The following is a 66927-nucleotide window of genomic DNA, read 5'->3' on the forward strand; positions in this document are numbered from 1 at the left end:
ACGGTAAAATGCAAGGCAGAAATGTGGTTGCTTCTAGTTGGTAGGGTCTATTGCCACATTGGTGGATGGGGTTTATGCAAATATTTATCATTCAAAAAGTTGAATGACTCTTACTAAACTGAATTGAATTCATCCAAAAAGAGAAAGGCCGACTCGATAATTCTCGTCAATTAGGCATGCCGCCTAAGAGAGAGAAAATAGTTAATGGAAATAAAAGTTTTCAAATATATATATTTTATGTGTGTATGTATCTATGTATATATTTAAAATTTAGTGAAAAACTACATTTAGAGAGAATAATTATTTACCATCCAAAAAAAGTTGAATAACTCTCACTAAACTGAATTGAATTCATCCAGAAAGAGAAAAGCCAACTCATTAATTCTCGTCAATTAGGCATGCCGCCTAAGAGAGAGAAAATAGTTAACGGAAATAAAATTTATCATATATATATATATTTTGTGTGTGTATGTATCTATGTATATATTTAAAATTTAGTGAAAAACTACATTTAGAGAGAGAAAATTATTTTTCACAAACACACACACACACACATATATGTATGTATATATGTATGTGTGTGTATGTATATAATTTTAGCGAAAAACTACTTTTATATCCCGTGATATGCACGGGCCTACAAATGGTTAAAAACAATTTAAATTTAGAATAAAGTACTTAACATTTTTACTGTCATAGAAACTATTTAAAATTTTTACAAATTACATACAAATTACTAGGGGTGATATCGAGTCGAATCGAGCTTGAGTATCCCAATACTCAAGCTCGAACTTGATGGCCATACACAGTGCTCCAGCTCGAGATCAAGCTTGAGCGAGCTCATTAAAATGTGTTTGAGCTCAACTCAAAATAGTGTATTCCAAGCTCAAGCTCAACTCGTTGGAGACTGAGCCAAAATTGAGCTCGTAATCGCAATCGAGTACTCGAGCTCGATTACTGAATTTCCTAAATAGATTCTGTATAACTAAGGCCTAAAAAAAATTGCATCTACATCCTGTTGAAGTTTATTTAACCACAAAAAATGTGCCATAACCAAGGTCTAAAAATGAAGCATAATCTACACCGAACCAAAGATTCCAAGTCAAAAGTGTCGAGCCAAGAGAAGCACAAATGAGAACTAACATCAATTTATATAAGTGAAAGGGTAAATATTGTGAGGACCCGAAAATTTTCTTATTTTATAGAATATTACTGGAATATTTAAATGATTATTCACTCATTTTCTTCGAATTATTTATTTCGACCATTTTAAATCCATTTATATGAAATGACGCCTCTTTATAATTTTAAAGCGTTTTGTTGAAAAATTCGCTTTTCGAAAATTTGTTTAGTCCGGAACAACGGGTGCACGTTTTTCTAGGCTATACTTGAATCGGGAGTGTATTAATATTGGAGAATTAAGAACGATCAATAATAGATTAAGAAAGGTTAATGGAGGAATTAATACTCAATTCACGTGAGGACTCGTAAAATTATTATTTTTAAAACCCCTAATTTTGGCTCAATTAAATATCTATTTGGATTTTTGCCCCGAATATTATTTTCTATCCTTATTAGACCTAAGTACATGGTTTTATAGTTTCATTATATTTTTAAAGTATCTCGTTTCAAAAATTATTTTCTTAGAAGCTTGTTTAATGAAAAAGTGAAAACGTGTCTAAACACTTTAGCCAATTGGGAGTACACTAAGCTCGAAAATTTGGAGATATGTACAATGGTCCTAAAATAGGTAAATTTAGGTTTAAGTACTCAAGTGGTAGTTAGTGGTACGATCGTTATAAGAATTTCTCGAAGGTTTCATTTTTTTGCGCCTAAATTGGAAATACGTGTTTTCACGTGCGCGCTTAATTGTGGGACTTTGGACCATTATTTTGGAATAATTAAGAATGAATAATATTTATATGAATGTAAGTGCCCTAGAGGTTTAGTGCACTAGTGCAACAAACTTAAGAGAAATCGAGCACAAAACGCGCGCGTAGGCGCACTATTTGCAATTGATTCTTTTCCGCACTTAAACTATTACACGAGTAGTGTTCCTTATACGCCAAAGGATCAGCAAAACACTTCATTTCTTCAAGCTCCTTGGACGGCTAGCAGCTGCAAAGAAACAACCAAAAACTTTCAACATTCCCTCTACAAATCTTACTCAATCTACCAAACTCTCTTAAAAATTCAACTACATCTACCTCAACACTTGGGAAGTCCATTTAGCTGCAAAAGGAAGGAGCTATCCACGGTTTTCTTCAAGCTTCAAAGGGCTGAAACTTCTGTCTTGACCAACCATCAAAGTAGGTAATGATCTAATAGCCTAAACTTGTCCTATGGAAGTTAAATTACACTTATAAGCTTGAATTTGCATATGGGTTGTGGTTGATGTTGGAGAAATTGGAAAAGTGGACTCTATGAATTCCCACTCTTGGGTTGTTGCTGATTTTGTGCTTGATGATGTTTATAATGTCGGATTAGTGTTTAAGTTAGTGGTTTGTTGAAGAAAAATTGCTGGAAACTCACGTTGGGTGCAAAGGCCAAATCTGACCATTTTGCCCCTGCTTTATTCGGCCCTTTAATGCAGAAATTTGAGGATTTAATGGCTTGATTGTGTTGTTTACATGTTGTAGAAGTTGTGTACAAATTTTCATTGAAAAATGTTGAGTTTTGGTTGATCAAAAGAATTTATTTCCCAAAGCTGGTAATCTGGAAACGGTTGCCATTGTAACCAGACCAGTGTTCGTATTTCGTCCATAACTCCGTAGTCCGACGTCTAAATCAAGTGTCGTTAGCGGCATTTGAAACTAGACATACCCATCTTTCCAACGGTATATAATGCACGTTCTGGTTCCATGTGTGTGAACCGCACCACTCTTCTGAATTCAGCTGCCCTGTTTCTCCGTTCTGCCGAAATGATTTGATGATGCTGCAACTCTAGGCTTAATTTCGAGCCAGTTGCATGCTGAAACTTAAAACGATTTCTTCTGTGAAATTTTAGCCTTATAAATGTATTTTCTAACAGTATCAACCATGCCAAATCCAAGTTAAATTGAGTGAGTTATGATCAAAATACGGTGACTGCCTTGTTCTTGAAAACCTTAGATTTGGACAGATTAGATGTGAGACTTGTTGTGGCCTTACCAAATGAATTTCTTGGTGCTAAACACCTACCAAATGTACCATGTATACTCCTTAGACTTTTCTTGCACAAATGAACCATTCTTGGAGGTTTTCCTTAGCCGAATGTTTGGAAATGGAGAGAAAGAGAGCTAAAGGCAGTTTAGCCTTAGTAATTTCAAACTTTGGTTGATTGGTTAACCACCTTCCCAAAGGTATTTTCCACGAAATTTGATAGAGAGATACCTTTCATATAGGAGTATTATACTGCAAAATTTGGTATCAATCCAAGTCCGTTTAAACACTTAACTAAAGGTCCAAAGTCGGAACCAAATCTGGAAATTTGTTAACAGTCTTGAATTTTACCCAACTTTGAGCTACCATATCTTGGTGCTCGAAACTCCGATTCTCGATCTGCTTTTTCTGTACTAAACCTTACTTTAACCTATAATTGAGCTATAAATTTCAAGGGCTGGTTTGTAACGAGTGAATTCTGCCGAATTTTCAAAGTTAGCGAAAAACCAACCCCGGCTCAATCCTGGGTGATTTGGAACAGCAACTTTAAGCTCATTTTTGAGCACTTTCCACTTCGATTCATGGAAAAGTGTCTTCTAGGAACTTGTAGTACTTTCTAAGAGGTTTCCAACGGTATAAAGTTTTCCAATTCTCGACTTATGCCGAGTGAGTTACGATTTTTCAAAATTCATAACAAAACTGAAATTTTCCAACTTTCAAGGAAATAGAGTTTTTCAAGAACTCTTTATTCTTTTGATATTATCTAAACGTTTTATCCCCGATTTCCTAGATAAAGACTTAAATACTTTTGAATGTTATCAAACCTCTCTCGAACCTCGATTTACGAGTAATTGAGGTTTATTTTCACGGAATCCCCTAGATTAATACTAGTGAATGAATTATTCCTCGATATTTGGGATATGGATGATAATTCATTATTATTTGCTCAGGCGCACATGAGCACCTTCAAGAGGATCCCACGGTGGACGCTTGAACTTTCCTTGACCTTACTTACACCTAATACTTGGTGAGTGTCAGGTGTATGTAAACTTGTTACATGTTTAATTGTTATTAATGATTGGAAATCTTGAAAGTGGAGTCGAGTGTGTACTTTACCACACTCGTTCTCATTAGAAATGAAATATTAATGGTTGAAATGTATTGAATGAATGATTGAAATGCATTGAATGAATGATTGAAATGTATTGAATGAATGAATGAAATGTAATGGTATGCTATAGTTGCCTACGTCGTTGGAGTGAATCTCCTCGACACACAAGTGCACATGGGGACGCCCAAATCTCATTGACCGACCTTGGACTCGAGCCGGCATGGGCTTGGTCGGGAACCTTGGCAAGCCATGAGTTATATAAGCTTGACCTAGTGAGAGGTCTTGCTTGGCATACTCAAGTAGTATCGCCACAAACAAATGACAGGCGGGCCCGATACAGGGGTATGTAAGGTGAAAGAGGACAGGTTAAGTGGAGTTCTACGGACTAAACCTACCCGATTGACGGAGTGTCAATTCGTGGAGGTTATTGAATGTGCAAGTGGAATATAGCTCCTGAGGGCTCCAGTATCCTTGAATTGTTTCTGGTTATATTTCCAGTAAATTGTTAATTACTAAAATATGATTGCTTGACTTGTAAATTGAGATTGTTAATTGAGCAATGTGCTTATATGTGTGTTCTTGGCCTCACGAGCGTTTTTGCTCACCCTGTAGATTTGTTTTCCTTAACAGGATTGAACTTGGCGAGGTATCGAAGAAACCTTCCTGCTACACTATTGTTTAGGGTTTCTATTACTTTTGGCTATGTCTTGGCTTTTGGGTTGTGTTTTGGAATCCGAATGTAATTTTTGGAGTATGATGTATATTTGGGATATATGATGATTGTTGAACACCCGATGTGTGGGTTGGATAACGGATGACTTTTATTAAACTTGAACGCTTCCGCATTTATTGTATCTAAGTTATTGACTCGTATGGTGTGGTCCGGCAATAAGTTTAAATGGAATTGCTTGAGTCCTGGCGAGAGTTAGGCACGCGTCCCGCGGATACCCTTTGGTTCGCTTTAGGGAGAAGTGGGGGCGTCACAAATATTTTATATACTGATAGTGTATACACTAGCAGGTCTAGATACATGTCACATATACAAAATTTGATGTTTAAATTCAGATTTAGATGATGTGGCATTCATCCAATCCCGTCAATGTATACATTGATAGTGCAGGAAAGATTAATTCTAAGTAAAATAGCATCTTAATTCTTCAACAATAAGCAATGGCCAAATAGAGCAGATTCAATAGCAAGTGAAGTTCCTTCAGCCAATAGCAGCCGCTTAGATGCTTGTTTCGTACCTATTATGAAGCTCAAGAGACCAATCTGTGCACAATATATAATGCAGTCAACACCAATCTATCCATAAGGAAGCTCCAACAATCCAATAATGTCACAAAACATGAGTTTCAACAGTATAACATGTTCTAAATTCATCCATGATCCAGATTCATATTTTCTACTTTCCAGCAATCCAACATCATAAAATTGGCCAAAATAAAATTAGTATTTTTGCTCTCTAAATTTGGATAGAATTTAAAGCAAAATAAGAACACTAAATGACTAAAATAAAATTTTATAAAGAAGCACAAATGAAGTGTACCTGAATAGTTGAATCTAGCATCTCATACATTTCGAAGCTCGTATTTTTTCAGTATCTTCCATGATTCAATTGAGATGTTAGAAGTTTGAATAAACATGTCATTATAAAATCAATTAAGCAACTTATAACTACTGATTTATGAACAAATAACAAAAGTATAAAGGTGAAACTTACTTTCACTTTTTTTTTATCTCGTGCAAATTTCTACACCAATTGCCTGTACACAATAAGATTTGAATTATCACCCTAGTCTCGGCACTAAATGTGGCCTCGGATACCATGGTAGTTATGGAAATGGCCAATATATCAGCAGCCATCTAAAAAAGAACCAGGTATGTAAATCGGTTGATCCTCCAACAATTGAAGTAATCGAACTCCTTTGGATTTTTTCCACTTGGTTGGCGAGGCTTGTCTAAATAGTCCAGCAATTCAGACTTGTGGGGCTCAATGGTCTTGAGTTCGCCACAATACTCATCCAAGTCATCCTAATAATCTGTTGGAGGTCGACGAGGATCTTGGCTAGAAGTTGAAGTATTTGTTGAAGTCTCTAGATCCAAACTTGCACTATTAACCATAGCAACATACTCTTCATAAAGGTCAAAGATGGCTTTTCAACTTTTGTAATATTCTCTTGAGCCTAATAATGCGAGTACATTTTAGGAAATTTGAACTCTATTGTTCGCATTTTTTGCCTTAGATATAAGATAACCGTAACCGACATCAATAAATTGCATTCGCTCCAGTATTTATCAAACTTCAGCTTCATTCTTGTAATCATTACCTGAATGAAATCATCTTCTTCATTCACTCTAGAGGATCTTTGGGAGGAATAGGTTATTCGTTGGAAACTCATTCCTTGAAATTATATGTGTGGAGGTGTAGAATTTCTCTAAAATGGTGTAGACCTTTTCTACTTTCTCCCAATCATCAATAGATGGACACAAATCATAAAGGGGCTCATGGTTATGGAAACGAGAAAAAACCTCCTTGTATTTCATAGCACAACTCAACATCTTCCATCTTGTCCTACATTCGTGGAGCAACTTTTTCCAGGAATTTGATGTTGTTGAGCAGTTTCTGTAAATAGCAATGCCCTAGTATTGGATTTGTTCACAAAATCCACACTATCCCTGATATTTTCACAGATATCAACTATCTCCTTTAGGCCATCTTGAACATAATGTTCAAGACATGTGTGACAGCTCCACCTCTCCATAAGGCGAATCAAAGGGTTCGGCGGACCGCCTGCCCAAATCTCGCCGGGACTACGGGATCAAATCACTCTCAACTCTACAGCACGCGTGATAGAAACCAAAGAAAGCGAACAATTCGGAGGCCTCCAAGTGAAAATAACTTATCGAACCATAATATTGTCAAAACCCTTGCCAATTTTCCTTTTCCTTTTCACGCTTGAATACGATACCCGTCCGCAATCTCAGTAACTTCAATACACTCCATATAGCCTTAAAGAATGAACACGTTCGAGCGATGTAACACATGTACATGATTAAACACTTTTATATAAATACATGATTTCAAATTTACAAATCAAAAGGAAATCTGTCTTATCAAAATACATTCAAGGTTTCTATCCATTGAGGAGCTATACAAAAGAATATATATCTAGCTCAACTCATGTTTCCAAACATCATAGTTCCCAAAAGATTTTCCTGTAAGGAAAACAAGGATAAAGAAATGGGGTGAGCTATAAGCTCAATGAGGTACCAAAAATAATAACAGTCAAGGACCAAGGAACCTCATGCTCAATTAATCACTTAAGTGTACCAAATAAGGAGACAAGTAAACAACTTAGATAGAAAGGATACAGATGGCTCTCAAGAGCCAATTTCCCGTGGCAGTACTTGATCCAACTACGTTGACCCGCCGTCAACTTTCAAATAAAGAAAATCAATCCCGTAGAACACCGCTTTAACGCCAAATCCCGTTCACCATTCATACCTCCTTACCGGGCCCGAACGCCAAATAAAACAGGAATGGTAATACTCGAGTATATCGGAATCAAGAGTCTCAATACTCAAAGATTCCATAAAACAGGCACCCACGGATTGTCAATTCCCTCGACCAAGTCCTTGCATGGCTCGATTGAATTAACTCCCCATGAGGTTGAGCTCAAGGGTAACAGGACGATCAAGTTTAACAGGGCGATCGTTGGACACACTTCCAGACGATCTCATAACTAATGCAAGTAATAAGTCCAAGTACATAACAGGTACAAGTAGTAGAGCCCAGTGTATTCAGTACAGGCAAGAGAACGAGTGTGATAAAGTACACTCTCGTCTCATACAGGCTAAACAGGATTCATAGTCATTCATGTCATAGATTTCAAGTACAGATAACTCAAATAGCAACAATGCAAGGGAGTGGTACACTCACCAGATCAAACAAGGAAAATTTCAAAAGTTTCCTTTCCAAGTGTGGCTTTACTCGCTGTCACCTCCTAGAACAATCAAGGCAAACACTTAAAACTTGACTCTAAAGCCTGATAAATGGAATTTGCAAGTAAAACTCGGTTACAATTCCTGTGCCTATCCAAATGAACCATTAATGCAAAGAAACTGCGACTTCGGAGTGAAAAGGGTAACAATTGGTCTTAAAAGCATGAACAATCTCAAAACCCTACCTATAATGATTGACCAACTCCAAAATTGAAGTAGAAAATGAAAGTAAGATCACTACTAGGAAAACAGGATTTTTCCAATTTCGCGCAACCCTAGATGAAAAATCATATCTCAAGTTTGGTAAGTCCAAAATTGATAAAAGTTATACCGTTGGAAAATACATTCAAAGAGCTACAACTTTCCAGAAAACACTATGGTGAGATTTAGAACGCAAGTCAGTCAAATTCACCTCAAGTTGTTGCTTTAACCAACATAAGACAAAACAGGTATACAATTTCCAGTTAACTTTGAAAAATCACTATAAATTGTACAGATAGAAACAGGGTCTGAAATTTACACGGTTTATAGCCCTATGTGTCTAGTTTAAAATGCAACAAACGGAACTCAATTCCGATATTCCTACATCAAGACATAGCAAATTTTCCAAGACTGCGCAGGAACTCCTACGAAAATTTTGACAGCACTTCCCTTAGTTTTCCTTACTTTTCCAACCAAAGCTCAACACCAAATTTCATAACGAACAATCACCATTGCACGTACAAATCATAGTCTATGAAACACCTTTAAAATACAATCAATTGGTAGCTCCAAAACTACCTCCAATCATGATCAAATTAAAACCCTAAAACTGATATTTACACATCAAAGCTGGAATTTCTTTAGGCAAAGCTAACTAGCATCTAGACACAAGCTTTTCCATATATCAAAACTAATGAAACATGATCAACCCTTAAGCTTCACAAGTGAGCAGAATTTTTCAATAAAAAGCTGAAAATTACCATACCTCTACTTAAAACCATAAACTTTAGCCACAAACCACACATTTAATCTCTCCAATCCACTAACTACAAGAAAATTGTTCATCAGTGACAACACAAAGTCATCACAAAACATACAAATATTGTCATAAATACCTTTTATTGACGACTTTTTGATCGTCACAAAGTCGTCACTAAATCCCCGTCGGTAAAAGTAAACAGTGACAACCTAAAATGTCGTCACTAAATAGTTCTCATTAGTGACGACTTTAAGTAAAGCATTTTTGACAAAAGATCAAGTCGTCAATAAAACACTTCCAGATTGTCGTCACTAATGACAACTATTTAGTGACGACCTGAAATGTCATCACTAAATAGTTGTCATTAGTGACAACAATCCGGAAGTGTTTTATTGACGAATTGACCTTTTGTCAAAAATGCTCTACTTAAAGTCGTCACTAAAAAGCACCGAAAGCCATTGTATATAACTATTTTACTGACAACAATTGTCGTCACAAATGTAGCTTAGATTTAGTGACAGTCTCTGTTGTGACAAGGAGTTTTTATTTTCTATTTTGTGACAACTTTTTTTTGTCATTAGATAATTTCTCAATAGCTTAATAGTCATAATTTGGCTTGTAATCATTGCTAAATCATTGATTTTAAACAAACCATACAAATAAACATGAACGATTGATAACCAAAAGTATTTGCATTAGATTACATGGTAATAATATAGCATTCTCAAATGCCAAATTCAAGTGTACATTACCCAACTAATGCCTACAAAAATAACATTTGTTCAAAATATCACTTGTACATAAGGTACATTTACAAAAGCAATCACAGTTTAAGAAATTGAAGAACATCTAAATGAACCACTCCATGAGCAAAAGGCAATTTTGTCTTCAACATTCTTCAACCATAACCATAGATATCTTCCAAAAGCTAGTATGAATAGCATTTATCTGTCATAAAAGAGTAAAAGAAGTAGGTAAGGGGAGGAGTACAATAATAAAGAACAAGTAATTAGACTTAGATTATTAAGACAAAAATTACAATTCATTAAGAACCTCATATAATTTGGGCCCACATATTACAACACCAGCAAGAAGTTAGAAATCACAGTCCAATCTATACAAATACAACACTGCATAAGCTCAATTAAAGAGCTCTCTAAAACAGTTTTTTTTATTTTCTATCTTCTTCTTTAAATAGCTCAACTTATTGAACAATTAAATTGGACTCCCACAGTAATTATTGTTTAATCTTTATGCTTTTGGTTGTTTATATATTAAAACACAAAAAGCAACTTATTGTACGAGGTGTGAATACAGGAGATACTAGCCCTCTTTGATTTTAGGAGTTTATGCTTCATAAATCATGAAGGAAACGATGCCTCTGTAGGATTAAACTGTGCAAAGAGAATGAGCTATTTGCCTCACAATGTGAAAGTGAAGACCATCTAAACTGGTGAAACCAATCAAAGTTCACAAACGCCCCCTTTGCATTATATTCATTTCTTTCAAGTCACTACATAGGCAAAAAGAAGATTGCTATCCATGCATGGTCTGTCGCTTGTACTTGGAAATAATATACTATTGCAGATGAACAATCAGATTTTTACCTCTCTATTGATAAACTAACAGCACTATATACATGATACCTAGATATTTCCCAAAGAATAAGTTCAGATAACAATCATGCATAACATCAGCCCCAAAAAATGCTATTACCATATTGTTGGTAATATGTCTAGTTAAACTAACCTAAGAGGATCTCCACAAGAATAACCGGTAAATCAGAAATATGTACTGTTACAAGCACATATTCTAGAAGATAACCATTTAGCACATGTACAAATCTTATGCACAAGGAACCTGATGAACGAAGCATAACCTATTTCCTTTTTTTCTTTTTTAGCTTATTTTAATCATTACTTCTCACACTTCTCAAAGGTCATCCTCAGTTTTCCTTACCATTCTAAATACGGCCAGATCTGCTTCCAAAAAATTTCTGATCTTTTATATAACAATACGATACAACAATCAATGAGTATGCGTCCAAACACAAAAGTTTCGCATACAGCTAGTCTTCCAATAATGTGTAAATCATGTAAGAAAGTTTCCTACTTGTGGTATAAGAGTTAAAAAGGTTCACTTGAATGCGTAATATCAAAATGTATTCAACCAACTCCAAAAGGATTAAGTTAGACTGGATTCCCTCAAGGTTTGCCAGGTACTCTTTCTTGGACCCAAAAATGCAAACTCAACACCAAACATTCCATTTTTTCTTTCAATATAAGATGAAACAGCAATTTATGTGCAAAAACTCAGTGAGCAGAGAGGAAAACAGCAATAAGAATGCAGCAGCTTTTTGCTTCTTTCATTTTAGCTTAGATATATTCATGCCAAACAGTTCAAAAAACCAAACATGCTTGATTTATGTAACTTTGGATCAACAACATGTAACCCCAAGCATCATTTTCCGAATAGCATCAGATCAAAAGACAAACCCGAATAGCAGGTAGTGAAACAAACCCGAATGGCAGAAATCTAGCCAATCTCAATGACATATATGATATTCAAATCAAATTTTCACAGTCATCAACCAGACTCAAATGCGTGAACTTGGGACAGGGAGAGGAAGAAATAAAACGCAGCTCCATGATATGAACATCCACTTCTAACTCAACCACTTTCGAGAAAGCATATCAAAGTCCGGACATGTCACCAAAACAGAATGACCCAACAAACTCTCCACCCATTTTATTTTATTAGCAGTCGTGTAGCTCAGCTGAACCACACTCCAAGCAAACAACAAATACTGGACACTTGAAGTTAATCAACCCCCAAAAATCCATCGGAAACACAGGCATTCAATCCAAAATTTGGTTATTCGGACAAACAAAAAACCAACCGAATGTTCATCATTTATTTTTTCACACGTAAAAATGCAGACCAGTTATCTTTCAATTAGAAAACTCAGTTGGGCATTTCATCGAACAGGTTAGGGGCATTAGAAACTTCACTACTTCCTTACTCAATTGAAGCTATAATTGGCCCCAAAATTTTCAGCAAACCCAAAATTTCAGTCCAATCAACATCCAGAAAAAGCCATGAACAATTGACATGAAATTTGAAACAAAAAACTAACAGCAAACATGGCATGTTCATCGGCAGACATGCTCCGAAAACTTTCAGAGTTTGTATTCGAATGAAAAAACTGAAATGTAAAGGAGAAGATTAACTTACAATGATCTCTCACGGTGGAGGTTCGTGGATGACAGTGGCGGATTCTGACGGAATGTGGCAGCTCCGCCTGGTCTTTCTCCCTCTAGTTTTTCCTTCGCTTTCGTTTCTGCTCCAACCGACAACTTCCTCCCTCTCTCACTCCTTACCGCCGCCTCCCTTTCCTTATCCTCTGTTTTTCGGCTTTTTCCTCTGTTTTTCTGCTTCCCCAAACCTCAGCCGAAGCTCCCTCTATCTCTGTTTCTTCCTTTCAGCCCCTAGCTCTCCCTTGCTTTCTTTTGGTTTCTTTTCCTATGTTTCATTTTTGCGCTTTCCTGTTCTCTCCTCTAGCCCTTTCTCTCTTTTGTCCATTTTTTCTTAGCTCTATCCGCCGCCCCCTCCTCTTAGCTTACTCCTCTCTCCTCTGAAACCTTCCCTCTCTGATTTTTTGTTTTTCTTTCTTTTCAGCTCGGCGTAGCTTTCCTTTTTCCTCCTTTTTGTTTCCTACCCTTAGCAGCCGTCCGCCGCCACTCTCTCTGTTTTCCTCAACCTCCCGAAGCTTTCTTCCCCCTTTTTCTTTTCTGTTTCTTTCTTTCCCTTTGTTTTTCCTCTAGCCTTAGACCAAGCTCCCCTCTCTAATTGTTCTTTTTCCTCTCGCCCGTTGTTCCCTTCAGCTCCCTCTAGTTCCTCCTGTCTTTCTTTTTCCTCTTCTCAGCCGAAGCCTTTTTCCCCCATTTTTCTTGCTCTCTCTGTCATCAGACCGCCCCCCCCAACCTTCATCAGATCTCCCTTGAAGCTCTTTCAATCTCTCGGCTCTCTCTCACTCCAGTCTTAGCCGTCGCCAGGAGTTTTCTTGCTCTCCCCGTTGTTGTTTTTGTTTCCTCCCTTCTTCCCGTGAAATCAATTTTCCAACCAATTTCTTCTAGCTCTCCATCAATCTCTCGAAGCCAGAAAAATGGGTTCCCCTTCTTCCTCTATCCCACGAAGCCCTCTCTGCCTTTTCTTTAGCTTTTTCCATTTTTTTTTCTTTCCCCCAACCGTAGCTCTCTATCCCACGAAGCCAGAAAGTTTGTGTTACTCAAGTGTTCCGTTGCTTTAACTCAGACCAAGTGTTCCGTTGCTTTTGTTTTCGGAATGTGTTCCGCTGCTTTGGTCTTTGCTTTGCTTTGGATATTGTTTTTGTTGCGCGGCACTTTCATTATGATTTGATCAAAATTTTGACTTCACTCATTTTCCCTCCATTTGATACCAAAAATCATGTTTTTTTCTGGATTTGTAATATGGTTTGAACCATAGATTTTAATGCTATAGTATTATTCTTTATTTTTCAACAAAAAATAAAAATTTTCATCAACATAGGTGGCAAAATTTGTTAATTTCATATAATTGAAAATGTACTTTTATAATTTGCTAATATTTTATACTAATTTCTTACAATTGCAGCACTAAAGAACATCATGTAATTGAAAATAATTAAACTCAAATTATATGGTTATAACATAGTTTCAATAAAAATAATCATTTTCCCAACATTTGAGACCAATCATCATGCTTTTTTTATTTTTAATTTGGTTTGAAGCATAGATTTTATTGCTATAGTATTATTCTTTATTTTTTAGTACAAAAACACAAATTTTCATCAATATAGGTGGCAAAATTTGTTAATTACATATAAGTGAAAATATACTTTTATAATTTGCAAATATTTTAGCCCTGCAATTTTTTATAATTGCAGTACTAAAGTACATCATTAATTGAAAATAACGAAAGTCAAATTCTATGGTTATAACAGACTTTCATTAAAAATAATCAAATGCTATTAATAAGACATTATTGTTAAGTCAAAATCAAAGAAAATTTAGTGATGACATAATGTTATCACTAATTTATTCAAGATTATAATGACAAGAAAAGTCGTCACTAATTAAATTGCTAGTTTTTAATATTGTCAATTGCTAGTTTTTAATACTTTTGTGAAAATATTGATAATGGTTGAGAAAATTTTGTTACATTACTGCAAGTGATAAATGTACTTTTGTTCTTTTTCAAACATTTATTTTAATGTTTAATTTTGTTTAAAATTATTGTACTAGTATAGATTTGCAAGACAAAACTTAAGTTCTCAATAGTTAAAAAATTCATTACAGAGAAAACACAAAGTAGTAGTTGCAAAATGTGTATAAATTACAGATATTTTAATATGTATAAATTACAGTTTATTTTAATGTTTAATTTTGTTTGAAACTATTTTACTAGTATAGATTTGCAAGACATAGATTTATGGGTAATTTCTTTTTTTTTTTTTTGCTTTCACATATTTAATTTATGTTAAATACAAAACCTACCAGTTTCCCTTTCATAAAAATATTAGTGCAACACTTTTTGAATTTTACTTACAAACATTTATGTATTTAACATAAATTAAATGATTCAGATTGAAATGCCCATAAAGAGCAGAATATTTGTTCATGTAATGGAGGAAACCCACAAAGAGTTGGTACTTTATGGGCCATTTCTTTTTTTAAAAAAAAATTAATTTATGTTGAAAAGATAACCCGCCAGTTTTCGTTTTGTAAGAAATCAGTGTAACACTTTTTGAATTTTACTTACAAATATTTATAAATTTATCTTAAATTATATGTTTGAGAGTAAAATGCCCATAAAAAGTTGGTACTTTGAATAGATAATGCTTATTTGCCCATAAACTACACTCCCTGAAGGCTATTTTGTTAATTACTTTGTAGTACTTTGTTATTCCTTTGCTAATACTACTTGGCATGTAGTACAAAGGATAAATCTGGCATAAATTTCTTATTCCATTGATAAAAAGACCTGCTTGCCTTATAACTATTGTAATGAAAGATATATCTTTAGAGTTCATAACAAATTATTACTTAAATTTGAGAAAATTATAAAATATTTATGCATAGTTTATCAAGATACCATTCGCAATTTCCTAATAAAAAAATAGGGGCTAAATTGTAAAAGCTAGGGTGCCATAATAGAAATAATAAAATTGGTGTATTACATATGGGGGTTAAATTGCAAAAGTTAGAGTGCCATAGTAGAATTAATGAAATTGGTGAATTACATATGGGGCTAAATTACAAAAGTTAGGGAGTAATAATAGAATTAAAGAAATCGGTGTACTACATATGAGGCTAAATTGTAAAAGTTAAGGTATCATAATGGAATCAATGGAATTTTTTACAACATTTGGGGCTAAATTACAAAAGTTAGGGTGGCACAGTAGAATTAATGAAAGTGACTTAGAAATAAGTACTTTAAACAGTGACGATTAATTCTTGTCACTAAATCCGAATCGGTAGAGTGACAGTGACGATATTAGAATTTATCACTATATAGATCATTTTAGTGACAACTTTTTCAAGGTCGTCACTGAAGACTTAGTTGCTTTGAGCAATTATGACAACTCTCCTTGTCGTCACTAAACAACCACGTTTTGTGACGACTTTTGTCGTCACTAAAAAATGTTGTCACTAATGACCATATTTCTTGCAATGTAGTTTGTGACGAAAATAACGGGTCGTCACTAAACATTTAATTGCTTTGATGCAATTGTGACAACTTTAGGTGTCGCGACTAAATAACCTCCTTTTGTGACAACTTATTGTCATCACTACAAAATGTTGTCACTAATAACTTTTTTTTTTAGTGATCAGTGACGATAACAAAAACTCGTCCGTAAATAGGCCAAGCAATAGTGATGATGTTCTTAATGTCGTCACTATTGCGTGTTCTAAACACTCCCGCGCTCTTGCTAAATCTTGGCTCCCATTAGAGGTTTGTGACGAGTTAGAAAGTCGTCAATAAATGATCCACTTTTGTGACAACTTTTTTTCGTCACAGAGAAAAGTTGTCACTGATGACCAATTTTCTTGTAGTGTTTACAAGTATTAGGAGTAAAAGGAAATTTCTAGGTAGTTTACCTTGAAACTTAAGGAAAGATGATAGCTTAGAGTTCCTCCTCCAAAACTCACTCCACCAATCCCTTAAACCCCTCCTAGCTAGCACTTGTACGGAAGGAATTAGAAATCAAATGGTGAAATCTCAAGATTGAAGCCAAATTTGAAGTTAGGAAAAGAAAGCTTTGCTTGGTCTTTTCTCTCAAAAGCCATGGTTGAGCAAGGAAGAAATGAAGATATTTTTTGTCCAAAACAAGATAAGAAGGAAGAGAAATCGCAGGTCAAAGCTGCTGTCTCATCAGAATCCGGCCAGGATCTGGCCGGATTTCCGGCCGGATTCTTGGCCGGATACTGACCACGTCACAATCCGGCCGGATTCCAGGCCTGATACGAGGCAGTAGCTAAACCAAATTTTTCCAAAATCCTCAAACAATCCGGCCAAAAACTGGCCGGATTCTCGGCCGGATTTGGTAGCAAGCAATTTTATCAAAAATTTTCTTTTCCTAGCTCACACGTCGTGTTCGTCCGTACTTCCAATGAATGCATATATATATACTCACACGAAAATACTTAATACACACAAACTCACGTTCATATATATGAAATGAAACCCTGCTTAGTGACAGGTAACAAATTCTTTTCATCTTCAAAAAGGAAAGTAAAAATAAATAAAATGCTGAGAAAATATGAAAATTTTAGGGTTCTCACAACATGAGTGCAACAACAGACATGAAATAGCTTTCCACCACCTAGTAGCTTCTTGGATTATTCAAAGTCAGCTTTTAATAGTCTGATAGCCACATCATTGCTGGCAGCATTGTCGACTGAAATAGTATGGATTTTCTGTTCAATTCCCTACTCCTTTATACGTTTGAAAAGGGCAGCCACAATGCCAACTCCGCGTCGAGGTCATGGGATGTGAATGAAACTTAGCACCCTTTTTTGAAGTTTCCAACTGGCATCAATCCAATGCCCGGTCACAACCATGTACTCAATCTTTTGATTCTTTGATTTTTCATAAATCAGTTGTTAAGCTAACTTTTTGTATATGTCTCAACATGTTGTTTAGTTTCCTTTTTCCAATTCACGCACCATTGCACAATTCCTCTTTATTGTCATCCGAGAGATCTTTTGCCACTCCAAAAATTCACGCTTCATCATAAAGTTGAAACCCTCTTCCTCCAAAATGGTGAGGATGCTCGTGCATCAAGATCCAATGTACAGTTGCCTCTCTCATTTTTTCCATGTCAAATTTCCCCGGGTGCAGTGGTGGTATAGTTGGAAAAATATTTATTCCGCAGGCTAGAAATTTAATTTTGTTTGCTGCTTGGCATTTTTCAATTTGGCTTTTCTAGCTGCACAGCTACCTAAATGTCTTCACATACTTGTTGTTTGCTTTGTTTGCCCTGAGATATTTTTCTTTGGCAATGTTTGCAAATGGCATAATAAATTACTCCAACCCCGAGAAAATTTCGAGTAAGTTTAGTATGTATTATTTTTATTTTGCTATTAGAAGTAATAATTGGTCAATTAAATGTCTAAATTTAAATTTTACAAAAAAATTAAGAATTTATAAGTACTTTGGAGCGGTGCAAAAAAAAAAATATAAGTTAGGAGTTGATGCATGGGATCATAAAAATTTTAGGCCTTGGAGAGCAATTAACTACAACTAAAAGACCAACCTGACCTTAAAATTCTAGCTAAACTACCATGCGACCAGCTAAGTTATCAGAACATTAGAAACAAGCACCGAGTGGAGAAGCTTTGGAATTGTCATCCACCGAGTGAGGAAGCTGCGAGTGATCACCGAGAGAAGAAAATGAGAACCGACAGCTAGGTTCTCCATTTCTTCAACTGCTAACCATCCTAAACTGAGAGCTAAGTGAGTGGTAAGCGGAGAAACCAGTCTGCACTTCACGTATCAACTACATCAGTGAGGGAAAAGGGTAGAGCTGGTGCAAGTATTGAAGGAGCCGAGACAGAGAAGGGATAGAGCAGTCTGCCATTTTCGATTTTTAAGGGAAAAGAGGTAAGAATCTACCATAACCTTCTGCTTATTTGGCACAAATTAGTAGATATACAAGCTGCATGTTAGTGTTTAGCAAGGCACAATGAGTTTTAACCGAGGAGGAATCTGATAAAGGAGAAAAAAATGGGAACTGGACAGAAATGGAGGGAACCGAGAATTGTTGTTGAGTTGCAGCCATAAATAAAGTAAATTTTTTTGTAATAACCTCTTAGTCATTCAGTACACTTGAATATTAAGGTTGCATGTTGGATTTTAACGAAGAAAAACTAAGTTTGATTGAAGGAAATAGTTGGAAGTTCTGCTAAGCTGGCCGAAGGAGGAAAGAAGGAAATTTCCAGGTTTCTTTATAGATTTTGGTTCTAAACTCCTACGTTGAGGCTTAGTTATTGTGTAATGTTTTAGTCTTGGCATGCATGTTAGATTTGAGTATGAAATAAAGTAGTTAATGAAGGAATTTCTTGCTAAAAGGTTGATTGCTGTCTGAAGATTTTCTGTCATGGCCGAGAGAGAGAATTAAACCTCCGATCAGTTTTTCTTTCAAACTCCGCTCTGTAAACTTTCACATCTGATATTTAAACCTACTCTGTAGTTTAATACGTGTATTTGGCATGATGAGCTGGAGTTAAAACTGAAGGAGTTATGGCGAAAGTGTGGTATATTAAACCAGGGGCGGAGCCAGAAAAAAATCTTAGTGGGGGCACAAATAATACTAAAATTTTTTATCTACTCTTTTTTTAATTTTTTGAGCAAAAAATAAATAAATTCACTAACAAGTACAATTGATATGTATATTCCATGAAAAACGTAAAAAGACAAACTCAAATTATTAATGTAATAATAATTTTATTTAAAAATTTCTTTTATTGTCATTTTTTGCACCTTCATTATCCTTGGCTTCTTCTTTATTAGATGGCTCTTTTTCCATTGATTTCCTCTTGAAATATCTCTCCATAGCTAAAGAAATTAAAATCAATATATAAGATACTAATCCAATTAAAATATTAAATGTACAATAAAATCTAATAATCTATCCAAGAACTATTTTACAAGTTAAAGTTATTTATTAAATCATTAATCACAACATATCATTACTATATCAAATCACAACTTATTCATTCATTACTATATCAAATCATTAATCAGAATATATGAACATAATCAAGTTAATTAGACAAAAGGATCCATATAAGAATAATTTAAAAGTTAAAATATATGTCAAATGGCCCTCTATTCATCATTACATTAACTCCAAATAAGAAACTAATCAAGGAAAATAAAAAATAAATTATAAATTATAAATCTATAAAATCACCATTTCACAAGTTAAAATATTTATCAAATATCAAATAACCCATTTATTAGTTATTACATTAACTAATCAATTTTCAAATTTCTCTAAAACAGTAATAATCTCATGCTCTAGAAATATATTTGCAAACAAATTTAAAATAATAATAATAAGAAGTAATTGTTTAGAACCTGATTTTAATGGTCTCCCAAAATTGGTGAAAAGAGTTGCAAATCAGTGGCACTGTGGCAGACTCAGGTCCCTTTACTTCCTTTGTGCCCCATATCACGTTATTTAATTGGAAAGAAGTCAGCTTCAAGGACTGGTTTCTTGCGGTTGAACTGAAGAAAGCAGGTCTTGGTTTTCAAAAAGCCTACTCCTTTAATGGAACACTGTTTGAAGTAGTCAACAACACCATTTTCATGACAGGAAAACCAGGATCGGACTATTTGATGGGAGAGACCATTTTCAGTGGGGACAACCAAGAGGCAAAAGAGGAAAAGAAAATTGGGGAATGGGGACAAAGGAAGTAAATGATTAATGTTGATTGGATGAAGTAATAAAAAGAAAGAGTAGTTAGTTGGGTGTGGAAGAAGAGGAGTCGTGGGTTATGAAGTGAAATGGGGACCACAGGAGTAAAGGAAACTTGGAGAGTGGGGACCAAAAGTAATGACTGATATAATTGATATCTGGTCCTTAGAGGAGGAAAGTGAATGATATAAATTTTGTGACCCATTCTTTCATATTTTTTTAAAAAAATTCTGGGGGCACCATTAAAATTGTATCAAAATTATAGGAGTATTATAGGAATTTAAGGAGGGCAGTGGGGGCCCGTGCCCCCAGTGCCCCCACTGTAAATCCGCCCCTGTATTAAACTGCTACACTGCTGAACCTGTTGGCTTCATCCGAGAAAGAAAACATAAGAAATCTTGGCTATTTCTTGCAAATCATAGCTTCTAAACTAGTGTATTAAGTTGTAAAATATCATAAGTCCCTTAACCTCAGCAAGTAAGACCGAAATAACCTGAACCCAATGTGAGTAAAGCAGAGCTCTTGAACCCGACTGATTGCAGGTTGATGTCCGAGAGAATGAAGCAGAATGTGCTTCTGACCGTCCACTTTTGACCTTGAAAATGCAAGAACTAGATATTGATGTCTTTATAGGAAATGTATGTCTATGTCTTAGCTTCGAAACGCTATAACATTTGCCTCAATTCGATGAGTGTAGCTTCACTTGTGATCAAAACCTCAGAGGATGGCAAAGCTGCCCTTCTCGTTGCCTTTCTCTTGTTTCCCGAATGCAACTTGCTTTGATGCTGGCATTGAGCAAACCAAATTTTGAACAGCAATTCTGCTAATTCCAACTTTGTAAGCTTACATAAATGATAGTTACGGTTGCTCTGAGATTTAATGACTATATCTAGTTCTACGAGTAGAGTTAAACTAAGGTAAATGAGAGGAAAACTCGTATTATATACATAAATTGCCTTTTAATCACTTAATCTTGTCTTCATGAATATTTTAAAGATTATAAAATTTGAGGGGTTGGTGTAATGGAATTAAATTTGATTTCCAAATAACCTAAAGTTTAACTAGTTAAAAGGAACCAATGGAATATTCGCAAGCCTTAATCTTAGAATCTTCAGTGGAAAATGATTTAATCCTAAAATAAATATTTTATAAATTATTAACTTGAAAATTATGTATATTTCTTGATTAAAACAATAAAGTCAATAAGTTTCAAAATAAAATGATAAATGAATATTAAACATGTTATATTTTGTATTTTAAAGTCAAACTTGATTTTAATAGTTCAAATGGTAAGGTAAGAACAATAAGTGAACATCTACAAATTATGTATTTACTTTAAAATTATTAACTTGCTTCAGGAAGTAGCTGTGAGCCAGGAAGCCACCCTGAAGCCTGAGAGTAGTTATTTGAATATTTAGTGAGTGTTGCCGAACTATATGCTTAACTGTTTATGTTCTTAAATGAAATTATGTGATAAATGTATGTACTATGGATATTGCTAGTGAATCCTTGTAATGTGTAAATCAATTGTCCATCGCCTTCTAAGTCGGGGATGTACTATATCGCACACGGCTTAGTTGAACTTGAAGGTTGATAATTGATCAAATGATATTATATATGTGCATGAATGTAAGCCGCATTAGGTGAACTGGGCCCAAAATCCTTTGTTCAACGGGCTATTCGAGCCAGCAAAAGGCTTTGTCGGATAGAACGGAAGCTCTGGATAAATGTTTCGGTATACTCGAGTATTACCTAGAAGTTGGTGGATTATCGAACTGATCACTGAATTGAGGGGATCGTTTATTAGTTTTGGAGGATATAAGGGAATGAATTGGCGGAATGTACAATGATGTTGAAATGACTCTCAGGAGTAGTTTGTATCCTTTGAAAGTGTTTGAATAGTGAAATGTGCATTACTTGCTTAATTGTACTATTTCAAGTGTTTGTTAAATGTTACTTCCTTGGTAAACCTCACTAAACTTTAACTCAACCGTTTAGTTTGTTTTCCTTATAGGAATTGGTGGTCAGGGTTTGAACGGGGGATCTTAGCAAGTTAGCGTAAAGACTTTTGTGTATGTGCACCCCTTTAATATCCTATTAAGGGTTGAAGCTTTTGTATTAAACTAGGTATTGTGAAAGACTTGAACGGTTGGGTTTTGTCTTATCAGATGTTATCTTTGAAGTTAATGTAAATATTTGTGAGAGTTATCTAACTGGTATCTCTGAAGTTAATGTGACATTAGTGAATCCTGAAGAGAGTTAGGCAGGCAATCCGCTAACTTTTAGGATACGCCCTAGAAGAAGGTGAGTCATCACACTCCTTGAAATTCGTCGAAGTCATCCCATGCCTCTAACATTTTATTTCTTTTAGGCATATGAAATTGACCATCTCCTTCACTTACCATTCCTTTTGAGCATTATTGTCCCGGGTTGTCGCTTGTCCTCTATTGGTATTCAAAGTACCACTTTCATTTCCAGGAGCAATAGCTTCATTTCCCTTTTTTTTTTAGTAAAATAAATTGCTATTATTCATCAAAATAATTATTCATTCCATAATAACTCAGAATCATCACGCAAAGATCACACAATTCCAAGGCTTCTTATAATTCAATAGGCTATGCAATAGCAATTAACGTAGGGTGAATCACTAGAAGGCTTTTTGCAAACGCCTCCATCAGCGTATTTTTCTTACTTACAAATTGCAATACACTCTGGAATTGTTGTGCATCGACCCTGGTATATCAGCCATGTCTCATTTGTTACATTGGACATGGCAATTGCTGGACTAGAAAGCAAACCATAGCAAAGCAATCCCATGAGAATGGATGCTCTAAAGATGATACCCATAGTCATTCTTGCAGTTGTTTGGTACGTGAATGCCAGGCAATAGAGCCCAAGAGGAGAAGAATTGCCTATTGACATTGTAATAGCTTCATTTCCTCCTTCATTACTCGCAGAGACAAATACTGGACTTTCCAAGATCAATGGAGTGGCAGTAGATGCACGTGGCTATAGCATTGAGGGAACCTTGGAGGGGGAGGCTAATCAACATGCCTTTAAATTAAAAAAATATGTTATATTACTGAATAATTGTAGACCTAAAAATCACATACCAAAGTTGTTTGTTAACACTATTGACCCTTGCTAATTCTTATGAGTTATGACAAACCACTACTATGCTTAGCAAAGAAACAAACTCGTAATAAACAACAAGGTAAACCTGACTTTACTAACTATGAATTGAAGACGAAATGGAAACCTTTACTAACTAAGGCTTGACTTTAACAAATACTCCCAAATTAAAGTGTGACTTTATCGCTTTAACAAAGATGCACAAATTAAATCTAAGAGCTGCAAAGTTTGGATATATACATAATGAAAAAATGAATAGCCCAAAATGACATGAATTCCACCTTTCATCAAAATTCTAGTATTTGGTATTGAATATTGATTAGCAATAGCTAGTGTTAATCTCAAATTCATTCGAGTTGTAAATCTCTCCAAAAAACGAAGAAAACAGGTGCCCAACATTACCAACTAAAACTACATTGTTGCTTTTTAAGGACAACAAGCAAAGATTCTTAAGCATTGTGACATGTCAGATTGTTTTGGACAGTGATTATATATACTCAAGAACAATGACAATAGCCCAGCAATGTAAGCTTTTACACAACCATGACTCAAATTCTCAAAAGCTGTCACTGTTTAAATTTCTTTTTCTTCGTCTTCCAAACAAGAAAGCAAGAAGGCAGCGTGAATTATGTGATATTCTCAAGGAAAAAAAAAGTAGCAAGGCAGTTTCATTCATTCACTTGCCCACTCCAGCGGCGTTGCCTCTATTGCGCCAATGTAGGAGTCCAGTGTCCAACAAATTGAGCTATCCTCCTACATTTTCCTAAATTTTTATTACTTCCCCAATCACAAGACAGCAACCCAGCTCTCATCTGTGCTCTGAAATACCTTCACAATTGCAAATCCTAATTTTGGTGTTAGGGTTTTAGGTTTAACAAATTCTCCCTAAATTAGCAAAAATGGATTTGTAATTAACATGTTTCATACACAAGTACAATAGAATTACCTCAAATAATAGCAATGCAACTGATGAAACTTTACATTATCATCTGCAACCTCCACTGCTTCACCTCACTAATTTCGGCTCCTCCTAATATTCATCCCCTTCAGATTGAAGTCAATGCCATTTACCGTTACCGTCTAATGAAGCTTAAGCTCATGGTCGTGGAAGATATCAATCGAGTTAGGGTGGAGCTCTAGTAGGTGATGAGCTTCATCCAATCTCCATGTTGAAGAGGGACTACGGGAGGAAGAAGTTTCTTCAAGACTTCTTATTTTGTGACATTTCTTTTCTTTGGTCCCCAGGGGCGGAGCCAGAAAAAAATCTTAGTGGGGGCACAAATAATACTAAAATTTTTTATCTACTCTTTTTTTAATTTTTTGAGCAAAAAATAAATAAATTCACTAACAAGTACAATTGATATGTATATTCCATGAAAAACGTAAAAAGACAAACTCAAAATTATTAATGTAATAATAATTTTATTTAAAAATTTCTTTTATTGTCATTTTTTGCACCTTCATTATCCTTGGCTTCTTCTTTATTAGATGGCTCTTTTTCCATTGATTTCCTCTTGAAATATCTCTCCATAGCTAAAGAAATTAAAATCAATATATAAGATACTAATCCAATTAAAATATTAAATGTACAATAAAATCTAATAATCTATCCAAGAACTATTTTACAAGTTAAAGTTATTTATTAAATCATTAATCACAACATATCATTACTATATCAAATCACAACTTATTCATTCATTACTATATCAAATCATTAATCAGAATATATGAACATAATCAAGTTAATTAGACAAAAGGATCCATATAAGAATAATTTAAAAGTTAAAATATATGTCAAATGGCCCTCTATTCATCATTACATTAACTCCAAATAAGAAACTAATCAAGGAAAATAAAAAATAAATTATAAATTATAAATCTATAAAATCACCATTTCACAAGTTAAAATATTTATCAAATATCAAATAACCCATTTATTAGTTATTACATTAACTAATCAATTTTCAAATTTCTCTAAAACAGTAATAATCTCATGCTCTAGAAATATATTTGCAAACAAATTTAAAATAATAATAATAATAAGTAATTGTTTAGAACCTGATTTTAATGGTCTCCCAAAATTGGTGAAAAGAGTTGCAAATCAGTGGCACTGTGGCAGACTCAGGTCCCTTTACTTCCTTTGTGCCCCATATCACGTTATTTAATTGGAAAGAAGTCAGCTTCAAGGACTGGTTTCTTGCGGTTGAACTGAAGAAAGCAGGTCTTGGTTTTCAAAAAGCCTACTCCTTTAATGGAACACTGTTTGAAGTAGTCAACAACACCATTTTCATGACAGGAAAACCAGGATCGGACTATTTGATGGGAGAGACCATTTTCAGTGGGGACAACCAAGAGGCAAAAGAGGAAAAGAAAATTGGGGAATGGGGACAAAGGAAGTAAATGATTAATGTTGATTGGATGAAGTAATAAAAAGAAAGAGTAGTTAGTTGGGTGTGGAAGAAGAGGAGTCGTGGGTTATGAAGTGAAATGGGGACCACAGGAGTAAAGGAAACTTGGAGAGTGGGGACCAAAAGTAATGACTGATATAATTGATATCTGGTCCTTAGAGGAGGAAAGTGAATGATATAAATTTTGTGACCCATTCTTTCATATTTTTTTAAAAAAATTCTGGGGGCACCATTAAAATTGTATCAAAATTATAGGAGTATTATAGGAATTTAAGGAGGGCAGTGGGGGCCCGTGCCCCCAGTGCCCCCACTGTAAATCCGCCCCTGTATTAAACTGCTACACTGCTGAACCTGTTGGCTTCATCCGAGAAAGAAAACATAAGAAATCTTGGCTATTTCTTGCAAATCATAGCTTCTAAACTAGTGTATTAAGTTGTAAAATATCATAAGTCCCTTAACCTCAGCAAGTAAGACCGAAATAACCTGAACCCAATGTGAGTAAAGCAGAGCTCTTGAACCCGACTGATTGCAGGTTGATGTCCGAGAGAATGAAGCAGAATGTGCTTCTGACCGTCCACTTTTGACCTTGAAAATGCAAGAACTAGATATTGATGTCTTTATAGGAAATGTAGGTCTATGTCTTAGCTTCGAAACGCTATAACATTTGCCTCAATTCGATGAGTGTAGCTTCACTTGTGATCAAAACCTCAGAGGATGGCAAAGCTGCCCTTCTCGTTGCCTTTCTCTTGTTTCCCGAATGCAACTTGCTTTGATGCTGGCATTGAGCAAACCAAATTTTGAACAGCAATTCTGCTAATTCCAACTTTGTAAGCTTACATAAATGATAGTTACGGTTGCTCTGAGATTTAATGACTATATCTAGTTCTACGAGTAGAGTTAAACTAAGGTAAATGAGAGGAAAACTCGTATTATATACATAAATTGCCTTTTAATCACTTAATCTTGTCTTCATGAATATTTTAAAGATTATAAAATTTGAGGGGTTGGTGTAATGGAATTAAATTTGATTTCCAAATAACCTAAAGTTTAACTAGTTAAAAGGAACCAATGGAATATTCGCAAGCCTTAATCTTAGAATCTTCAGTGGAAAATGATTTAATCCTAAAATAAATATTTTATAAATTATTAACTTGAAAAATATGTATATTTCTTGATTAAAACAATAAAGTCAATAAGTTTCAAAATAAAATGATAAATGAATATTAAACATGTTATATTTTGTATTTTAAAGTCAAACTTGATTTTAATAGTTCAAATGGTAAGGTAAGAACAATAAGTGAACATCTACAAATTATGTATTTACTTTAAAATTATTAACTTGCTTCAGGAAGTAGCTGTGAGCCAGGAAGCCACCCTGAAGCCTGAGAGTAGTTATTTGAATATTTAGTGAGTGTTGCCGAACTATATGCTTAACTGTTTATGTTCTTAAATGAAATTATGTGATAAATGTATGTACTATGGATATTGCTAGTGAATCCTTGTAATGTGTAAATCAATTGTCCATCGCCTTCTAAGTCGGGGATGTACTATATCGCACACGGCTTAGTTGAACTTGAAGGTTGATAATTGATCAAATGATATTATATATGTGCATGAATGTAAGCCGCATTAGGTGAACTGGGCCCAAAATCCTTTGTTCAACGGGCTATTCGAGCCAGCAAAAGGCTTTGTCGGATAGAACGGAAGCTCTGGATAAATGTTTCGGTATACTCGAGTATTACCTAGAAGTTGGTGGATTATCGAACTGATCACTGAATTGAGGGGATCGTTTATTAGTTTTGGAGGATATAAGGGAATGAATTGGCGGAATGTACAATGATGTTGAAATGACTCTCAGGAGTAGTTTGTATCCTTTGAAAGTGTTTGAATAGTGAAATGTGCATTACTTGCTTAATTGTACTATTTCAAGTGTTTGTTAAATGTTACTTCCTTGGTAAACCTCACTAAACTTTAACTCAACCGTTTAGTTTGTTTTCCTTATAGGAATTGGTGGTCAGGGTTTGAACGGGGGATCTTAGCAAGTTAGCGTAAAGACTTTTGTGTATGTGCACCCCTTTAATATCCTATTAAGGGTTGAAGCTTTTGTATTAAACTAGGTATTGTGAAAGACTTGAACGGTTGGGTTTTGTCTTATCAGATGTTATCTTTGAAGTTAATGTAAATATTTGTGAGAGTTATCTAACTGGTATCTCTGAAGTTAATGTGACATTAGTGAATCCTGAAGAGAGTTAGGCAGGCAATCCGCTAACTTTTAGGATACGCCCTAGAAGAAGGTGAGTCATCACACTCCTTGAAATTCGTCGAAGTCATCCCATGCCTCTAACATTTTATTTCTTTTAGGCATATGAAATTGACCATCTCCTTCACTTACCATTCCTTTTGAGCATTATTGTCCCGGGTTGTCGCTTGTCCTCTATTGGTATTCAAAGTACCACTTTCATTTCCAGGAGCAATAGCTTCATTTCCCTTTTTTTTTTAGTAAAATAAATTGCTATTATTCATCAAAATAATTATTCATTCCATAATAACTCAGAATCATCACGCAAAGATCACACAATTCCAAGGCTTCTTATAATTCAATAGGCTATGCAATAGCAATTAACGTAGGGTGAATCACTAGAAGGCTTTTTGCAAACGCCTCCATCAGCGTATTTTTCTTACTTACAAATTGCAATACACTCTGGAATTGTTGTGCATCGACCCTGGTATATCAGCCATGTCTCATTTGTTACATTGGACATGGCAATTGCTGGACTAGAAAGCAAACCATAGCAAAGCAATCCCATGAGAATGGATGCTCTAAAGATGATACCCATAGTCATTCTTGCAGTTGTTTGGTACGTGAATGCCAGGCAATAGAGCCCAAGAGGAGAAGAATTGCCTATTGACATTGTAATAGCTTCATTTCCTCCTTCATTACTCGCAGAGACAAATACTGGACTTTCCAAGATCAATGGAGTGGCAGTAGATGCACGTGGCTATAGCATTGAGGGAACCTTGGAGGGGGAGGCTAATCAACATGCCTTTAAATTAAAAAAATATGTTATATTACTGAATAATTGTAGACCTAAAAATCACATACCAAAGTTGTTTGTTAACACTATTGACCCTTGCTAATTCTTATGAGTTATGACAAACCACTACTATGCTTAGCAAAGAAACAAACTCGTAATAAACAACAAGGTAAACCTGACTTTACTAACTATGAATTGAAGACGAAATGGAAACCTTTACTAACTAAGGCTTGACTTTAACAAATACTCCCAAATTAAAGTGTGACTTTATCGCTTTAACAAAGATGCACAAATTAAATCTAAGAGCTGCAAAGTTTGGATATATACATAATGAAAAAATGAATAGCCCAAAATGACATGAATTCCACCTTTCATCAAAATTCTAGTATTTGGTATTGAATATTGATTAGCAATAGCTAGTGTTAATCTCAAATTCATTCGAGTTGTAAATCTCTCCAAAAAACGAAGAAAACAGGTGCCCAACATTACCAACTAAAACTACATTGTTGCTTTTTAAGGACAACAAGCAAAGATTCTTAAGCATTGTGACATGTCAGATTGTTTTGGACAGTGATTATATATACTCAAGAACAATGACAATAGCCCAGCAATGTAAGCTTTTACACAACCATGACTCAAATTCTCAAAAGCTGTCACTGTTTAAATTTCTTTTTCTTCGTCTTCCAAACAAGAAAGCAAGAAGGCAGCGTGAATTATGTGATATTCTCAAGGAAAAAAAAAGTAGCAAGGCAGTTTCATTCATTCACTTGCCCACTCCAGCGGCGTTGCCTCTATTGCGCCAATGTAGGAGTCCAGTGTCCAACAAATTGAGCTATCCTCCTACATTTTCCTAAATTTTTATTACTTCCCCAATCACAAGACAGCAACCCAGCTCTCATCTGTGCTCTGAAATACCTTCACAATTGCAAATCCTAATTTTGGTGTTAGGGTTTTAGGTTTAACAAATTCTCCCTAAATTAGCAAAAATGGATTTGTAATTAACATGTTTCATACACAAGTACAATAGAATTACCTCAAATAATAGCAATGCAACTGATGAAACTTTACATTATCATCTGCAACCTCCACTGCTTCACCTCACTAATTTCGGCTCCTCCTAATATTCATCCCCTTCAGATTGAAGTCAATGCCATTTACCGTTACCGTCTAATGAAGCTTAAGCTCATGGTCGTGGAAGATATCAATCGAGTTAGGGTGGAGCTCTAGTAGGTGATGAGCTTCATCCAATCTCCATGTTGAAGAGGGACTACGGGAGGAAGAAGTTTCTTCAAGACTTCTTATTTTGTGACATTTCTTTTCTTTGGTCCCCAGGGGCGGAGCCAGAAAAAAATCTTAGTGGGGGCACAAATAATACTAAAATTTTTTATCTACTCTTTTTTTAATTTTTTGAGCAAAAAATAAATAAATTCACTAACAAGTACAATTGATATGTATATTCCATGAAAAACGTAAAAAGACAAACTCAAAATTATTAATGTAATAATAATTTTATTTAAAAATTTCTTTTATTGTCATTTTTTGCACCTTCATTATCCTTGGCTTCTTCTTTATTAGATGGCTCTTTTTCCATTGATTTCCTCTTGAAATATCTCTCCATAGCTAAAGAAATTAAAATCAATATATAAGATACTAATCCAATTAAAATATTAAATGTACAATAAAATCTAATAATCTATCCAAGAACTATTTTACAAGTTAAAGTTATTTATTAAATCATTAATCACAACATATCATTACTATATCAAATCACAACTTATTCATTCATTACTATATCAAATCATTAATCAGAATATATGAACATAATCAAGTTAATTAGACAAAAGGATCCATATAAGAATAATTTAAAAGTTAAAATATATGTCAAATGGCCCTCTATTCATCATTACATTAACTCCAAATAAGAAACTAATCAAGGAAAATAAAAAATAAATTATAAATTATAAATCTATAAAATCACCATTTCACAAGTTAAAATATTTATCAAATATCAAATAACCCATTTATTAGTTATTACATTAACTAATCAATTTTCAAATTTCTCTAAAACAGTAATAATCTCATGCTCTAGAAATATATTTGCAAACAAATTTAAAATAATAATAATAATAAGTAATTGTTTAGAACCTGATTTTAATGGTCTCCCAAAATTGGTGAAAAGAGTTGCAAATCAGTGGCACTGTGGCAGACTCAGGTCCCTTTACTTCCTTTGTGCCCCATATCACGTTATTTAATTGGAAAGAAGTCAGCTTCAAGGACTGGTTTCTTGCGGTTGAACTGAAGAAAGCAGGTCTTGGTTTTCAAAAAGCCTACTCCTTTAATGGAACACTGTTTGAAGTAGTCAACAACACCATTTTCATGACAGGAAAACCAGGATCGGACTATTTGATGGGAGAGACCATTTTCAGTGGGGACAACCAAGAGGCAAAAGAGGAAAAGAAAATTGGGGAATGGGGACAAAGGAAGTAAATGATTAATGTTGATTGGATGAAGTAATAAAAAGAAAGAGTAGTTAGTTGGGTGTGGAAGAAGAGGAGTCGTGGGTTATGAAGTGAAATGGGGACCACAGGAGTAAAGGAAACTTGGAGAGTGGGGACCAAAAGTAATGACTGATATAATTGATATCTGGTCCTTAGAGGAGGAAAGTGAATGATATAAATTTTGTGACCCATTCTTTCATATTTTTTTAAAAAAATTCTGGGGGCACCATTAAAATTGTATCAAAATTATAGGAGTATTATAGGAATTTAAGGAGGGCAGTGGGGGCCCGTGCCCCCAGTGCCCCCACTGTAAATCCGCCCCTGTATTAAACTGCTACACTGCTGAACCTGTTGGCTTCATCCGAGAAAGAAAACATAAGAAATCTTGGCTATTTCTTGCAAATCATAGCTTCTAAACTAGTGTATTAAGTTGTAAAATATCATAAGTCCCTTAACCTCAGCAAGTAAGACCGAAATAACCTGAACCCAATGTGAGTAAAGCAGAGCTCTTGAACCCGACTGATTGCAGGTTGATGTCCGAGAGAATGAAGCAGAATGTGCTTCTGACCGTCCACTTTTGACCTTGAAAATGCAAGAACTAGATATTGATGTCTTTATAGGAAATGTAGGTCTATGTCTTAGCTTCGAAACGCTATAACATTTGCCTCAATTCGATGAGTGTAGCTTCACTTGTGATCAAAACCTCAGAGGATGGCAAAGCTGCCCTTCTCGTTGCCTTTCTCTTGTTTCCCGAATGCAACTTGCTTTGATGCTGGCATTGAGCAAACCAAATTTTGAACAGCAATTCTGCTAATTCCAACTTTGTAAGCTTACATAAATGATAGTTACGGTTGCTCTGAGATTTAATGACTATATCTAGTTCTACGAGTAGAGTTAAACTAAGGTAAATGAGAGGAAAACTCGTATTATATACATAAATTGCCTTTTAATCACTTAATCTTGTCTTCATGAATATTTTAAAGATTATAAAATTTGAGGGGTTGGTGTAATGGAATTAAATTTGATTTCCAAATAACCTAAAGTTTAACTAGTTAAAAGGAACCAATGGAATATTCGCAAGCCTTAATCTTAGAATCTTCAGTGGAAAATGATTTAATCCTAAAATAAATATTTTATAAATTATTAACTTGAAAAATATGTATATTTCTTGATTAAAACAATAAAGTCAATAAGTTTCAAAATAAAATGATAAATGAATATTAAACATGTTATATTTTGTATTTTAAAGTCAAACTTGATTTTAATAGTTCAAATGGTAAGGTAAGAACAATAAGTGAACATCTACAAATTATGTATTTACTTTAAAATTATTAACTTGCTTCAGGAAGTAGCTGTGAGCCAGGAAGCCACCCTGAAGCCTGAGAGTAGTTATTTGAATATTTAGTGAGTGTTGCCGAACTATATGCTTAACTGTTTATGTTCTTAAATGAAATTATGTGATAAATGTATGTACTATGGATATTGCTAGTGAATCCTTGTAATGTGTAAATCAATTGTCCATCGCCTTCTAAGTCGGGGATGTACTATATCGCACACGGCTTAGTTGAACTTGAAGGTTGATAATTGATCAAATGATATTATATATGTGCATGAATGTAAGCCGCATTAGGTGAACTGGGCCCAAAATCCTTTGTTCAACGGGCTATTCGAGCCAGCAAAAGGCTTTGTCGGATAGAACGGAAGCTCTGGATAAATGTTTCGGTATACTCGAGTATTACCTAGAAGTTGGTGGATTATCGAACTGATCACTGAATTGAGGGGATCGTTTATTAGTTTTGGAGGATATAAGGGAATGAATTGGCGGAATGTACAATGATGTTGAAATGACTCTCAGGAGTAGTTTGTATCCTTTGAAAGTGTTTGAATAGTGAAATGTGCATTACTTGCTTAATTGTACTATTTCAAGTGTTTGTTAAATGTTACTTCCTTGGTAAACCTCACTAAACTTTAACTCAACCGTTTAGTTTGTTTTCCTTATAGGAATTGGTGGTCAGGGTTTGAACGGGGGATCTTAGCAAGTTAGCGTAAAGACTTTTGTGTATGTGCACCCCTTTAATATCCTATTAAGGGTTGAAGCTTTTGTATTAAACTAGGTATTGTGAAAGACTTGAACGGTTGGGTTTTGTCTTATCAGATGTTATCTTTGAAGTTAATGTAAATATTTGTGAGAGTTATCTAACTGGTATCTCTGAAGTTAATGTGACATTAGTGAATCCTGAAGAGAGTTAGGCAGGCAATCCGCTAACTTTTAGGATACGCCCTAGAAGAAGGTGAGTCATCACACTCCTTGAAATTCGTCGAAGTCATCCCATGCCTCTAACATTTTATTTCTTTTAGGCATATGAAATTGACCATCTCCTTCACTTACCATTCCTTTTGAGCATTATTGTCCCGGGTTGTCGCTTGTCCTCTATTGGTATTCAAAGTACCACTTTCATTTCCAGGAGCAATAGCTTCATTTCCCTTTTTTTTTTAGTAAAATAAATTGCTATTATTCATCAAAATAATTATTCATTCCATAATAACTCAGAATCATCACGCAAAGATCACACAATTCCAAGGCTTCTTATAATTCAATAGGCTATGCAATAGCAATTAACGTAGGGTGAATCACTAGAAGGCTTTTTGCAAACGCCTCCATCAGCGTATTTTTCTTACTTACAAATTGCAATACACTCTGGAATTGTTGTGCATCGACCCTGGTATATCAGCCATGTCTCATTTGTTACATTGGACATGGCAATTGCTGGACTAGAAAGCAAACCATAGCAAAGCAATCCCATGAGAATGGATGCTCTAAAGATGATACCCATAGTCATTCTTGCAGTTGTTTGGTACGTGAATGCCAGGCAATAGAGCCCAAGAGGAGAAGAATTGCCTATTGACATTGTAATAGCTTCATTTCCTCCTTCATTACTCGCAGAGACAAATACTGGACTTTCCAAGATCAATGGAGTGGCAGTAGATGCACGTGGCTATAGCATTGAGGGAACCTTGGAGGGGGAGGCTAATCAACATGCCTTTAAATTAAAAAAATATGTTATATTACTGAATAATTGTAGACCTAAAAATCACATACCAAAGTTGTTTGTTAACACTATTGACCCTTGCTAATTCTTATGAGTTATGACAAACCACTACTATGCTTAGCAAAGAAACAAACTCGTAATAAACAACAAGGTAAACCTGACTTTACTAACTATGAATTGAAGACGAAATGGAAACCTTTACTAACTAAGGCTTGACTTTAACAAATACTCCCAAATTAAAGTGTGACTTTATCGCTTTAACAAAGATGCACAAATTAAATCTAAGAGCTGCAAAGTTTGGATATATACATAATGAAAAAATGAATAGCCCAAAATGACATGAATTCCACCTTTCATCAAAATTCTAGTATTTGGTATTGAATATTGATTAGCAATAGCTAGTGTTAATCTCAAATTCATTCGAGTTGTAAATCTCTCCAAAAAACGAAGAAAACAGGTGCCCAACATTACCAACTAAAACTACATTGTTGCTTTTTAAGGACAACAAGCAAAGATTCTTAAGCATTGTGACATGTCAGATTGTTTTGGACAGTGATTATATATACTCAAGAACAATGACAATAGCCCAGCAATGTAAGCTTTTACACAACCATGACTCAAATTCTCAAAAGCTGTCACTGTTTAAATTTCTTTTTCTTCGTCTTCCAAACAAGAAAGCAAGAAGGCAGCGTGAATTATGTGATATTCTCAAGGAAAAAAAAAGTAGCAAGGCAGTTTCATTCATTCACTTGCCCACTCCAGCGGCGTTGCCTCTATTGCGCCAATGTAGGAGTCCAGTGTCCAACAAATTGAGCTATCCTCCTACATTTTCCTAAATTTTTATTACTTCCCCAATCACAAGACAGCAACCCAGCTCTCATCTGTGCTCTGAAATACCTTCACAATTGCAAATCCTAATTTTGGTGTTAGGGTTTTAGGTTTAACAAATTCTCCCTAAATTAGCAAAAATGGATTTGTAATTAACATGTTTCATACACAAGTACAATAGAATTACCTCAAATAATAGCAATGCAACTGATGAAACTTTACATTATCATCTGCAACCTCCACTGCTTCACCTCACTAATTTCGGCTCCTCCTAATATTCATCCCCTTCAGATTGAAGTCAATGCCATTTACCGTTACCGTCTAATGAAGCTTAAGCTCATGGTCGTGGAAGATATCAATCGAGTTAGGGTGGAGCTCTAGTAGGTGATGAGCTTCATCCAATCTCCATGTTGAAGAGGGACTACGGGAGGAAGAAGTTTCTTCAAGACTTCTTATTTTGTGACATTTCTTTTCTTTGGTCCCCAGGGGCGGAGCCAGAAAAAAATCTTAGTGGGGGCACAAATAATACTAAAATTTTTTATCTACTCTTTTTTTAATTTTTTGAGCAAAAAATAAATAAATTCACTAACAAGTACAATTGATATGTATATTCCATGAAAAACGTAAAAAGACAAACTCAAAATTATTAATGTAATAATAATTTTATTTAAAAATTTCTTTTATTGTCATTTTTTGCACCTTCATTATCCTTGGCTTCTTCTTTATTAGATGGCTCTTTTTCCATTGATTTCCTCTTGAAATATCTCTCCATAGCTAAAGAAATTAAAATCAATATATAAGATACTAATCCAATTAAAATATTAAATGTACAATAAAATCTAATAATCTATCCAAGAACTATTTTACAAGTTAAAGTTATTTATTAAATCATTAATCACAACATATCATTACTATATCAAATCACAACTTATTCATTCATTACTATATCAAATCATTAATCAGAATATATGAACATAATCAAGTTAATTAGACAAAAGGATCCATATAAGAATAATTTAAAAGTTAAAATATATGTCAAATGGCCCTCTATTCATCATTACATTAACTCCAAATAAGAAACTAATCAAGGAAAATAAAAAATAAATTATAAATTATAAATCTATAAAATCACCATTTCACAAGTTAAAATATTTATCAAATATCAAATAACCCATTTATTAGTTATTACATTAACTAATCAATTTTCAAATTTCTCTAAAACAGTAATAATCTCATGCTCTAGAAATATATTTGCAAACAAATTTAAAATAATAATAATAATAAGTAATTGTTTAGAACCTGATTTTAATGGTCTCCCAAAATTGGTGAAAAGAGTTGCAAATCAGTGGCACTGTGGCAGACTCAGGTCCCTTTACTTCCTTTGTGCCCCATATCACGTTATTTAATTGGAAAGAAGTCAGCTTCAAGGACTGGTTTCTTGCGGTTGAACTGAAGAAAGCAGGTCTTGGTTTTCAAAAAGCCTACTCCTTTAATGGAACACTGTTTGAAGTAGTCAACAACACCATTTTCATGACAGGAAAACCAGGATCGGACTATTTGATGGGAGAGACCATTTTCAGTGGGGACAACCAAGAGGCAAAAGAGGAAAAGAAAATTGGGGAATGGGGACAAAGGAAGTAAATGATTAATGTTGATTGGATGAAGTAATAAAAAGAAAGAGTAGTTAGTTGGGTGTGGAAGAAGAGGAGTCGTGGGTTATGAAGTGAAATGGGGACCACAGGAGTAAAGGAAACTTGGAGAGTGGGGACCAAAAGTAATGACTGATATAATTGATATCTGGTCCTTAGAGGAGGAAAGTGAATGATATAAATTTTGTGACCCATTCTTTCATATTTTTTTAAAAAAATTCTGGGGGCACCATTAAAATTGTATCAAAATTATAGGAGTATTATAGGAATTTAAGGAGGGCAGTGGGGGCCCGTGCCCCCAGTGCCCCCACTGTAAATCCGCCCCTGTATTAAACTGCTACACTGCTGAACCTGTTGGCTTCATCCGAGAAAGAAAACATAAGAAATCTTGGCTATTTCTTGCAAATCATAGCTTCTAAACTAGTGTATTAAGTTGTAAAATATCATAAGTCCCTTAACCTCAGCAAGTAAGACCGAAATAACCTGAACCCAATGTGAGTAAAGCAGAGCTCTTGAACCCGACTGATTGCAGGTTGATGTCCGAGAGAATGAAGCAGAATGTGCTTCTGACCGTCCACTTTTGACCTTGAAAATGCAAGAACTAGATATTGATGTCTTTATAGGAAATGTAGGTCTATGTCTTAGCTTCGAAACGCTATAACATTTGCCTCAATTCGATGAGTGTAGCTTCACTTGTGATCAAAACCTCAGAGGATGGCAAAGCTGCCCTTCTCGTTGCCTTTCTCTTGTTTCCCGAATGCAACTTGCTTTGATGCTGGCATTGAGCAAACCAAATTTTGAACAGCAATTCTGCTAATTCCAACTTTGTAAGCTTACATAAATGATAGTTACGGTTGCTCTGAGATTTAATGACTATATCTAGTTCTACGAGTAGAGTTAAACTAAGGTAAATGAGAGGAAAACTCGTATTATATACATAAATTGCCTTTTAATCACTTAATCTTGTCTTCATGAATATTTTAAAGATTATAAAATTTGAGGGGTTGGTGTAATGGAATTAAATTTGATTTCCAAATAACCTAAAGTTTAACTAGTTAAAAGGAACCAATGGAATATTCGCAAGCCTTAATCTTAGAATCTTCAGTGGAAAATGATTTAATCCTAAAATAAATATTTTATAAATTATTAACTTGAAAAATATGTATATTTCTTGATTAAAACAATAAAGTCAATAAGTTTCAAAATAAAATGATAAATGAATATTAAACATGTTATATTTTGTATTTTAAAGTCAAACTTGATTTTAATAGTTCAAATGGTAAGGTAAGAACAATAAGTGAACATCTACAAATTATGTATTTACTTTAAAATTATTAACTTGCTTCAGGAAGTAGCTGTGAGCCAGGAAGCCACCCTGAAGCCTGAGAGTAGTTATTTGAATATTTAGTGAGTGTTGCCGAACTATATGCTTAACTGTTTATGTTCTTAAATGAAATTATGTGATAAATGTATGTACTATGGATATTGCTAGTGAATCCTTGTAATGTGTAAATCAATTGTCCATCGCCTTCTAAGTCGGGGATGTACTATATCGCACACGGCTTAGTTGAACTTGAAGGTTGATAATTGATCAAATGATATTATATATGTGCATGAATGTAAGCCGCATTAGGTGAACTGGGCCCAAAATCCTTTGTTCAACGGGCTATTCGAGCCAGCAAAAGGCTTTGTCGGATAGAACGGAAGCTCTGGATAAATGTTTCGGTATACTCGAGTATTACCTAGAAGTTGGTGGATTATCGAACTGATCACTGAATTGAGGGGATCGTTTATTAGTTTTGGAGGATATAAGGGAATGAATTGGCGGAATGTACAATGATGTTGAAATGACTCTCAGGAGTAGTTTGTATCCTTTGAAAGTGTTTGAATAGTGAAATGTGCATTACTTGCTTAATTGTACTATTTCAAGTGTTTGTTAAATGTTACTTCCTTGGTAAACCTCACTAAACTTTAACTCAACCGTTTAGTTTGTTTTCCTTATAGGAATTGGTGGTCAGGGTTTGAACGGGGGATCTTAGCAAGTTAGCGTAAAGACTTTTGTGTATGTGCACCCCTTTAATATCCTATTAAGGGTTGAAGCTTTTGTATTAAACTAGGTATTGTGAAAGACTTGAACGGTTGGGTTTTGTCTTATCAGATGTTATCTTTGAAGTTAATGTAAATATTTGTGAGAGTTATCTAACTGGTATCTCTGAAGTTAATGTGACATTAGTGAATCCTGAAGAGAGTTAGGCAGGCAATCCGCTAACTTTTAGGATACGCCCTAGAAGAAGGTGAGTCATCACACTCCTTGAAATTCGTCGAAGTCATCCCATGCCTCTAACATTTTATTTCTTTTAGGCATATGAAATTGACCATCTCCTTCACTTACCATTCCTTTTGAGCATTATTGTCCCGGGTTGTCGCTTGTCCTCTATTGGTATTCAAAGTACCACTTTCATTTCCAGGAGCAATAGCTTCATTTCCCTTTTTTTTTTAGTAAAATAAATTGCTATTATTCATCAAAATAATTATTCATTCCATAATAACTCAGAATCATCACGCAAAGATCACACAATTCCAAGGCTTCTTATAATTCAATAGGCTATGCAATAGCAATTAACGTAGGGTGAATCACTAGAAGGCTTTTTGCAAACGCCTCCATCAGCGTATTTTTCTTACTTACAAATTGCAATACACTCTGGAATTGTTGTGCATCGACCCTGGTATATCAGCCATGTCTCATTTGTTACATTGGACATGGCAATTGCTGGACTAGAAAGCAAACCATAGCAAAGCAATCCCATGAGAATGGATGCTCTAAAGATGATACCCATAGTCATTCTTGCAGTTGTTTGGTACGTGAATGCCAGGCAATAGAGCCCAAGAGGAGAAGAATTGCCTATTGACATTGTAATAGCTTCATTTCCTCCTTCATTACTCGCAGAGACAAATACTGGACTTTCCAAGATCAATGGAGTGGCAGTAGATGCACGTGGCTATAGCATTGAGGGAACCTTGGAGGGGGAGGCTAATCAACATGCCTTTAAATTAAAAAAATATGTTATATTACTGAATAATTGTAGACCTAAAAATCACATACCAAAGTTGTTTGTTAACACTATTGACCCTTGCTAATTCTTATGAGTTATGACAAACCACTACTATGCTTAGCAAAGAAACAAACTCGTAATAAACAACAAGGTAAACCTGACTTTACTAACTATGAATTGAAGACGAAATGGAAACCTTTACTAACTAAGGCTTGACTTTAACAAATACTCCCAAATTAAAGTGTGACTTTATCGCTTTAACAAAGATGCACAAATTAAATCTAAGAGCTGCAAAGTTTGGATATATACATAATGAAAAAATGAATAGCCCAAAATGACATGAATTCCACCTTTCATCAAAATTCTAGTATTTGGTATTGAATATTGATTAGCAATAGCTAGTGTTAATCTCAAATTCATTCGAGTTGTAAATCTCTCCAAAAAACGAAGAAAACAGGTGCCCAACATTACCAACTAAAACTACATTGTTGCTTTTTAAGGACAACAAGCAAAGATTCTTAAGCATTGTGACATGTCAGATTGTTTTGGACAGTGATTATATATACTCAAGAACAATGACAATAGCCCAGCAATGTAAGCTTTTACACAACCATGACTCAAATTCTCAAAAGCTGTCACTGTTTAAATTTCTTTTTCTTCGTCTTCCAAACAAGAAAGCAAGAAGGCAGCGTGAATTATGTGATATTCTCAAGGAAAAAAAAAGTAGCAAGGCAGTTTCATTCATTCACTTGCCCACTCCAGCGGCGTTGCCTCTATTGCGCCAATGTAGGAGTCCAGTGTCCAACAAATTGAGCTATCCTCCTACATTTTCCTAAATTTTTATTACTTCCCCAATCACAAGACAGCAACCCAGCTCTCATCTGTGCTCTGAAATACCTTCACAATTGCAAATCCTAATTTTGGTGTTAGGGTTTTAGGTTTAACAAATTCTCCCTAAATTAGCAAAAATGGATTTGTAATTAACATGTTTCATACACAAGTACAATAGAATTACCTCAAATAATAGCAATGCAACTGATGAAACTTTACATTATCATCTGCAACCTCCACTGCTTCACCTCACTAATTTCGGCTCCTCCTAATATTCATCCCCTTCAGATTGAAGTCAATGCCATTTACCGTTACCGTCTAATGAAGCTTAAGCTCATGGTCGTGGAAGATATCAATCGAGTTAGGGTGGAGCTCTAGTAGGTGATGAGCTTCATCCAATCTCCATGTTGAAGAGGGACTACGGGAGGAAGAAGTTTCTTCAAGACTTCTTATTTTGTGACATTTCTTTTCTTTGGTCCCCAGGGGCGGAGCCAGAAAAAAATCTTAGTGGGGGCACAAATAATACTAAAATTTTTTATCTACTCTTTTTTTAATTTTTTGAGCAAAAAATAAATAAATTCACTAACAAGTACAATTGATATGTATATTCCATGAAAAACGTAAAAAGACAAACTCAAAATTATTAATGTAATAATAATTTTATTTAAAAATTTCTTTTATTGTCATTTTTTGCACCTTCATTATCCTTGGCTTCTTCTTTATTAGATGGCTCTTTTTCCATTGATTTCCTCTTGAAATATCTCTCCATAGCTAAAGAAATTAAAATCAATATATAAGATACTAATCCAATTAAAATATTAAATGTACAATAAAATCTAATAATCTATCCAAGAACTATTTTACAAGTTAAAGTTATTTATTAAATCATTAATCACAACATATCATTACTATATCAAATCACAACTTATTCATTCATTACTATATCAAATCATTAATCAGAATATATGAACATAATCAAGTTAATTAGACAAAAGGATCCATATAAGAATAATTTAAAAGTTAAAATATATGTCAAATGGCCCTCTATTCATCATTACATTAACTCCAAATAAGAAACTAATCAAGGAAAATAAAAAATAAATTATAAATTATAAATCTATAAAATCACCATTTCACAAGTTAAAATATTTATCAAATATCAAATAACCCATTTATTAGTTATTACATTAACTAATCAATTTTCAAATTTCTCTAAAACAGTAATAATCTCATGCTCTAGAAATATATTTGCAAACAAATTTAAAATAATAATAATAATAAGTAATTGTTTAGAACCTGATTTTAATGGTCTCCCAAAATTGGTGAAAAGAGTTGCAAATCAGTGGCACTGTGGCAGACTCAGGTCCCTTTACTTCCTTTGTGCCCCATATCACGTTATTTAATTGGAAAGAAGTCAGCTTCAAGGACTGGTTTCTTGCGGTTGAACTGAAGAAAGCAGGTCTTGGTTTTCAAAAAGCCTACTCCTTTAATGGAACACTGTTTGAAGTAGTCAACAACACCATTTTCATGACAGGAAAACCAGGATCGGACTATTTGATGGGAGAGACCATTTTCAGTGGGGACAACCAAGAGGCAAAAGAGGAAAAGAAAATTGGGGAATGGGGACAAAGGAAGTAAATGATTAATGTTGATTGGATGAAGTAATAAAAAGAAAGAGTAGTTAGTTGGGTGTGGAAGAAGAGGAGTCGTGGGTTATGAAGTGAAATGGGGACCACAGGAGTAAAGGAAACTTGGAGAGTGGGGACCAAAAGTAATGACTGATATAATTGATATCTGGTCCTTAGAGGAGGAAAGTGAATGATATAAATTTTGTGACCCATTCTTTCATATTTTTTTAAAAAAATTCTGGGGGCACCATTAAAATTGTATCAAAATTATAGGAGTATTATAGGAATTTAAGGAGGGCAGTGGGGGCCCGTGCCCCCAGTGCCCCCACTGTAAATCCGCCCCTGTATTAAACTGCTACACTGCTGAACCTGTTGGCTTCATCCGAGAAAGAAAACATAAGAAATCTTGGCTATTTCTTGCAAATCATAGCTTCTAAACTAGTGTATTAAGTTGTAAAATATCATAAGTCCCTTAACCTCAGCAAGTAAGACCGAAATAACCTGAACCCAATGTGAGTAAAGCAGAGCTCTTGAACCCGACTGATTGCAGGTTGATGTCCGAGAGAATGAAGCAGAATGTGCTTCTGACCGTCCACTTTTGACCTTGAAAATGCAAGAACTAGATATTGATGTCTTTATAGGAAATGTAGGTCTATGTCTTAGCTTCGAAACGCTATAACATTTGCCTCAATTCGATGAGTGTAGCTTCACTTGTGATCAAAACCTCAGAGGATGGCAAAGCTGCCCTTCTCGTTGCCTTTCTCTTGTTTCCCGAATGCAACTTGCTTTGATGCTGGCATTGAGCAAACCAAATTTTGAACAGCAATTCTGCTAATTCCAACTTTGTAAGCTTACATAAATGATAGTTACGGTTGCTCTGAGATTTAATGACTATATCTAGTTCTACGAGTAGAGTTAAACTAAGGTAAATGAGAGGAAAACTCGTATTATATACATAAATTGCCTTTTAATTACTTAATCTTGTCTTCATGAATATTTTAAAGATTATAAAATTTGAGGGGTTGGTGTAATGGAATTAAATTTGATTTCCAAATAACCTAAAGTTTAACTAGTTAAAAGGAACCAATGGAATATTCGCAAGCCTTAATCTTAGAATCTTCAGTGGAAAATGATTTAATCCTAAAATAAATATTTTATAAATTATTAACTTGAAAAATATGTATATTTCTTGATTAAAACAATAAAGTCAATAAGTTTCAAAATAAAATGATAAATGAATATTAAACATGTTATATTTTGTATTTTAAAGTCAAACTTGATTTTAATAGTTCAAATGGTAAGGTAAGAACAATAAGTGAACATCTACAAATTATGTATTTACTTTAAAATTATTAACTTGCTTCAGGAAGTAGCTGTGAGCCAGGAAGCCACCCTGAAGCCTGAGAGTAGTTATTTGAATATTTAGTGAGTGTTGCCGAACTATATGCTTAACTGTTTATGTTCTTAAATGAAATTATGTGATAAATGTATGTACTATGGATATTGCTAGTGAATCCTTGTAATGTGTAAATCAATTGTCCATCGCCTTCTAAGTCGGGGATGTACTATATCGCACACGGCTTAGTTGAACTTGAAGGTTGATAATTGATCAAATGATATTATATATGTGCATGAATGTAAGCCGCATTAGGTGAACTGGGCCCAAAATCCTTTGTTCAACGGGCTATTCGAGCCAGCAAAAGGCTTTGTCGGATAGAACGGAAGCTCTGGATAAATGTTTCGGTATACTCGAGTATTACCTAGAAGTTGGTGGATTATCGAACTGATCACTGAATTGAGGGGATCGTTTATTAGTTTTGGAGGATATAAGGGAATGAATTGGCGGAATGTACAATGATGTTGAAATGACTCTCAGGAGTAGTTTGTATCCTTTGAAAGTGTTTGAATAGTGAAATGTGCATTACTTGCTTAATTGTACTATTTCAAGTGTTTGTTAAATGTTACTTCCTTGGTAAACCTCACTAAACTTTAACTCAACCGTTTAGTTTGTTTTCCTTATAGGAATTGGTGGTCAGGGTTTGAACGGGGGATCTTAGCAAGTTAGCGTAAAGACTTTTGTGTATGTGCACCCCTTTAATATCCTATTAAGGGTTGAAGCTTTTGTATTAAACTAGGTATTGTGAAAGACTTGAACGGTTGGGTTTTGTCTTATCAGATGTTATCTTTGAAGTTAATGTAAATATTTGTGAGAGTTATCTAACTGGTATCTCTGAAGTTAATGTGACATTAGTGAATCCTGAAGAGAGTTAGGCAGGCAATCCGCTAACTTTTAGGATACGCCCTAGAAGAAGGTGAGTCATCACACTCCTTGAAATTCGTCGAAGTCATCCCATGCCTCTAACATTTTATTTCTTTTAGGCATATGAAATTGACCATCTCCTTCACTTACCATTCCTTTTGAGCATTATTGTCCCGGGTTGTCGCTTGTCCTCTATTGGTATTCAAAGTACCACTTTCATTTCCAGGAGCAATAGCTTCATTTCCCTTTTTTTTTTAGTAAAATAAATTGCTATTATTCATCAAAATAATTATTCATTCCATAATAACTCAGAATCATCACGCAAAGATCACACAATTCCAAGGCTTCTTATAATTCAATAGGCTATGCAATAGCAATTAACGTAGGGTGAATCACTAGAAGGCTTTTTGCAAACGCCTCCATCAGCGTATTTTTCTTACTTACAAATTGCAATACACTCTGGAATTGTTGTGCATCGACCCTGGTATATCAGCCATGTCTCATTTGTTACATTGGACATGGCAATTGCTGGACTAGAAAGCAAACCATAGCAAAGCAATCCCATGAGAATGGATGCTCTAAAGATGATACCCATAGTCATTCTTGCAGTTGTTTGGTACGTGAATGCCAGGCAATAGAGCCCAAGAGGAGAAGAATTGCCTATTGACATTGTAATAGCTTCATTTCCTCCTTCATTACTCGCAGAGACAAATACTGGACTTTCCAAGATCAATGGAGTGGCAGTAGATGCACGTGGCTATAGCATTGAGGGAACCTTGGAGGGGGAGGCTAATCAACATGCCTTTAAATTAAAAAAATATGTTATATTACTGAATAATTGTAGACCTAAAAATCACATACCAAAGTTGTTTGTTAACACTATTGACCCTTGCTAATTCTTATGAGTTATGACAAACCACTACTATGCTTAGCAAAGAAACAAACTCGTAATAAACAACAAGGTAAACCTGACTTTACTAACTATGAATTGAAGACGAAATGGAAACCTTTACTAACTAAGGCTTGACTTTAACAAATACTCCCAAATTAAAGTGTGACTTTATCGCTTTAACAAAGATGCACAAATTAAATCTAAGAGCTGCAAAGTTTGGATATATACATAATGAAAAAATGAATAGCCCAAAATGACATGAATTCCACCTTTCATCAAAATTCTAGTATTTGGTATTGAATATTGATTAGCAATAGCTAGTGTTAATCTCAAATTCATTCGAGTTGTAAATCTCTCCAAAAAACGAAGAAAACAGGTGCCCAACATTACCAACTAAAACTACATTGTTGCTTTTTAAGGACAACAAGCAAAGATTCTTAAGCATTGTGACATGTCAGATTGTTTTGGACAGTGATTATATATACTCAAGAACAATGACAATAGCCCAGCAATGTAAGCTTTTACACAACCATGACTCAAATTCTCAAAAGCTGTCACTGTTTAAATTTCTTTTTCTTCGTCTTCCAAACAAGAAAGCAAGAAGGCAGCGTGAATTATGTGATATTCTCAAGGAAAAAAAAAGTAGCAAGGCAGTTTCATTCATTCACTTGCCCACTCCAGCGGCGTTGCCTCTATTGCGCCAATGTAGGAGTCCAGTGTCCAACAAATTGAGCTATCCTCCTACATTTTCCTAAATTTTTATTACTTCCCCAATCACAAGACAGCAACCCAGCTCTCATCTGTGCTCTGAAATACCTTCACAATTGCAAATCCTAATTTTGGTGTTAGGGTTTTAGGTTTAACAAATTCTCCCTAAATTAGCAAAAATGGATTTGTAATTAACATGTTTCATACACAAGTACAATAGAATTACCTCAAATAATAGCAATGCAACTGATGAAACTTTACATTATCATCTGCAACCTCCACTGCTTCACCTCACTAATTTCGGCTCCTCCTAATATTCATCCCCTTCAGATTGAAGTCAATGCCATTTACCGTTACCGTCTAATGAAGCTTAAGCTCATGGTCGTGGAAGATATCAATCGAGTTAGGGTGGAGCTCTAGTAGGTGATGAGCTTCATCCAATCTCCATGTTGAAGAGGGACTACGGGAGGAAGAAGTTTCTTCAAGACTTCTTATTTTGTGACATTTCTTTTCTTTGGTCCCCAGGGGCGGAGCCAGAAAAAAATCTTAGTGGGGGCACAAATAATACTAAAATTTTTTATCTACTCTTTTTTTAATTTTTTGAGCAAAAAATAAATAAATTCACTAACAAGTACAATTGATATGTATATTCCATGAAAAACGTAAAAAGACAAACTCAAAATTATTAATGTAATAATAATTTTATTTAAAAATTTCTTTTATTGTCATTTTTTGCACCTTCATTATCCTTGGCTTCTTCTTTATTAGATGGCTCTTTTTCCATTGATTTCCTCTTGAAATATCTCTCCATAGCTAAAGAAATTAAAATCAATATATAAGATACTAATCCAATTAAAATATTAAATGTACAATAAAATCTAATAATCTATCCAAGAACTATTTTACAAGTTAAAGTTATTTATTAAATCATTAATCACAACATATCATTACTATATCAAATCACAACTTATTCATTCATTACTATATCAAATCATTAATCAGAATATATGAACATAATCAAGTTAATTAGACAAAAGGATCCATATAAGAATAATTTAAAAGTTAAAATATATGTCAAATGGCCCTCTATTCATCATTACATTAACTCCAAATAAGAAACTAATCAAGGAAAATAAAAAATAAATTATAAATTATAAATCTATAAAATCACCATTTCACAAGTTAAAATATTTATCAAATATCAAATAACCCATTTATTAGTTATTACATTAACTAATCAATTTTCAAATTTCTCTAAAACAGTAATAATCTCATGCTCTAGAAATATATTTGCAAACAAATTTAAAATAATAATAATAAGAAGTAATTGTTTAGAACCTGATTTTAATGGTCTCCCAAAATTGGTGAAAAGAGTTGCAAATCAGTGGCACTGTGGCAGACTCAGGTCCCTTTACTTCCTTTGTGCCCCATATCACGTTATTTAATTGGAAAGAAGTCAGCTTCAAGGACTGGTTTCTTGCGGTTGAACTGAAGAAAGCAGGTCTTGGTTTTCAAAAAGCCTACTCCTTTAATGGAACACTGTTTGAAGTAGTCAACAACACCATTTTCATGACAGGAAAACCAGGATCGGACTATTTGATGGGAGAGACCATTTTCAGTGGGGACAACCAAGAGGCAAAAGAGGAAAAGAAAATTGGGGAATGGGGACAAAGGAAGTAAATGATTAATGTTGATTGGATGAAGTAATAAAAAGAAAGAGTAGTTAGTTGGGTGTGGAAGAAGAGGAGTCGTGGGTTATGAAGTGAAATGGGGACCACAGGAGTAAAGGAAACTTGGAGAGTGGGGACCAAAAGTAATGACTGATATAATTGATATCTGGTCCTTAGAGGAGGAAAGTGAATGATATAAATTTTGTGACCCATTCTTTCATATTTTTTTAAAAAAATTCTGGGGGCACCATTAAAATTGTATCAAAATTATAGGAGTATTATAGGAATTTAAGGAGGGCAGTGGGGGCCCGTGCCCCCAGTGCCCCCACTGTAAATCCGCCCCTGTATTAAACTGCTACACTGCTGAACCTGTTGGCTTCATCCGAGAAAGAAAACATAAGAAATCTTGGCTATTTCTTGCAAATCATAGCTTCTAAACTAGTGTATTAAGTTGTAAAATATCATAAGTCCCTTAACCTCAGCAAGTAAGACCGAAATAACCTGAACCCAATGTGAGTAAAGCAGAGCTCTTGAACCCGACTGATTGCAGGTTGATGTCCGAGAGAATGAAGCAGAATGTGCTTCTGACCGTCCACTTTTGACCTTGAAAATGCAAGAACTAGATATTGATGTCTTTATAGGAAATGTAGGTCTATGTCTTAGCTTCGAAACGCTATAACATTTGCCTCAATTCGATGAGTGTAGCTTCACTTGTGATCAAAACCTCAGAGGATGGCAAAGCTGCCCTTCTCGTTGCCTTTCTCTTGTTTCCCGAATGCAACTTGCTTTGATGCTGGCATTGAGCAAACCAAATTTTGAACAGCAATTCTGCTAATTCCAACTTTGTAAGCTTACATAAATGATAGTTACGGTTGCTCTGAGATTTAATGACTATATCTAGTTCTACGAGTAGAGTTAAACTAAGGTAAATGAGAGGAAAACTCGTATTATATACATAAATTGCCTTTTAATCACTTAATCTTGTCTTCATGAATATTTTAAAGATTATAAAATTTGAGGGGTTGGTGTAATGGAATTAAATTTGATTTCCAAATAACCTAAAGTTTAACTAGTTAAAAGGAACCAATGGAATATTCGCAAGCCTTAATCTTAGAATCTTCAGTGGAAAATGATTTAATCCTAAAATAAATATTTTATAAATTATTAACTTGAAAATTATGTATATTTCTTGATTAAAACAATAAAGTCAATAAGTTTCAAAATAAAATGATAAATGAATATTAAACATGTTATATTTTGTATTTTAAAGTCAAACTTGATTTTAATAGTTCAAATGGTAAGGTAAGAACAATAAGTGAACATCTACAAATTATGTATTTACTTTAAAATTATTAACTTGCTTCAGGAAGTAGCTGTGAGCCAGGAAGCCACCCTGAAGCCTGAGAGTAGTTATTTGAATATTTAGTGAGTGTTGCCGAACTATATGCTTAACTGTTTATGTTCTTAAATGAAATTATGTGATAAATGTATGTACTATGGATATTGCTAGTGAATCCTTGTAATGTGTAAATCAATTGTCCATCGCCTTCTAAGTCGGGGATGTACTATATCGCACACGGCTTAGTTGAACTTGAAGGTTGATAATTGATCAAATGATATTATATATGTGCATGAATGTAAGCCGCATTAGGTGAACTGGGCCCAAAATCCTTTGTTCAACGGGCTATTCGAGCCAGCAAAAGGCTTTGTCGGATAGAACGGAAGCTCTGGATAAATGTTTCGGTATACTCGAGTATTACCTAGAAGTTGGTGGATTATCGAACTGATCACTGAATTGAGGGGATCGTTTATTAGTTTTGGAGGATATAAGGGAATGAATTGGCGGAATGTACAATGATGTTGAAATGACTCTCAGGAGTAGTTTGTATCCTTTGAAAGTGTTTGAATAGTGAAATGTGCATTACTTGCTTAATTGTACTATTTCAAGTGTTTGTTAAATGTTACTTCCTTGGTAAACCTCACTAAACTTTAACTCAACCGTTTAGTTTGTTTTCCTTATAGGAATTGGTGGTCAGGGTTTGAACGGGGGATCTTAGCAAGTTAGCGTAAAGACTTTTGTGTATGTGCACCCCTTTAATATCCTATTAAGGGTTGAAGCTTTTGTATTAAACTAGGTATTGTGAAAGACTTGAACGGTTGGGTTTTGTCTTATCAGATGTTATCTTTGAAGTTAATGTAAATATTTGTGAGAGTTATCTAACTGGTATCTCTGAAGTTAATGTGACATTAGTGAATCCTGAAGAGAGTTAGGCAGGCAATCCGCTAACTTTTAGGATACGCCCTAGAAGAAGGTGAGTCATCACACTCCTTGAAATTCGTCGAAGTCATCCCATGCCTCTAACATTTTATTTCTTTTAGGCATATGAAATTGACCATCTCCTTCACTTACCATTCCTTTTGAGCATTATTGTCCCGGGTTGTCGCTTGTCCTCTATTGGTATTCAAAGTACCACTTTCATTTCCAGGAGCAATAGCTTCATTTCCCTTTTTTTTTTAGTAAAATAAATTGCTATTATTCATCAAAATAATTATTCATTCCATAATAACTCAGAATCATCACGCAAAGATCACACAATTCCAAGGCTTCTTATAATTCAATAGGCTATGCAATAGCAATTAACGTAGGGTGAATCACTAGAAGGCTTTTTGCAAACGCCTCCATCAGCGTATTTTTCTTACTTACAAATTGCAATACACTCTGGAATTGTTGTGCATCGACCCTGGTATATCAGCCATGTCTCATTTGTTACATTGGACATGGCAATTGCTGGACTAGAAAGCAAACCATAGCAAAGCAATCCCATGAGAATGGATGCTCTAAAGATGATACCCATAGTCATTCTTGCAGTTGTTTGGTACGTGAATGCCAGGCAATAGAGCCCAAGAGGAGAAGAATTGCCTATTGACATTGTAATAGCTTCATTTCCTCCTTCATTACTCGCAGAGACAAATACTGGACTTTCCAAGATCAATGGAGTGGCAGTAGATGCACGTGGCTATAGCATTGAGGGAACCTTGGAGGGGGAGGCTAATCAACATGCCTTTAAATTAAAAAAATATGTTATATTACTGAATAATTGTAGACCTAAAAATCACATACCAAAGTTGTTTGTTAACACTATTGACCCTTGCTAATTCTTATGAGTTATGACAAACCACTACTATGCTTAGCAAAGAAACAAACTCGTAATAAACAACAAGGTAAACCTGACTTTACTAACTATGAATTGAAGACGAAATGGAAACCTTTACTAACTAAGGCTTGACTTTAACAAATACTCCCAAATTAAAGTGTGACTTTATCGCTTTAACAAAGATGCACAAATTAAATCTAAGAGCTGCAAAGTTTGGATATATACATAATGAAAAAATGAATAGCCCAAAATGACATGAATTCCACCTTTCATCAAAATTCTAGTATTTGGTATTGAATATTGATTAGCAATAGCTAGTGTTAATCTCAAATTCATTCGAGTTGTAAATCTCTCCAAAAAACGAAGAAAACAGGTGCCCAACATTACCAACTAAAACTACATTGTTGCTTTTTAAGGACAACAAGCAAAGATTCTTAAGCATTGTGACATGTCAGATTGTTTTGGACAGTGATTATATATACTCAAGAACAATGACAATAGCCCAGCAATGTAAGCTTTTACACAACCATGACTCAAATTCTCAAAAGCTGTCACTGTTTAAATTTCTTTTTCTTCGTCTTCCAAACAAGAAAGCAAGAAGGCAGCGTGAATTATGTGATATTCTCAAGGAAAAAAAAAGTAGCAAGGCAGTTTCATTCATTCACTTGCCCACTCCAGCGGCGTTGCCTCTATTGCGCCAATGTAGGAGTCCAGTGTCCAACAAATTGAGCTATCCTCCTACATTTTCCTAAATTTTTATTACTTCCCCAATCACAAGACAGCAACCCAGCTCTCATCTGTGCTCTGAAATACCTTCACAATTGCAAATCCTAATTTTGGTGTTAGGGTTTTAGGTTTAACAAATTCTCCCTAAATTAGCAAAAATGGATTTGTAATTAACATGTTTCATACACAAGTACAATAGAATTACCTCAAATAATAGCAATGCAACTGATGAAACTTTACATTATCATCTGCAACCTCCACTGCTTCACCTCACTAATTTCGGCTCCTCCTAATATTCATCCCCTTCAGATTGAAGTCAATGCCATTTACCGTTACCGTCTAATGAAGCTTAAGCTCATGGTCGTGGAAGATATCAATCGAGTTAGGGTGGAGCTCTAGTAGGTGATGAGCTTCATCCAATCTCCATGTTGAAGAGGGACTACGGGAGGAAGAAGTTTCTTCAAGACTTCTTATTTTGTGACATTTCTTTTCTTTGGTCCCCAGGGGCGGAGCCAGAAAAAAATCTTAGTGGGGGCACAAATAATACTAAAATTTTTTATCTACTCTTTTTTTAATTTTTTGAGCAAAAAATAAATAAATTCACTAACAAGTACAATTGATATGTATATTCCATGAAAAACGTAAAAAGACAAACTCAAAATTATTAATGTAATAATAATTTTATTTAAAAATTTCTTTTATTGTCATTTTTTGCACCTTCATTATCCTTGGCTTCTTCTTTATTAGATGGCTCTTTTTCCATTGATTTCCTCTTGAAATATCTCTCCATAGCTAAAGAAATTAAAATCAATATATAAGATACTAATCCAATTAAAATATTAAATGTACAATAAAATCTAATAATCTATCCAAGAACTATTTTACAAGTTAAAGTTATTTATTAAATCATTAATCACAACATATCATTACTATATCAAATCACAACTTATTCATTCATTACTATATCAAATCATTAATCAGAATATATGAACATAATCAAGTTAATTAGACAAAAGGATCCATATAAGAATAATTTAAAAGTTAAAATATATGTCAAATGGCCCTCTATTCATCATTACATTAACTCCAAATAAGAAACTAATCAAGGAAAATAAAAAATAAATTATAAATTATAAATCTATAAAATCACCATTTCACAAGTTAAAATATTTATCAAATATCAAATAACCCATTTATTAGTTATTACATTAACTAATCAATTTTCAAATTTCTCTAAAACAGTAATAATCTCATGCTCTAGAAATATATTTGCAAACAAATTTAAAATAATAATAATAATAAGTAATTGTTTAGAACCTGATTTTAATGGTCTCCCAAAATTGGTGAAAAGAGTTGCAAATCAGTGGCACTGTGGCAGACTCAGGTCCCTTTACTTCCTTTGTGCCCCATATCACGTTATTTAATTGGAAAGAAGTCAGCTTCAAGGACTGGTTTCTTGCGGTTGAACTGAAGAAAGCAGGTCTTGGTTTTCAAAAAGCCTACTCCTTTAATGGAACACTGTTTGAAGTAGTCAACAACACCATTTTCATGACAGGAAAACCAGGATCGGACTATTTGATGGGAGAGACCATTTTCAGTGGGGACAACCAAGAGGCAAAAGAGGAAAAGAAAATTGGGGAATGGGGACAAAGGAAGTAAATGATTAATGTTGATTGGATGAAGTAATAAAAAGAAAGAGTAGTTAGTTGGGTGTGGAAGAAGAGGAGTCGTGGGTTATGAAGTGAAATGGGGACCACAGGAGTAAAGGAAACTTGGAGAGTGGGGACCAAAAGTAATGACTGATATAATTGATATCTGGTCCTTAGAGGAGGAAAGTGAATGATATAAATTTTGTGACCCATTCTTTCATATTTTTTTAAAAAAATTCTGGGGGCACCATTAAAATTGTATCAAAATTATAGGAGTATTATAGGAATTTAAGGAGGGCAGTGGGGGCCCGTGCCCCCAGTGCCCCCACTGTAAATCCGCCCCTGTTGGTCCCTAATTCCATTATTTTTTTTTATAGCAAAATGACTCATTCAATCTTCACAAAATTTATAATAAAACTAGATATGGTCATAATTATTTCAAATAAGCAGCCCAAAGAAGTCATTTGAATATTCCTAAAATATTAATTAAATATTTGCACGAATACTCGTTAGAGCTCGTCGAGCTCACAAGCGCATATTATACTTATTTGAGCTCAACTCATAGGCCTAATCAAGTAGTTCGAGATTGGCTCGAGCTCTGTAGTAGTTGACCGAGCTACTCGCGAGCTAGAGTCAAGTTACTCGAATGTATTGTAGCCCTACAAATTACATAAAATTTAGGAAAATTTTAGTTTGCTTCATAGCCTTGCTTTTTTTTTTTTTTCCTTTTCCCTTGAAAATTCTTGAAATAGTCTAGTAGGAATCGAAATCAAAACTCTTTCAAAAACACAATCCAAATGATACACCCTTTATGAAATGACCAAATTCAAGCCTAGATAAATAGAACTAGTAATTGAAGCCAAAGTTGAAATAATTTCAAGGAAACAAAATAAGACAGTCATTTGAAAAAAAATCAAATGAGATGGAACGAACAACCCTAACAATGGATATACAACAAACTTTAAATTTACATGCATTCTACAAAGTGGAAGAGAAAACTTGCTTGTGCTAAATAAAAAGAAAAGGAGATTGTTTGAGACCAAATGCGAAACATAATATATGTTCTAAGTCAAGAAACACAGATTGCAACTACAAGCTACTAACATGTAGATTTAAATGAACAGAATACACCTCTGGGATCATTTTATTTTTTAAAAAAAAAAATTTTGGGGTCAAATAATGCTGACAATTTTATGTCTTCTAAAAGCCACATTTTTTGCCAATCTTAACGCCAAAAATTTGGACGATCTTTTTGAAGGTTCATTCTTGCTTCCAAGTCCATTGTGCCGAGGAATTCTATTTGGATTGGAGACCATTTGGACAAAGGTTTTTAGAATAATACTGTAAAAAATTTTATGATATGATGTGTGAGATTGTAAGACAGTTGAAATAATAAAAACAATAATTAAAAAACATATTTATACTGGAAGTGAAAAAATTATTTGGAAAAAAATTTAAACAGATCCAAAGTGTAAGTCAAACTGTTTGAATGTAACAATTTAAAATTCATAACATCTCTTGTAATCTCACCAAAGTCAAGGAAGGCAAATGTAATTAACCAAAAATAATAGTTGCTTTAATTGTTTTGGTGAAAAAATAAGAGTCTAGGCACCCGTAGAGATGCAATTTAGGTGTTAGATTGTTGAAAAAGTAAGATTAATTAAGAAAAATGTATAAATACTAGGGAGGGTTGTAGTTCTTAGGGTGCATATATACATGATAAATTGGGTAAAATTTAGATGTATTATTAAGTGTTTAATAAGTACCAGTTAGAAAAACCTAGTTAAAAAAATAGTTTTTTTGAAGCGTTTGTTAAAAAAATAGTAATACTCTATTTCCTAAGAATTTGGAGAACTTTGTTTCCATATAGAACTGTCAATAGGGTTGGACTAGCCCAATTCAAACCCATTCAATCCATAAAAAAGCCTGTTGAGTTGCATGTTTAATAGAGGAGGGCAAATTTTGAATCTAAATAATAAGCCTAAATTAAATGTGAGTCGAGATTGGACCTCACAAAACTCAAGGGTGATTAAGGCCCATCCTGTTCATCTGTATAATTGTATATATAACGTATATAATTGCATATTAAATCATTAAAAAAATGCATGTATATATAAATATACATATTATAATATTAAAATATTAAAATTTTGTATAAAAATTTATAAATATTAATATATTATATATGATTATGAAGTAAATTATGAATTTGAATCGAACTTGATATGAGCTCGAAAGCTCAGATTAAATGATGAGTCAAATTTGAACTTTCTAATTTAGGCTCGAGTTCAAAAGTGCATAAGTCTAAAGTCCCGTTTGTTTTTTGAATCGAGTTTGAACTTATTAAAACTACCTATAGAGCCCAATTGACACCCTTATCGCCATGATAGTGAATTTCAAACTAATTACAAACTTTAGTTTGGATTTTTCATGTGCTTTTCTAATTTTAGTTATAAATGAATAAAAAAATTGGCCCTCTAACAAGAAGGGTTAATCACATTTATTTTTCCTGAGATTTGGCCAAGCTATAAACTGAATTCCATAGTTTGAGCAAATACCATCTACCCATTACACTAAATAGATGATTTTGAAAAATGGGTCTAGGATATATTCAAGAAAAACATAAAAACTTTTCCCCATAAAATAGCAATCCAAATAAGGTCCGAAATTTTCAAATATTTCAATGTACAGGATTTGCATATCCTAAAGGACAACAGAGCAAGATAAAGGAAGAAAGGAGTATTTTGGAAAACAAAAAAGGAAATAAACCGAATAAAGAGTGAAAAAGGAATTTCCAACCCAATTCCAAGGAAAATAACCAAACCGAAAATATGAAAACAGAACAATACAGAAGCTTTCTCTGCCTCGCTAACCCTCTGTTCTCCCAATTGCACGACTAATCTTCTTCCACCACCACCACCACCGGTCCGCCACCTTCCTCCCACATAGTTAAGAAGAATCTCCGTCAGTGATTCCACCCTTCGCTTTCATTCTTGGTGTTGCATATGGCTTTTAATTTATTGGGATTTTGAGAGTCCACCAGATGGGAACCAATTGCTACCTTTGGATTTCATAGACTAATTTGTGCTTGGGTAGTCGAGGATTCATGGATTTTGCTTGATTTTGGTGGGTTTTTGATGTGGGAAGTCATGAGGAGCCGCAACAGCAGTTTCAAGGAAGAAGATCTAAAGAAAGAGACATCTCCCTCTTCAGCTTCTTCTGCTGTCGATTCAAGATTCAATCAAACTCTCAGAAGTGTTCACGGGTATGCTGTAACTTGCATATAAAACAGATCCAGCAATGTCTAAAAAGTTTTCTGTCAGAAAATTTAAGGCGCCAACTTTGTGCTATTCAACGCAGCTCTTTTATCATATCTGAGTACCCAGTTAGGAATTATTTGAGAAAATCCAGACGGGTCTCATTCAATTAGAGTTTATAGTGTGTGATCAGTGAGGAAGAGGAAATAGTATCAATTTGTGAAATTTTTCTTCAAGTTTTGAGCTTTGACTTTTTGTGTTTTTTTTTTTTTTTTGAAAATTTCTGCTCATTTAACAGCTATAACTTAGTTGATTTGTTAAATTGGTAGTTAAATAGGTGCAATTTCCGGTTATCTCTGGATGTTTGATATATTTGTATTTGTGGTGAATAGAAATTTGGCAAGTTTTGTGGATGGGAATATTATTAATGTGGGAAAAGGTAGACTAGCTTGCTCCTATTTTCATGATTATTAGTTTTGAATGGTTATTCAATTTGATTGGATTTTATGTTAGTTTTCATTAAGAGTTATTTAATTCTGAAAGAGTAGAACTCTTTTTGCACTTCTCATGTTTAGGATGCAAAATGGTAATGCTACTGCTTAATCGTCAATTTCGATTTTGTTTTTATTATTTCTAGAAAGTTGGTATATCTACCCACTTGGGTTATCCACAAACTCCTAAAATTGTTGAAGAGTCTCTCATTTTCTGGATTTTGAAGTTTCGGGCAGCAATGCTGCTTGCTCTTATCCTATGTATAGGGGAAAGCAATGTCAATCCCTGCTTTGAAAAATTTATAATCTTCAATGATGATGTATGATTTATGTCCCATAGGTTGTACTGCTGCTTTGTTTGGTCTCCAAGATTTGTGATTTTTTTTTTAAATTGAATATGTCAGTGGTTCTAGTTGTTGATTTATACTTCTTAGGTTTGTGATTGCTCTCCAAGGATAAATTATAGCACAAGGTACTTGAATTGGTACTCCATAATTTTGTGGAGTATACCAAGAGAAGTCAAGTTTTTTAAAAAGTTTTGCTACAGTAACCTCAAAAAACTTTTCAAAGTTTTTAAACTATACACTTCAAAATACTCAAAAAAAAACACACTTCAAAAATTTTTTTAAAAACTTCTACAGTAAGTTTTAGACAAACACCCATAAAACTCACCTTCCAAACGGGCCATTAGAGTGCTCAAAGTGCATGAGCGATATGTTTTTCAATTTAAATTTTTTCCCTTTTTTCTGGTAAAGGTTTTACACATAATAACTGGTTCCAGAGGACTTTGGAGCTTTATGGCCATATTTTGAAAAATCATGCTTAACATTCACCATTTAGTAGTTTTAGTAAAAGAAGTAGCCCCTGTGATCCAGGATATACTCGTTAGTAGCCCTTTAATTTAAGGTTTGGTAATGGTAGTCATTGGCATACATATCTTCATTTTGAATCTATGTTGAAATTCATAATGTTGGAGGCTCTATGACAAATATTCAGCTTACAATCTCTTTTTGATCTTTTGTTATGAATTGTGGAGAAATTTTTTGAATGGTCTTTTAATGCCATTTAGGTTGCTGAAAGGGCGCAGTTTTCCTGGTAAGATACTAATCACAAGGAGGACAGATCCACAGGATGACTTAATTCTAAGGTCTCCAGATAGTAACAGGAGTTTATCAGATAATGATACTGGTTCCAGTGAACGAGTGGCTGAATCTAGTCAGGTTTTAGGATAAGCCACTCCTCCCATTGTCTCCTTATGTAGTGGTAATTCTGTAATTTGCTTTGATTAGTAACATGTTCTTATTAAGATTTTCTTTTTGAGTTTAGGATGGACTCCAAAACAGAAGTAATGCAAGTACTACTACATCTTTTAGCAAAATGAAATTGTCAACCTCAAATTCAGAAAATGCATCTAGAGAGGTTCAGAAACCCACGGTGGGTGCTAGAGCTACAGATTCCGCAAGATTGATGAAGTTCACAAAAGAATTGTCTGGGACGACTGTTATTCTAGGTATTAATAATTTTTCTATAATACATCTGAATCATTGTCTTTGCTTGCGATGATAGTATTTAAGAATTTTCCTGGTTTAGATATGGTTGTGTAAGCTGGATAATCATATATTTAATGTTCTTCAATTTTGTATTCATCTTGTTTCTTATTCTTTTTCTCCTGGAGGGAGGAATTAAAGTTCTCTAGTCCCACTTTGGGTGTTTTAGACTGTTTTGCAAGTTTTATGGATATAAGTGTGGCTGGTAGACAAGTGGCCTTAAAGTTTTCAAGTAACTTTTATACTTTGATTTTTCCTTTCTGCGCCTGAGGCTATACATAGGAAGATGACATATTGATGGAAAAATCCCTAGCTGAAACCAGCAGGCGCTACAATAATTAGCGTATTACAAGCTTGCAGTCCAGTACTTGGTGCACAAAAAGTTGTTACTGAACAGTGGTAATTTTATTATATAAATTATGGGGGGAAAACCAGTTGTAGCTGCAGCATATCAGCTGTAAAAAAGCAACATTTTTACAGAATTAAGTAGCTTTGACATAATAAAAGGTTATTGAAGTTGTTTGTTCTGAAAAAGCATTTCTGTTGTTGAGACTGTCATTGAATTGTTTTTCCCCCCTTTTCTGATTGATAATCGGTGATCATATATTTGTAAGATCCTCGCCTGATGATCATATATTTGTAAGATCCCCGCCTGCTGATCATATATTTGTAAGATCCCCGCCTTTGATGAGAGGTGTGAAGAAGAAGCTTTGAGATAACTAGTATAATAGGTGTAAACTGAAAGAATAATTTGGATTTTTGGGAAGCATCATGACAAATCCTTGATTTTCAAGTTGAGGAAGATATTAACTTTGTTCTTGTATGAGAAAGCTAGTTCAGGTCAGTATATACTATATGAAACATAGGTTTCTTTTGGAAAATGATTGTGCAATCAATATGTTATTCTGTTTTGTTATTGATTGAAGAATTCAATTTCAGAATCCTATTGATTTTTTGCCATTCTTATCTTACAGATAACCTGCGTGAACTAGCCTGGAGTGGTGTTCCACAATATTTGCGGCCAAGTGTGTGGAGACTTCTTTTGGTATGCCATTATGCTAAAAACTAGCCTGTCTAAAGTTTTTTGATTCAAATAGCATGGTTGGTAATTTCATGTTAATTATTGCCTCCGTCTATGCTGCATCTGATGGTTCTATTTGACCAGCTGCAATATATCTCAAAAATGGCTGTGACAAAACTTTGGCCTATATGTTTTTACAGGCAGGAAAATAGAAATTAAAGAATACTATGGTTACAGAAGATTGTGTCTCGGAAATGCACTGCAAAAGTTTTGGGAGTTTTGTTTAGTTAAGATACTTTTCATCACTGTAGTCTTTCCTGTAGATAATACTGGCCCTTTTTATCTTTACATTTCTGCACTTGTTTACTTTAACTCATATGAGACTAAAAAGGTTTGAGATAACACAGAAAATATGATGAAGGAGACATTGGAGGTTGGTAGAAAGAACAAAATAGTTGTCCTTTCTGTTTCGCTTGGGAATTGTGTTGATTATTTTTCATGTAGTAGATTATCTAAAATTCTGTGGTGCTTTTTTTCATATAATCTTTGAAAGTCTCTCTTGGAGTTGTTTGGCGTTTTGGTAGTGAGAGTTGGCTGTGTTTTCTTCTCTGTTAAGAACTTAAGATGGATGTCTATCCATTTTGTCGTGAATTTGATTATTTACATAGATGTCTAGTTTTTTCAGATGGAACTTCGAAATTTTCCCATTATGTTTATCTGTGAAACCTCTGTCTCTCGGTAGATGTAAGGTGCTTTACAAAAGGTGTTGATTTGAACTTTTGTGCTTCTTGTTTAATAACGAAACTTTCTGTTGATGCTGTATATTATTTAGGTTATTATCTAGGTTCTTTTATTGTTCTGTATATATAATATTAGTGCCTTTTGAAGCTTCGTTTTCGCATCTCATTTTCTATGCTGGTCTTCTGCCACTCAATTTTCAAGAAAAACTTCTTAGCCTTTTCCACAATTAATGCAGGAGTGAAAAAAGGAAAAAGATGAAGTTTAGTCTAGCTAATTTAAGTTGATTTGTAACTTGTGTACTGCAAAGACTAGTTTATCTTCATAAATTCTGTTCAGCTATTTCCTGGCTTGCATATTCGCATTGATTAATTAAAGAAATTTAGAATATCTAGCTGGAAAGATTGTTGTTGCTTTTTGAAATTTAAATAATGAACTGACAACAGGGATATGCACCCCCTAATTCAGATAGAAGGGAGGGAGTTTTGAGGAGAAAGCGCCTGGAGTATCTTGATTGTGTTGCTCAGTATTATGATGTTCAAGACACTGAGCGTACAGATGAAGAGATTAACATGCTCCGGCAGGTTTATTAGAGGCTATTCCTCTTGGTTATTATCTCCTGACAATGTATTGGCAGCCTTGTGTAACCACATATTCATATGTTCCAATTATTCTTTTCAGATTGCTGTTGATTGTCCAAGAACTGTACCTGATGTCTCTTTTTTTCAACAACCTGAAGTTCAGAAATCTTTGGAGCGCATACTTTATATATGGTTAGTTACCTTTTATGCTGATAGACATATGATAGTAATCCTTCTGAACTGGTTGAATTGGTCAATGTCATATACAGTGGTGGAGCAGGAAATAATTGCTAGTTTCTGTCTTTCCTAAAAGTAGGTACTCCCTCTGGCCCATTTTATAGGTCTTGGTTTCTATTTTGGTTTGGCTCAAAATTGTAGTCATGGTCTAAAAATAGAAATAAATAGTGCCCAACTTTCCTGTAGTGCCCTTCCTACAATATTCAGGGGAAAACATTTAAGTCATGTTCTATTGGGCCTTTTTCAAAATTTCAAACTGAACTAATAAAAAGTTGAATATTAATTTAGTGGCAATAATGGAAAAAGTTGCTTTAACAGCTCATGTATTATAGTCAAATTTTACTTTTCTTAAACTGTTTGCAAAGTTGATCGTGACATATGAAATTGGATGGATGGAGTGCACAACAACAATATACACATAAAAAAGTGCTGCATCTTTTTCGTGTAATATAATATATATTCACATGATAACACAACTTAATTGGGGCAGTGGAGGCACGCGCCCCCATTACCCCCTTTGTAGATCCACCTTTGGTCATACAGATCTTCTAAGTGATCCAGGAGATGCTTGCACTGGACTGTGTAAATGTAGCAAAAAGAAAGATTGGGAACTTATTTGACATTATTTATCAATCAGAGCCTTTTGGAATTTTTAAATTTTTACATACTGTAGTTTCCACAAATTCCTTTTACTAGTTGCGTCTCTAGGAAGTAGGCCATCCACTGTGTATTTCTTTTTCCTTTTGATTGCCAGGTTTGTGTAATGACTACCAGAAAAAATATTTTCAGAAGGTTTTGATGGATAGATATGTGTCTCTTATATCTCACTGAATAGGATATGTATGAAGTTAAATATGGTACATGCTAGGGAGAAAACATTATGTTAAACTACCATGGAAAACCAGGGCTGAGAACTCTTCATTTCACTGGTTATCAATAGTTGGCAAGAGGTGGAAATAAAGATGGAAAAGAACATCTTGATCAGATTAAGAGAATTTCAGGGGAAGAAAGGACCAGGCATGAATACAGTGGAGAAATCTTTTAAATTTGAAAATTACTACAAGCTATTTTTCTACTTCTATAGGCATTCATTTTTCTTACTCTTGGAGATGGATGGAAGATTTGAATGAGTCTGTCCTGTTAACTTTGAGGACAATTTACTTGATCCATTTTAGAATTTAGCTAGAAAATTAGGCCAATTGGAGGTCTTGAAATTTGAATTTGGAAATGTTAGAAAAACTTTGAAACCTCTATAACTCTTGGGCACGTTTTGCAAGTGTTCTCTGATGATAAGTTGTTACGCTGGTAAGGCATTCCATTCAATTAACCATCTGTGGTATTATAAGGAGCTGCTGTAAGCATTCCTATTATAAATGTAACTGCCGAGCTCAATGAGAATGATCTTTTGGATGCATTAGACTGATATTCATAATATAATGTTTGTTACGTTGCTTATATGCAGTTTCGCATTTGTTGTTTGCTTATTTCAGCAATTTTCTCTCACAGAAAACTTAAATGACCAGTAGACTAATCTCTTTATAAAGTTCTGTTCTTTCAACAATCTAGAGTTCTATATGGCCCATTATGCTCTTAAAAGTGTGAACATTTAGGTTGCCTTTGAGAAAACTGAAATCTGAAATTCAAAATCTGAATCCGTTAAGTTACTGAATTGTTAAGTATTGAATCCATATAACTTGTTATATGAACCTGAACACTGAATACATAGTGTAGTATGTCTATTATTTGATGATTATAGACAACTGAATACCCTTTTTCTTGGTAAGTGGGAGGTCTTGAACCCAAGACTTACCACCCAACCCAATCCTTTCCCCCCCTCTTTCCCCACCGCCCCCCCCCCCCCAAACCAAAAACAAAAACAAACATCCCCCAATTATGAAAAGCTCCTAAAGTTGCCTTAAGAAATTTTAAAATTTTTAATTTTATCTTATATTTGCACTTCCTGAAATTTTCAAATTTCCTTTCTCCCATTATGTTACCCCCCCTAAATTTATAAAGTAATTGCCTTTGTAGCTTATTTTAAACATGAATACATCCAAATTAAAAGTATTTTCTCTCGTTTTTCTAATAGTAATTTATTTTTCTTTTTCCGACCTAAAAAATGAAAATAAAGCATTAATAGAAAACAAACGAACAATCTTTAAACTTTTGGTACATACAAATGAATAAATGATCTTCATTTAAACTCCTTTTACAAGAACTATAGTTGTCTAGTGTATAAAGATATTAAATGTATCATTACTTCAACATTATTCTTGTAATTGAAACTCTTAATACTGTTGAAAAGATGATGCAACTATCATATGATCTATACAATTATTTATGATATAAGAAAGTTTTTGCCTTTTGTGATACGATGTATATTGACATAATTGTGCCCCCCTAACCTTGGGGTCCTCGATCTGCCACTGATTACACACACACACTTATATATACACACACATACATATACCACACCTATACACGCATTAATTTCATTTAAAATAAGAATTAATTATTTAAAAGATAAAAAAGAATGAACCACAAAATTATAAAAAAGAAGAAACTCCTCTTCTATTATTGGAAATAATGTCTGCTGAAAAGGAAAAGGAGAAGGAGGCTAGAAGGAAGAGAGGCAGGAAGACAAGAGAGATGCCAGATGACGAACAAGAAGGGGAGGAAGTAATTTTGTCTTTTTTGGGTTATTTTGCCATTAAAAATGTATTTAAATCCTAACATCTGAGCGTATTTTGTATTAACTGACAAGTGAACGTCTTATCACTTATTTTTTGAAGTAATTTTTGCCTAGGCAATGCGGAGGCACTTAATTAAGATGTTATATTTTTAGTTATCAAACAGGTCTGAACATGTTAACGTTGGAACACATTAAGTGTTGAATTGGGTTATCTAACAGGGCCTTAGTTATTCTGTTAGTTTTGGTCATGAATCGGAGGCAAGAAAGCAGATTGTGTTTATGCTGGAGCTTTCATCAGAATTGCTGTCCAATCTAAAGAAGAAATGTAAAATGGATACTACTAGGTTCCTGTGCTGCAATACCCTACTATTTCTCTGGCCTAGAAGTGATCTACTACCACCTTGGCCTCTTTCTCCTCTCCTTGCTTCCCTCTTCTTGTCTCCTCTGTTCCTATACAACCAGCAATAGAACAGCAAGTTGAGACAAGGCCTTACATAAAAAGTGCCATTTACCAGTCCTAACAGTACATCGTCCTTTTCTTCTCTCTTCTTTCAAAATCTTGGACACCCAATCCCCTTCCAAGAAACATCTCCACCACTATGACCCTTCCTACCACTCCCCCCCTTCACAGCTCAACTATTGCACTTACAAAACTGAAAGCACATTAGCTTCAGGGGAACTGTTGCACTCCTTGCACTGCTAATACTTTGAGACTTCACTAACTTGGAACCAAAGTCTTTCAACCAGTTAGTCAAATCCTTTTTTGACCTCCTTTGAGAAAATGCATATCATGCTCAAGGTAAATGGGCAGGTAGAATTAGGTACATTAATGGATGTTTTAATCTTTTTTATGTGCTGCAAAGAATTTGAATTTATCTTGAGTTTGTGCACTTGAAGCTTGGTTGCAAGATTGTAAATTATAGTTTAATCAGGTAAATTCTACTTGTTAAAGTTCAGCAACTTACTGGAGAATGACACATACTACTGAAGAGAACCCTTATACACAAAAATATCCTATTTCTAATTGATTTTTGTCGTTAGCAATTAGAAAAGTACCAATGACATTTTAATTCAGTTCAGACTCAACCAGAACAAAAACTTTAGCTAAGTCCACAGTTCCCCAATTTGTCAGTATCACAGACCGAGAATGGCAATGAGGCAGAGGGAAAGAAAGAGGGGCTTCCGGAAGGAGGAGATTTTTCTCTCAATAGTTTATATCAATAAACAGATAAAAGCCATAATGGTGCTATTTGTAGTTTTACATGAGTAATTGCTGCATGATTTTCCTGTAAATTTCCAAATCAACCTTGGTTTTCATGTTTTATTATGGAAAAATTTAAATATTTTCCATTTTCAGGGCTATTCGGCATCCTGCAAGTGGATATGTTCAAGGAATAAACGATCTGGCAACCCCCTTTTTAGTAGTATTCTTGTCAGAACATTTAGAAGGCAGTGTTGAGAATTGGTCAATTGCAGATCTGTCTCCAGATCAAATATCTAATGTTGAGGCTGACTGTTATTGGTGTCTATCAAAGTTACTTGATGGTATGCAAGACCATTACACATTTGCTCAACCAGGAATTCAGCTGCTGGTGTTTAAGCTGAAGGAATTGGTTAGACGGATTGATGGTATACCCTGTTACTATCTGTTAATTCTAAAGCTTGGAATCATCTAATAATCTTATGTATGAGAAGATCTAATTTGCATGTGGGTCTTTTGTTTTATTTGAACAGTATGGTTATCGTTCTTATAAAACTAAAAATAAAAAAAATAAAAATTGAAGGCAACTGTTATCTTGCAACTGCACTACTTGCCATATTCAAAAATCAATTTGTTCATAAGAGCCTTTAGAAGCCATGGGGTAATAAATAAACTTTTTGTATGGGACCATGTGTGTTCATTGTTTATGGCCACAAGGTTTTTGATTTTAATCTTTGTGGTCCTATTTTTGGTACTTTGCTTGTGTATACAAGTAGTGGATCTAGGAGGTTCTGGGTTTATGTTTATCCTACAACTCTATCACAAGTGGTTCAATTGCGTCAACAGTTCCTTTTTGGTATTTCTTGGTCGTGTTTATTCGGCATTCTTTTGGCTAAGAGCTCTTTCATTTGCTTCGGAAGTATTTTTCGCTTTTTGGGTACATGTTGGTGCTGAAGAAATTCAAGAAACATAAGTCTATAAATGATCTTGCAACCTGAAAGATTATGTCTGAATCCTATTACGCTCATTTTCATCTACTGCTTTTCTGTACCGTTGATTCAGAACCTGTATCAACACACATGGAGAATCAAGGGCTTGAGTTTCTTCAATTTGCATTCCGCTGGGTCAACTGTCTTCTAATACGTGAGGTTTGTATTTTTTCCTGTGTCAAGAGTTAATTTTGTTTATTTATTTGTAAATGTAATGAATGTGGTTGCCCACTCCTGGGTAATTATGAGGGATTTCAATCAGCGTCTTTGCTTCTACAGATCCCTTTCCATCTTGTTACCCGCTTGTGGGATACGTATCTTGCAGAAGGAGATGCATTGCCTGAATTTTTAGTGTACATATTCGCCAGTTTCCTGTTAACAGTAAGATATAATCTCTCTTTAAGCCTGTTAAGTTCTTGATTAAATATCTTGTAGTGAGAACAGGAGATTAGCAGTGGTATGGTAATTGTGCTTTTTGGAGAGGGTATTTCTTTTTGGCTCAAGTCATTCATGTTAACTATCTTCATCCATTTGGTTATTCTTGAACTAATCTGCTCTGCAACAATTAAAACATGAGAATAACACACAGTATTTACTTGTATAATCATACAAAAGAACACACTTGATTGTGCTGGTATCTTTGTAACCACTCTTGTATGAAGGTATCACATAAAGGTTAAATTTCTCCTGGACTAAAATTCTGGATCTTAAAATACCATGTGAATCTTCATAGGACACTGATGGTTATAGAAATCATGATCGAGGTACTGAATAACTTGTCTCATGGGTGAAAATCCTT

The 66927-nt window shown here is 34.4% G+C and overlaps 1 protein-coding gene and 6 long non-coding RNA genes across 19 annotated transcripts in view; 1 reads left to right on the forward strand and 6 right to left on the reverse strand.

Annotated features, from left to right (window-relative positions):
* Positions 1–23805: 23805 nt before the first annotated feature.
* On the reverse strand, positions 23806–25858 carry LOC140037699 (uncharacterized). Of its 3 annotated transcripts, none has more exons than XR_011841699.1 (3): positions 25393–25858; positions 24281–24867; positions 23806–24179 (listed from the first exon to the last, which is right to left on the reverse strand). It is a non-coding gene; the product is annotated as an uncharacterized lncRNA (long non-coding RNA). The 3 variants fall into 3 exon arrangements; XR_011841700.1 differs by having other exon boundaries at positions 24281–24566; positions 25393–25829; XR_011841698.1 differs by lacking the exon at positions 25393–25858 and having other exon boundaries at positions 24281–25380.
* A 3477-nt stretch (positions 25859–29335) lies between these two features.
* On the reverse strand, positions 29336–31388 carry LOC113720829 (uncharacterized). Of its 3 annotated transcripts, none has more exons than XR_011841701.1 (3): positions 30923–31388; positions 29811–30397; positions 29336–29709 (listed from the first exon to the last, which is right to left on the reverse strand). It is a non-coding gene; the product is annotated as an uncharacterized lncRNA (long non-coding RNA). The 3 variants fall into 3 exon arrangements; XR_011841702.1 differs by having other exon boundaries at positions 29811–30096; positions 30923–31359; XR_003455536.2 differs by lacking the exon at positions 30923–31388 and having other exon boundaries at positions 29811–30910.
* Positions 31389–34865: 3477 nt separating this feature from the next.
* Positions 34866–36918, reverse strand: LOC140037700 (uncharacterized). 3 transcript variants are annotated; one of them, XR_011841704.1, is made up of 3 exons: positions 36453–36918; positions 35341–35927; positions 34866–35239 (listed from the first exon to the last, which is right to left on the reverse strand). It is a non-coding gene; the product is annotated as an uncharacterized lncRNA (long non-coding RNA). The 3 variants fall into 3 exon arrangements; XR_011841705.1 differs by having other exon boundaries at positions 35341–35626; positions 36453–36889; XR_011841703.1 differs by lacking the exon at positions 36453–36918 and having other exon boundaries at positions 35341–36440.
* Positions 36919–40395: 3477 nt separating this feature from the next.
* On the reverse strand, positions 40396–42448 carry LOC140037701 (uncharacterized). Of its 3 annotated transcripts, none has more exons than XR_011841707.1 (3): positions 41983–42448; positions 40871–41457; positions 40396–40769 (listed from the first exon to the last, which is right to left on the reverse strand). It is a non-coding gene; the product is annotated as an uncharacterized lncRNA (long non-coding RNA). The 3 variants fall into 3 exon arrangements; XR_011841708.1 differs by having other exon boundaries at positions 40871–41156; positions 41983–42419; XR_011841706.1 differs by lacking the exon at positions 41983–42448 and having other exon boundaries at positions 40871–41970.
* A 3477-nt stretch (positions 42449–45925) lies between these two features.
* On the reverse strand, positions 45926–47978 carry LOC113723671 (uncharacterized). 3 transcript variants are annotated; one of them, XR_011841709.1, is made up of 3 exons: positions 47513–47978; positions 46401–46987; positions 45926–46299 (listed from the first exon to the last, which is right to left on the reverse strand). It is a non-coding gene; the product is annotated as an uncharacterized lncRNA (long non-coding RNA). The 3 variants fall into 3 exon arrangements; XR_011841710.1 differs by having other exon boundaries at positions 46401–46686; positions 47513–47949; XR_003457103.2 differs by lacking the exon at positions 47513–47978 and having other exon boundaries at positions 46401–47487.
* Positions 47979–51455: 3477 nt separating this feature from the next.
* On the reverse strand, positions 51456–53482 carry LOC113720834 (uncharacterized). 3 transcript variants are annotated; one of them, XR_011841711.1, is made up of 3 exons: positions 53043–53482; positions 51931–52517; positions 51456–51829 (listed from the first exon to the last, which is right to left on the reverse strand). It is a non-coding gene; the product is annotated as an uncharacterized lncRNA (long non-coding RNA). The 3 variants fall into 3 exon arrangements; XR_011841712.1 differs by having other exon boundaries at positions 51931–52216; positions 53043–53456; XR_003455540.2 differs by lacking the exon at positions 53043–53482 and having other exon boundaries at positions 51931–53030.
* Positions 53483–56191: 2709 nt separating this feature from the next.
* LOC113720833 (uncharacterized) overlaps positions 56192–66927 on the forward strand; it is an 11407-nt gene continuing 671 nt past the window's right edge. Inside the window, exons 1-9 of the mRNA XM_072082663.1 lie at positions 56192–56639; positions 58192–58342; positions 58449–58632; positions 59644–59714; positions 60875–61012; positions 61110–61201; positions 65296–65567; positions 66202–66287; positions 66408–66509. Of these exons, the coding sequence (XP_071938764.1) occupies positions 56512–56639; positions 58192–58342; positions 58449–58632; positions 59644–59714; positions 60875–61012; positions 61110–61201; positions 65296–65567; positions 66202–66287; positions 66408–66509 (1224 nt within the window). The 5' untranslated portion in view covers positions 56192–56511. The remainder of the gene's footprint in view (positions 56640–58191; positions 58343–58448; positions 58633–59643; positions 59715–60874; positions 61013–61109; positions 61202–65295; positions 65568–66201; positions 66288–66407; positions 66510–66927) is intronic.

This window comes from Coffea arabica, chromosome 3c, assembly GCF_036785885.1.
Source record: "Coffea arabica cultivar ET-39 chromosome 3c, Coffea Arabica ET-39 HiFi, whole genome shotgun sequence".
Classification (NCBI taxonomy): Eukaryota; Viridiplantae; Streptophyta; class Magnoliopsida; order Gentianales; family Rubiaceae; genus Coffea; species Coffea arabica.